The sequence below is a fragment of the Ruditapes philippinarum genome, unplaced genomic scaffold (genome assembly GCF_026571515.1).
Source record: "Ruditapes philippinarum isolate M1 unplaced genomic scaffold, ASM2657151v2 ctg10305_1_1_1_1, whole genome shotgun sequence".
In the NCBI taxonomy this organism is placed as follows: domain Eukaryota; kingdom Metazoa; phylum Mollusca; class Bivalvia; order Venerida; family Veneridae; genus Ruditapes; species Ruditapes philippinarum.
Window position 1 is genome coordinate 1 of NW_026860899.1, and position 52,839 is coordinate 52,839.

General features: G+C 31.6%; 3 protein-coding genes across 3 annotated transcripts; 1 reads left to right on the forward strand and 2 right to left on the reverse strand.

The window, feature by feature from the left end:
- Positions 1-16: 16 nt before the first annotated feature.
- LOC132713802 (uncharacterized) lies at positions 17-3,030 on the reverse strand. Its single transcript, XM_060696478.1, has 2 exons — positions 2,947-3,030; positions 17-2,061 (listed from the first exon to the last, which is right to left on the reverse strand). Exon 2 carries the CDS (start codon positions 1,754-1,756, stop codon positions 17-19), a length of 1,740 nt encoding a protein of 579 aa, XP_060552461.1. The 5' UTR covers positions 1,757-2,061; positions 2,947-3,030.
- A 7,159-nt stretch (positions 3,031-10,189) lies between these two features.
- LOC132713801 (uncharacterized) lies at positions 10,190-13,202 on the reverse strand. The gene is made up of 2 exons (XM_060696477.1): positions 13,071-13,202; positions 10,190-12,592 (listed from the first exon to the last, which is right to left on the reverse strand). Exon 2 carries the CDS (start codon positions 11,994-11,996, stop codon positions 10,476-10,478), a length of 1,521 nt encoding a protein of 506 aa, XP_060552460.1. The 5' UTR covers positions 11,997-12,592; positions 13,071-13,202; the 3' UTR covers positions 10,190-10,475.
- Positions 13,203-29,917: 16,715 nt separating this feature from the next.
- On the forward strand, positions 29,918-51,031 carry LOC132713800 (histone acetyltransferase KAT2B-like; the record flags this gene model as incomplete). Its single annotated transcript, XM_060696475.1, has 5 exons — positions 29,918-29,938; positions 30,156-30,299; positions 31,826-31,974; positions 50,531-50,597; positions 50,890-51,031. Coding segments are annotated over exons 1-5 (523 nt in total), but the record flags the coding sequence as incomplete, so codon positions are not given.
- Between the last annotated feature and the right edge of the window lie 1,808 nt (positions 51,032-52,839).

Genomic DNA, 52,839 nt, shown 5'->3' on the forward strand with positions numbered 1-52,839 from the left:
TGAAATTTTTGCCGCATTATTTCGTTCTCTTTTGTTGAAGGGAACACATGTAGCACTGTAACGCTTCCCTTGGTTTGTCCTCTTCTTCCAAACATTGGCCGAGAAGGTTGAGAGCTGTCTCCCTGTGACCAAAGTTTCTTCCTGTAAAGATAACCTCCACAAGGTTACTAAGTGCCCGTTGTTGATCCTGTTGTCTTTGCAGATGACCGTATGTTTTGTACTGTAAAAAGTATAGATAAGGGAGGGAATCAACAACAGCATAGTTCATCCATAGAATTTCGAACATACTTCTATATGGCATATCATCTTGAGTAGATCTCATCATTTCATACCGCAATTCTCGAGGCACACAATTTACTTCTGCCTGCAGGAATTTGACACAACATGATGTGATACTATTGATGCAATTTTCACTTAGTTCACTGCATTTTCTCTTAAATTCAGCAGACCGAATTGTATGTGGATATAACCAGCAGCCACATACAGGTTCAACAACAGTGGAGTTATACCGACTTTCTGTTTGTCTCAGAATGAACTTTGCTCTATCCATATCACCTACACAGTAGAACATTGAAGCTAGTTTAAGTCTGCCAGATGTGACATCTGAGTTTAAACCCAATGACAGCCACTTTAGTGCTTCATATTGAACTAGATTATTGTGTTCAATACTTGATGACTCCATGATTAGGCCTAGTGTAGAACAAAGAAATGGTGCCATATAACGACTTGCAAGCTGTTCAAGTCTATTTCCCTCTCCACTGTAGTATTTTAGCCTTAAGATAATTTGTTTGTGATTACATATGTGGCCATTTGACAAACACTTGAAAATATGTAATAGCCATCCGCTTATCAGTTTCATGAAGCTGAAGAAAAGACTAGACGAACAGTGTTCATATATTTCCAGCGAGGTTTGAAAACTACACGCAAAATGAACAATTGTACTCAGTTTGACTTGTAGTCTCTGGCTAATATTATCCATGCTTATTCGTAGAAAACATCTTCCATCGCTCTGTATTATGTCACATAATTTCTGTAAAACGTCTCGCTTCTCTTCAGCTGTAAATTGTCCGGCCATTAAGTTGTTATCAGAAATAATGAAATGCGGGCAATTTTCATTTTGAAGATGGCTATTGAGTTCAAGCAAGCAGTAAGATAAACATATAAAAAGATTGTCCCTTTTCCATATGTTTTGTTCTGTATTTTCTATACAATGCAATAAAACTGTTTTGCACATAAAACTTGACAGAGCATTCACTGTGTGGGGATTCAGAATGTTTTTCAAAATAATTTTCATTAAAACATAGCATTGTAATTGCGTAATATTTAAATTGAACATCAAACATCTCTCTAGTAGAGAAGTAGATATTCTCCACTCTATTTCTGGATAAGTAGCAATCTTGCTACTAGTACCAACAACAAAACAATCACAGCTAGCAGCATATCTGACACTTTCAGATGATAACCACCTCATAACACCGGGTCTTTCTAGGAAATGTTGAAGTTGTGAATTACAAGGGAAAGCAAATACAATGTGAAGTTCGTGGTATCCTTTTACCCTGGAGACAGCATTTGATGGCCCATGTCGCTCAGTATTTTCTCGCTTAAAGCTTGTTCGGAATGTATTTCTTAATATTATTCTCCCTATGCTATCTCTTATGTAATGTTCATGAGGAATGTTTGTCTCAAAAAGAGGTTCATCAGATCGAAGTAGTTGTAGAAAACAATATCCTGGTGTTACATTCTCATCCTGTATCATAAGAAGATTTTCTCTTACTTTGTTCCCACTCTGCCCAGTCTTGTATCACATTATAGTCATAATCTACAATGACCATGTCAAGATCTGAACAAAGTCCTATAGTAGTGGTACCTTCAGACTGACTCCCAAGATGATATACAGTTGTCTTTTCACCAATTAATCTGGATGTAATCGTGTCTAAACTCTCCCTCAGCATGAACATTCTTCTTCTTCTCGTCACCATTTTCTCATTAACACCAACATCCTCTAATACCTCAGATAATTTCAGTGACAAAGATCTACAATATTCAGGTGACTGAAACATTCTGTAATGATAAAAAATATGTATCCTTATCAAAACATAGGAATGCGATTATGACAATATATGGAATTATGTGTATTAATTACTAGATATTAAACTTGAGTAAAAAATGACCTGAATTAAATTTGTTATTAATAATTCAAAGGTAGATTTTTTTTCTCTTCTTTATATTATAAGTTTTTTTATGTTAAAATGTTCAATAATTGTTTTAAATTATCTTAAATATAACAGATTTACATTTATCAAATAAACTGCGGCGCAGGAGTGTAATAAAGCTATTAATTATGTACTTTTCGGTAGTTTATAGAAATATATCAGTGAAAAAAACTGACATTTCACTGTTTGAAACAGTGAAATTATCAATTTGATAATTTTCACTGTCCTTTACTTTATTTCAGTGAAATACCGGCGTGCACAGTATAAACATTGCGTTAAAACGCGCTAATGTTAGCGTTACACTGTAGGTGCGTCAATAAAAATTGACTCTTTTTAACAGTTTACCGTTGTTATTTTATATATGTCATAAATAGAATATTATATTCGTGTAGATTCAATACTAAATTATTGAACTCGACTGAGGCTCGCATAATATGATTTTATTTAACTCGTTCAATAAATTTAGTATTAAATGTTCAATATCCTCTATTCAAGTATCAAAACTGTAGAAACTAACCTAGAAGTAATAGATTTTTTCTTACCTGTACCAATTTGTATTTTTTCACCATCGTTATAATTTTATATGCAATAGTCATTTATTACGTCACAAATAAAGCTGATATAAAATTACGACTAAACATCAGTTACAATTTAATGGAAAATAAACAGAACTTGTAGTCTACATGTATACATGATTATTATATCAAAATTATCAAATATATATTAAACTTACTTTTAATTGTGCGAATTTTTGTCTTATATTTATGACGGTAAACATACACTTCCAAGGGTGATTCGTAAAATTTCCAATTTTTACTTCCTCTTTCGAATTTCAATGGTCGGAAAGATAACTCTTGTAGTATGAGTAGCTACATGGTTTCCGCTTTATAGTTTCCCTTGGATCAAACTTGTGAAAAAATACTTAAGAAAGTTAAAAGTCATGATTGTGACTGAACATTTTTTTCACCGATCATCCGTAAATTAAGCGATAGCGCCAATGATGACGTTGTCAATATTCTTAGAAAACAAGGAAAATAAATAAAATATTATATTTTCATCAGTTGAAGAATAATATTATTTTTTTATCATTACCTACCTTACAAGTTCTTAGTAAGAATTTCGAATTATTTTACTATAGGACAGTTGGACGAGAAGATAAAACTCTTTAACGTTGAGACATCGTCAAATTTTCAAGTAATAAATATCGAGACATATTATACCTCATTTGCATATGCTCTTCTTTATTTGATATGACGTCATCCGGTCCATAAACCGCATACAGACCGGGGGCGGTCCATAATTCTTATGAAGACCGTTTAAACGTAACTTTCACGACGTGCGAATTTCACGACGACACAAACAGACGATGACTGTCTAAATGGCCAGGCGACTCACTTTTTTATCAGAGACATTAAATTCATTACATGTTGATCAAAAGTCATGATTTGTCTTTAATTTAATTATAAATTTATTCATGCAGTTTGTGAAATTCTTAAAGTCCGGGTTATTTGCATTGAAAAATTAAATATTTAATTTCGTTAACAAAAATAGAATATTAAAAGAATAACATGATTTTTAGCTGCATCGATAGAAAATAATTAAAAAAAAAACCGATTAGGTTTTGAGATATTTCACACACTGAACAAATAAAATTATTATTTGAAAGCAAATAATAGTAAAATGACAGCAAAAAAAAAAAACAAATGGATGAAAGGATTTAGATTCGGTATAATATAACAAATAAAACATGGCCTTTCGGGCAAAATGCAAGTTTACGGACTGGTTGGTCAGACCTCGGAAGGAATATGGCCCTCAGCTGCGCTTCGGGCCATATACCTTCCTCAGTCTGACCAACCAGTCCGTAAACTTGCATATTGCCCTCAAGCCCATTTATTATTTGTTAAATAATTCATTTTGAATATATATGTTCAATATGAATAATACTTTTTTTATTGATTTTGAAGTAAAACCATTTAGTACCATTATCTCACAAAATATATTTATATATAATATATATACATTATGTTTGGACCAATGAGATTGCAGCTATTATTAGATCATATAATAAATTTAATGATATCATATTTTATCATATCATATATCATATGAAATCATATTATACATGAATTTTAAATGTAATATTGTAAACGACCATAATTATGGCATCTTTGCAGTCTTATTTTTTCCGTGAATATTAATTGAATTCATCGGACTGATGAGGCGGGAAAGCCACAAAGTGACAGACAGCCCATTTGTACTTTATTGCGTTATTTCAGTTTACAGTTTTCACCTAGAATAAAGTGGAAGAGTTCAAAATTACAATCTTAGCTTCACTAACTCATAACGGCGATAAGTCTCTCTGTCGGGCGACTTATGATTAGGATGAAGACAAAGACTGAGAGATTAACTCGAAACAAAATACAAAGAAATTATTTGATTTGTCAATCTTGTTCAGCAGGAGACTTTGAAGGTGAATTTGATTCAAAATTCATAGCGTTAATATCAAAATAATATTTTATAAATCCGAGTATATTAAGCTTTGTAAATCAGCAGTGTATTGGCTAACGTGTTCAATATTAAATGATGAGTATGAATAGAAAAAAATATTGATGTGATTTTAGTTTTTATCTATATATTTGTTCATCCTCATTTAACAGAGCCTTAAAAAAGATCCACCAAATACATGTACGATTACTAATATGAATGATCTTCTTCTATATTATGGCAGTGATTGTTTACACTGAAAAGTATCTGTTACCTGAAATTATGCTATATGACGATGCACTATGAACAAGTCAACGAAATAAAAGTTCTGTTGTGATTTCTATCGAAATATCTTTATTTATTTTCACTTCATGTCCGTTCGATTTCAGTCGGAACACCTCAACGATTATTCATAATAAACCTCACCCTAACATTGACGGCAAGGTCAAACAATTGCGATTGGGATAATTGGTGACCAATGCCATTATCAAATAACAAAAATATGCGTTTTGAAAAAAAGTTTTAAAATAGATGTGAACTTGCTGAATCGGACGGACAATATAAGATATAATGAATGTTAGAAAATAGAATATTAAAGGCTTTTTTGGGGTTGTTAAATAAGAAAGATATTAAGGGTTAATTTCTGTTTCATAATGCAAGTTTTTTTTATACTTTATTGAAATTGTCAGTATGAATAACGTTATTTTGTCACGTTCCTTATTCCATTCAGTTTGGTATTGACACCACAGAAAGAAAAGCAAATTCTGTGAGTTGTTATGGTAATCTGTTCAAAGATTTCATTTGTAGGCCATCTCTGAGTTACAATGGTAATCTGTTCAAAGATTTCATTTGTAGACGATTAAGAAGTAGCAATGCTAAACTGTTCAAAGAATCCATTTGTATGCCTTCTGTGAGTTACAATGGTTGACTGTTTAAGGAATCCATGTGTAGGCCATTTGTGAGTTACAATGGTACTCTGTTTTAAGAAAACGTTTTGTAGTCCATCTGTAAATTACAATGGTAATCTTTTTGAAAAAAAAAACATTTGTAGGCAACCAGTTACATTGATAATATGTTCAAAGTAACCAGCTTTCTCGAACAAACGAATATTTGTTCACTGACTGCTCGTATCTCAGCTGATAATGCCAATGACCAATCAAAGAAACCACTAAGCAAACTGGCAATGAAATTATTGGTATATAGACCTTTTTACAATACGATTTTCCATAGTAACGAATGTTGCATTTTGCACATGCACATTCTGCGTAGAGCAAAAACGATGACTACAACTTATCATATTTAAAAGCTTTAATAAACGTGATTTTAAGTTATGCACACTGAAAACAGTAATTTTGGGATGACTTTAAATCAGTAAGTAACAATGTAACCTCCGAAAATAATACGGCATAATTCAATAATATTGTGATTGAAAGGATCTCCGACAATCAGAATCAATCAGAATCAATTGTAGAATAACACGTGACACACGATTGTATAATCAATCTGAAATACATTTTGCAGCATTAATTACAATATAATAATCAGCAAATGAATACAGCTTTTGCATCTTCCAATTAATGTAGTATAAATCAAATTCAACAAAATATTGTAACAAAAATGACTAAATAATTTCAAGATATTGCTGATAACTTATGTCAATGTTAAAAGAGTATATTAAACCGAATCACCATAATCTGACTGCCCCTTGATTAGTTGATTATGCCAATGATATAATCAACTGCATTAAAAAACTTGTCAATTTGTTTTCATTGGATATTAAAATTGCCTTATTGTTTCTAAAATTCATGCATAATGTCATTCTCAATAATAAACATAATCAATTTTCAGTTACTTAGAATGGGAAAAGGCACAGTGTCTGGTGTGGTGTCGGTAGACACCACGGACATTATAAAAGAAAGAGTAATATTCGCTATGGCTCTAATTTGTTGTGTACTTAACTACCTTAATATATGTTTGGATCAGCATCATTAAACGCAGTACCATCTGAAGTATGATCTATTTTAATACAATTTAGCTGTTTTATCTTGACAATTTTTAGTCGATACAGAATTTTAGTTCGATTATGTAGGAAGCTTATAGAAAAATTCCGTTCCTGGAACAAACCAGTAGTGAACAATGGATATTATGATTGTTTCAGGAAACAATGGTTTGCTTCTGATGGGGTTGGAATCCATGCGGATACCGATCCTTAGATTACTAGTCCGGTATATTAACCACACAGAGGACACTTTTTTATCTTTACGAGCAGTAGTAATTAACTATATACGTTCTATAAAAATTCAATAAAAAATTCTTCAATCAGGATTTTCAGATCTTTTTACATTTAAAACTTTTACCTATTAGAATGGGAGTGTTCATCATAAACTTACTTGTCTGTACAGTCTATATAATATGATAGATGTTGATATTATAATATTGTGTAATTTTCTAGAAAGGAACACGTCACAAGAAAGAAAAAGGAGACTGCATTGTTTCACTTAGTGTGATAGCTTTGTCTAAGGGTAATTATTGCATGTGGGTACAACTAACTGCTGTGAATAACGATTGTTATTACATTCAGTGGTTGAAGATACAGTTAAGAATGCTTAGGGATTTTATCTGATGGGACACTTTTCTACACAACTTTAAGTTTGGTGATATAAATGTAAAATTAAAGTGTATTATCTCCAAGATTTCTACGCGATGTTATGCTATACTATTATTCATGTAAATATATCAATGATTGTGTCATTTTAATTATTTTTGAAGGCCTGTCTCTGCGAGAGAAAATGGCATGCCTTTAATGTAGAGAGCAATGCAGAAAGTATTTTTGTTATGAATATAAAACTAAAAAATAGATTAAAAGAAAAGAAAATGGTAATTAATGGATATCTGGGAATTTTTAGATGGATCGACCGCCCAGATAGGACAAAAACATCTGTTAAAATTGGCGGTAAAATACAGAAAATATAACATTATTTTAGCTCCACTTTTCAAAGTATAGTAGGGCCATCCTACTCACACGTCGGGTGCGTAGCAGAGGGGTTAAAGTTTTGCATGTCACGTTATATTTTATCAACCACTAGAGATAATTGCTTGTTTCTTCACACGGTTACTAGAGAGAAGGTCATTCTCCTAGGCACATAACCTATCTTTGTATCCCGCATTAAACTTCAAAACTACTAAAGATATTCATTTGAAGCTTTATACAAATCTTCAAAATCATAATTGGAGGTCAGTAACAAAGGTCCATAATTTTATCATGGATTGTGACAGAATTAAGACCCTTTTAAACTTAAAACATCTAAGCTCAAGTTTATTGATGCAACATCAAATTTCTTTTGAAGCTGTTCCACGAAATTTAATATCTGTTTTGTGGGTTATTTATGTAAGATCATAATTGGAGGTCACTTTCCAAGTCCCTTAACTCTCACATTGGTTTTGACTGACCTATGAAGCATTTTGAATCACGTTAAGCTTGCAACATTAATCTTTCATTAAAATACTGATTGTGTTCACTTGATCCTTCATGTTTCTTGAACAGCAATTCATGGTTACTTTTCAAGACCTTTATCTCTGGCATAGGTTTTAAATAAAATAAGGCTCTTCGTGAACTTTACAGATATCGTTGATCAACATTCAAGACTCATAACCATATCAAGTACATTTTTATATTGATTTTATGTGAATGAAATTTTCTTCCTTGTTACTTTTTACATTATCCCGACTCTTATATATCACAGAATATCTGACGATAGTCGATCACGCTGTAAATTCGACAGGTCTTGTCAGAGCTCTCCTTTCCCACGCCTGTTATTTTGATAGGTCGGACTTTTCCACTCTCATGTATATTTTAAGATCTAGAGTATAAATTTTCAATTTTCAAAGTTTGAAACATGTTTTAAAGACGGTGTTTTTGGCTGAAGTTATAAAAACATCGTCTCCTGTAGCCGATCTTGCTTCGTATAGTTCCTGCAGCCTAATTTAGCGAATTATTGCAACAAATTTTGGTTCTGTTAACTGTTAAATGACAGTATGCCCACCAAAGGATATAATAGTAAGTGTATTAGTGAAGTAAAAAAAAACTTTATATTTTGCAATATTTCCTTTCAACTTTACTATTTACTTTGCATGAACGATAAATAACTCATGAGGCCTAAGGTAATTTTTGCAAATATCCATGGGAATTTATTTGTAATTTTCACATCTTAGAAAGAGAAGGTAGTATTTTTATACTTTAGGCAGATTTATATTTTATCCTAAACATTTCTATTGTCGGTCATCACCATTACAACAGTCATTTTTTTAATTATATTATCTATATAGATTATAAATTTAATTTGAAATACTCATGTATAGATCGATTAACTTGACAGTGACAAAATGAGCATATTAGAATATAAATACCGGCACTTTGAGGACATGCTGTATATGATTCATCAGACAAATTTTAATGTTTTCACCGCGTCCAAAAATGTCTACATGTTGCAATAAATTTATGCTTAAGATTTTATAGCCTTTTTAGCGTTTTTAAATTTTCTACTGTCCAAAAAGAAATGAAGACTTTAAAGCAAAGATCACATGATCGTGCGTGCAAGTAATATTGTAGCAATGGCAAAAACTGATATTGGAAAGATAACATCATTGTTTAAATTGATTATTAAGAATGTTTTTATGAGTCGTGCAGCATGTAATTTTCAAATTTTTCGATGGACCCTGACATGGTGACAACACGTCATTTCAGTCTTATTGATTGTTCCGGCACGAGCGGATTTTAGAATAGAACCGTCATCTCGCTGTTAGCTAGATGGCCCATAGCTCCCTCACATCAATGTCTCTGGCAAGATAGATAGCTATAAGGGGCACGTGACTTTAACCTATAAGCCCAACAAAAGAACATTAATAGTAATAATCATTATATATATATATAAACTATAGTTTACTAAGCCCCGCACAAAAAGAATGTCAATATTAATAATCATAATATTTATATCAGTGCGGACAAGAATACATATAATATCTAACATTCGACTTAAGGTTGTCCGCAAAGGACTATAATCAGTGTCTGTTGACGTTATTTCCGAGGTTAACTTGTTGTCCGATGTTAACTAGAAAAAACATCAGATGACAGAAATTTTCTGATTAAATAGATGTCCTGGGTCGATCGTTCAGATCTAGCGGTCGACTTGATTTTCGCTGAACTATATGGTTCTATTTTTTATAATTTCTGGGGCCGAGTGGCTAAAGTATTTGACATTAGCTACTGGCTCTCAACAATGGTTCGAATTCTACCAGGGACGTCGTTCACGTAAGGAAGCTCTTCAGATAACTCACGCAAGATCTGTGGCTTCACCCTGGGTTCCAATTGTACCGGATATAATGCAAGGAAGGGCATTCGATGGCTTTCTTCCACCATAAATACTGGAAAGTCTCTATTTAGTTTTTACAGCGTTAAGAGCCAACAATAAACTTGAAACAAAACAACGGACACATTGTTAAAAAATTGTATTTTCATCAATGATTTAATCCTTGGATACATTATATCATAATTACATGAACTTAATAAATATGATGTTTATTTTTATGTTATGATCACAATACAACTTTGGTTTATTTGTTAAAACGGCATTCAAGAATATAAAGGTATAAATGCAAATTTACTGAAAGTTTGTGTCAAACTAACAAGAGACAACATTTTGGTAAATTACACAATTTAACAAACATTCTAACGTTGAACTCAAACATTGTTATTTTACCCGTTGAGGGAACTTTGAACCTCTACCTGTTTGAAGCATACTTTCTAAGTAAATTACAAATATGAAATTTTGCCGCATTGTTTCGATTTCTTTGATGAAGGGAAAACATATAACACTGTAACGCTTTCCTTGGTTTGTTCTCTTGTTCCATACATTGACCGAGAAGATTTAAAGCTGTCTCCCTGTGGCCAAAGTTTTTTCCTGTAAAGATAACCTTCCCAAGGTTACTAAGTGCCCGTTCTTGATACTGATGTCTTTGTAGATGACTGTATGTTTTGTACTGTAAAAAGTAAAGATAAGGTAGGGAATCGACAACTGCATAGTCCATCCATAGCCTTTCATCTTGATTTCTGTGTGGCATATCATCTGGTGTAGATCTTACCATTTCATGTTGTAATTCTCGAGGCACACAATTTACTTCTGTCTGCAGGAATCTTACACAACATGATGTGATACTTTTGATGCAAATTTCACTTAGTTCACTGCATTTTCTCTTGACTTCAGGAGACGGACTTATGAATGGATGAAACCAGCATCCACATACAGGTTCAACAACAGTAGAGTTATATCGACTTTCAGTTTGTCTAAGAACGAACTCTGCTCTATCCATATCACCTACACAATAAAACATTGAAGCTAGTTTAAGTCTGCCAGATGTGACATCTGAGTTCAAACCCAATGAAAGCCACTTAAGTGCTTCATATTGAACTGGATTATTCTGTCCAATGCTTGATGACGCCATTATAAGGCCGAGTGTCGAATATATAAATGGTGCCAGACAATGACTTGCGAGCTGTTCCATCCTATTTCCGCGTACACTGTAGTTTTTTAGCTTTAAGATAATTTGTTTAAGATTACATATGTGATCATTAAAAAATTTTTTTGACAAAAACGCGACAAACACTATTTGGTCTCCGCTAATCCCTTTCATTAAGCTTAAAAAATGTTGAGTCAAAACATCTACATATATCTCAAGTGAGGTTTGAAATCTATATGCAATATGAACAATTGTACCCAGTTTGATCCGAAGTCTCTGGCTAATACCATCAATATTTATTCGTAGTAAAAATCTACCATCGCTCTGTACTATGTCACATAATTTCTGTAAAACATCTCGCTTCTCTTCAGCTGTAAATTTTCCAGCCATTAAATTGTTTTCAGAAATAATGAAATGCGGACAGTTTTTATTTTGAACATGACTATGGAGTTCAAGCAAGCAGTAAGTAAAACATGTTAAAAGATTGTCTCTTTTCCATGTGTTTTGTTCTGTATTTTCTATGCAATAAAACAAAATTGTTTTACACATAAAACTTGACAGAGCATTCCTTTTTTCGGAATTTAAAGAGGATTTCAAAATAATTTTCATTAAAACATAGCATTGTAATTGCGTAATATTTAGATTGAACATCAAACATCTCTCTGCTAGAGAAGTAGATATTCTCCACTCTAATTCTGGATAAACAGCAATCTTGCTACTGGTACCAACAACAAAACAATCACAGCTAGCTGCATATCTGACACGTTCAGATGATAACCACCTCATAACACCTGGTCTTTCTAAGGATTGTGATGCTGATTGCGACCATGAATTACACGGAAAAGCCAATACACTGTCATTGTCAATATATCCGTCACACCTGGAGACAGCTGATGGCCCGTGTCGCTCATATTCTTGTCGGAAAAATGTTGTTTGGAATATATTTCTTAATAATATTCTACCATTGCTATCTCTTTATGAAAATTTTACTAGGAATGTTTGTCTCAGGAAAAGGTGCATCAGATCGAAGCAGCTGTAGAACACAATATCCTGGTGTTACATTATCATCTTGTATTATAAGAAGATTGATCTTATTTTGTTTCCACTCTGACCAGTCCTGCATAACATTATATCGATAATTTACTAATACCGTATCAAGATCTGAATGAAGTCCTAAAGTAGTAGTACCTTCAGACTGACTCCCAAAATGATATATAGGTCCGTTCGAACCAACTGATTTAAATGCAATCGTTTTTAAACTCTCCCTCAGCAGCATTATTCTTCTTTTTTTTGTCACCATATCCTCATTAACACCAATGTCTTCTAATACCTCAGATAATTTAATTGACAGAGTCTTACAATATTCAGATGACTGAAACATTCTGCAATGATAATAAATATGTATCTTTGTCAAGGCATCAAAATGTGTTCATGATAGTATATAGTAATATGTTGTAACTTACGTTACCAATGTTTTTATGCCAGGGTGTTACAAACGTTGTTGCTAACATTAGCGATAAATTAGAAGATGTGGTTAACGAATACAATAAATAGTGCATAAGATTACATCATTACATATATGTTATAATAGAAATTTATTTCCCCAATATATTTCTTAATATAAAACCATTGACCAATAATAGTGTAAAAATACGCATAAAGTTATTTATTTTCTTATTTCTCGGTTTTGAACAAGAGAATAATAAAACAGAGCTTTATTTTATTACATGTTAAGGCGGTATTGATAAAAAATATAAACTGTACCTAAATATATTAATTACTTTTATTTGTACGATTAAGAGGTTCTAATTCATATATTTCTGAAAATTGATATCTAAAAATCAAACCTAAAAGTAATACCTGTCTAGTTATTTCCTTTTTGTTCTAATTTTTATTGTTCACGTGAAACTATTTCTTTCGTTATAATATATCTATATTTATCGTGTAGTATAAATCTTTGATTTCTTTTATCTATGTAGTGCTCGTATAATGTGAACGAACGAACAATTTATCTAATGAAGCACATCTTTATCTAGTAAGGTAATTCAAAATGGGGTTGTAAGGGTAGTAAGATTTTGTACTAAGCGTAGTACTTAAGAAATTACAGGTAAATTATTTTCTTAATTTCTGTCCATAGTTTAAAGTATTGACAGTTCATTTTTCAGATTCAATTTATGGCTCAAAGCTAAATATCTTTAAGAGGTTACAAAGGTAAAGTTAATCTTCGAGCTGGCATAAAGTTCAACTTTGTGAGAAAATTCGACTAAATGTCTATCTTCGACCCGACTCAAAAATTGACTTCAAGTAATGTAAACTATCAAATTTAACCGAAATTCAAGTCGTGCTCTAAATTCAGCTTTTAGAGTATATGGAATTAAATCTTCGAGCTTGAACGAAACAGAGGTGAAGCAACATTTTACTTATGTACCGCTTATATTTTGAATTGTTTTCTCCGATCTGACAGGAAATCGACTCAATCTCACTCTTAATCTACTAACGTCAATTTTGATTTTCATTTCTTCACTTACTTGAAAAATAGACTCCAGTAGAAAATTAAAAAATCATGAAATATGAGCATTTGAAATAAGTTCTGCAAGCTGGCTAGAAATTCATCTCGGGAATCGTCTAAAGAATTCTTATCTTCAAACTTCTTCAAATTCAGCTACAGCACGAAATCCCCCTTTATTGAATTTTGAAATTCAACCTTCGACCTCAAAATTCAAAGCTTGGTCGAAATTCAGTGCACAGAAACGAACTCCGGTCTCTGTGCTAGCTCAAACATCAACTCACAATATTTCAATATTTTATAACGACTGAAGTGTATACATTGTAGATATGATATAAATGTTAGGTTGTTATTATCATAAACTAAATAATAACTGTTTTCATTTGTCTGTTTTTCGTTCGTTGCGTAAGTTCTTTGTTCCTTGGATGACGTCATAATATCACAGGAAGTCAATGTTATATAGTGCAGACACATAATAAGATATTTGAAGTCAACGTAATTCAGTCAAGCCTTTTTATAACAAAATGCAGATTTTGCGCCAGGACCTCAGACCTATGTCGTAAATACTGAGAAAATATAAGTGGCCAGAGTCGATATAAGTATCTAACTGATTCAATGTAATGATAAATGATAGTTTAATAGTAATAATAGTTTATAGGTGATTATGTGAATATTTTGTACTGGCGTAAAAAATCGAACCATCTATAAGACTTTTAGGACTGCCTTATACAAGTCTTTAAAATCATAACTGAATGTCACTAACAAAGGCCCATAAGTGCAACTTAATTTTGACAGAACAAAGACCCTTTTTAAACTTTAAAAAATCTTAGTTCAAGTTTTGGTGTAACATTAAACTCCTTTTAAGGTATTCACATGATATATAGTACAAGTTTGTTGAGATCATAACGGGAGGTCACTATTCAACTCCCTTAACTCACAAATGGATTTTGACAGAATTATGGTCTTTTTTTAATGTTTTCCGCAAAGAACTAGACTCAATATCCGCTGTTGATATGCTTTCTGAGATTGACTTGTTGTCAGAGTTTGACAAGAAATACCATCAGATGACAGAAGTTTTGCGACATTATAGATGTCCTCGGTCGATCGTTCGGATTTAGCGGTCGCTTTCATTTCTCTGAACTGAAGCTTATGTGTTTATAGTTGTTCTTTTGTAATATTTTGTAGGAGCAAGTGACTGAGGTCCTTGACATTAAATCACTTGCCCTCACAGTTTTTTGTTCGTATCCTGCCAGCCACGTTCAATTCAGTCACGTAAGTATAGATAACTTACAAAAAGTCTTACTCGATTTGATGCACAGAGTCTTTAAAATGTAGGTTTAGCTTAAAAGAAAACTTCAAACAAAAAAATCGCACACAATACTTATACACAATATTTTCATCAATGATTTAATTCTTGAACATATTAAATCCTATTTACATGTATTTAACAAATGGTAAACTTATTAAGATGATACGATCACGGTATAAGTTTGGTGCTCTCAAATTTTTGTTTATAAAAACGGCATACTAGAATACGGAGATATAACTGCAAATTGACAGAAACTTTGTAGCAACCTTAAAAGCAAGCACAATTTTTTGAAATGTACAATTCAATATACTTTCTTGAGTCTTACTCAACCTCTTTATATTACAAGTATAGAGAACTTTTACATGTTTGAGACGTATTTTCTAAGTAAATTACAAATATGAAATTTAGCTGGACTGTTTCTTTCTCTTTGTTGAAGAGAAAGGAAATAACATTGTAAGGCTGCCCTAGGTTTGCACTTTTGTTCAATACATTGACCGAAAAGGATGAGAGCTGTCTCCCTGTGGCCAAAGTTCCTTCCTGTAAAGATAACCTCCACAAGGTTCCAAAGGGCTCGTTGGTTGTTTATCCTTATGCCTTTGTAGATAATCACATGTCTTGTAATGATAGGGGAGGGAATTAACAACAGGATGGTTCATCAATAGCCTTTGATTTAGACGTCTGTGTGGCACATCATCTAGTATAGATCTCATTATTGCATATCCTAATTCTCTAGAACACTATTTCTGACTGCAGAAATCTGACACAATGATGTGATATGACATTTACAATTTCCACTTAGTTTACTGTATTTTCTCTTAAATTCAGCTGATCGACTTGTCGGGGGATGAGACCAGCATCCACATACAGGTTTAACAACAGTAGAGTTATATTGACTTTCAGTTTGTCTCGAAATGAACTCTGCACTAGCCATATCACCTACACAGTAAAACAACGATTCTAGTTTCAGTCTGCCAGATGTGACGTCTGAGATTAAACCTAATGACGGCCACTTAAGTGCTTTATATTGAACTTGATAATTATATCAAATACATGATAACGCCATAACTAGACCTAGTGTGGACAAATAAATGGTGCAAGACAACAACTTGCCAGCTGTTCCTCTCTATTTCCGCGTATATCGTAGTATGTAAGCTTGAAGATAATTTGATAGAGATCACATGTGGTCATTTGACAAATATATAAATAATTGCACTCTACTTTATGCATGTTTCCACTTACGTCTTTACATTATTATTAACCAGTAAATTGATATCTAGTCATGAGAAAGATAGATAAATTTGCTATTGTCTGAAAAGTAATTTTTAGATTTTGTTTTTAATTATTATTATTTTTTATTATTTATTGAGCCTCCTGTGATATTTATGTTTGACAAACTTCCAAAATATTTTATTTTGTGTTATAACTTTTATTTAAAATGTATAAGTGTACATATGTGTGTTTTAAATTGAATATCCATCCATCCATCCATCTACCCAAAATCCACACATCCATCCATCCATCCATCCATCCGTCTATCTACTTCATCTATCTGTAATGGGCATGTGCTTATGACTTCCAAAATGAGCGATAAAAATGAATACACACATTTTTCATGCACCGCAATAGGGGTTTGAAAACTAAAAGCAAAATGAACAACTTTACTCAGTTTGACCTGTAGTCTCTGGCTAATATTATCAATGTTTATTCGTAGATAACATTTACCATTGCTTTGTATCGTGTCTCGTAATTTCTTTAAATGTCTCGCTTCTCTTCAGTTGTAAATCGTCCGGCCATTAAGTTGTTTTCAGAAATAATGAAATGAAGCAATTTCGAACATTTCTGTAGAGTTCAAGTATGCAATATGTTAATCATGTTAAAAGATTGTCTCGTTTCCTTATATTTTGTTCTGTATTTTCTATTTAATGTAGCAAATTATTTTTAACATAAAACTTGACAAAGCATTATTTTTTCCGAAAATAAAAAATGATTTCAAAATGATTTTCATTAAAACAGCATTTAATTTGCATAATATTTAAATTTAACATCAAACATCTCTCTGTTAAAGAACTTGACATTATCCATTCTTATTCTTAATAAGTAGCAAAATTGCTACTAGTATCAACAACTAAACAATCACAACAAATAGCATATCTGTCCTTTCCAGATGATAACCATGTCATATAATCGGATCTTTCTAGAAATTGTGATGTTGATTTTGGCCATGCATTACAAGAAAAATCAAATACAGAGTCACTGTCACAACATTCGTCATTCCCGGTGACAGCATTTGAGGCCAGTGTCGCTCAGAGTTTTTTATGTTTATAGTTGACCTTAATGTATTTCTTAATAATATTCTCCCATTGCTATCTCTTATGCATTGTTCATTAGGATTTTTTGTCTCAAAGAGAGATTCATCAGATCGAGGTCGTTGTAGAAGACAATGTCCTAGTGTTACATATTCACCCTGTATCATAAGAAGATTGGTCTTATTTTGCGATCTGCCCAGCCTTGTATCACATAATAATCATAATTTATAATTACCATGTCAACATCTGAATTAAGTCATATAGTAGTGGTCCCTTCAGGCTGACTCCCAATATGATATGCAACAAACTTCTTATCCTTTAATCTCGATGCCATCGTTTTTAAACTCTCTATCAGCAACAATGGTCTTCTTTTCTTTTATAACCATATCCTTATTTACACCATCGTCTTCTGAAACCTCAGATAATTTAAGTGACATAGTGTTACAATATTCAGACGAATTAAACATTCTGTAATAATAATAATAATAATAATAATAATAAATATGTATCCTTGTCTTAGTATAAGAATGCGTTTATGATCATGTAGAATAATTTGTTGTAGATCAGGGCTTTTAGCAGGTCAGTCATTAATAAATGCAAAGTTATTCTCCCTGAGGAAAATCACAGTGCCCCTAGTTGTCTGGTTAGTGACATTATCATGTTAAAAAAGGGTGATATTGGCATTATTTTGAAACAGTAAGATAACATACCTCCCATGAATTCATCTTGGTAGCGTTGGACATTCAAATTCCCTTCAGAGAAAAGAACCAATTCCATTGTTGCTAAGCCAGGGTTGATGTGTATGCGCACAAATAACACGATTTACGCGGTGTCGACGCCTTACAAAACAGCCAACGTATGGTCGACGTCCATGTAGCCACCCTCGCGCAAGCGAGTGCTCACAGTTTGGACATATACGGTTGTTATGTGTACCAGGGGTGTTAAAAGCAGTAGCTGTAATAGTATGGAAGCGATTGCGCAGGTGGGTCCGAATGTAACGGTCGATCTTCTGTACGCCCTGTTACTTGAAAACGTTGCCTAAGGCGTTGAATAGGACGAGTAGAGCATCCAATTTTCAAAGTGACGGCATTCATCGTCATTCCAGGTTAAAGCATGTCAATGGCACGTTCGTGTAAATTTTGCGGAATTCTAGAAAAAATAAAGAAACATGAAAAAATCTATATAATTATTCTGAAAGGTTACATAAATTATACACAATTCTACTGGTCCTTACAAACGCGTAAAAAATGCGCTCAGCGGGGTTCTCTGGTAAAACTCAGGATAAAAATTGTTTTATCTGATGCAGAATCGTTCGCCCGAATAAATGTAGATCATTTGACATTTTGTTGATAAAGTAACACTATATCTTCGCTTAAACACAGGGTTTTTTTGTTCAGTATATATTATTTATGATATGTTCATAAATTTTTGCAAGGGTAGATCGTAAAAAATTCCTATTTGCACCTTTTCTCTTTCGATTTTCAAACCTAGGAATGATAACTGTTGAAATATTAGTAGCTTTATTGACATGAACAATTGTTTCTTGACTGTGTGAGAAACGTTAGTACAAGGGAATAACTTCTCAAGTCCTTTAACATCAAAAAGACTGTAAGTCTTGCAGTAGCGGTTACACTGGAGCAAAAGGCCATGTTTATGAATTGAATATGCACCAGCTTTACTTTCTATAATAAGTATTATTAAACTTAAATGCAGTATAGAAAATTAGTACAAAGGTACTGAAAACAACTGTTATTATAATGATTGGCTTATATTCATTTTACACTATTTTATGTTCTTTAATAAAAATAATAACGACACGAACTACGTAGTAAAAGACGAAAAAAAACAGCAAAGAAATCAAGAAAGACCCGAAGTAAAAAAGCAACATAAAACAGCAAAATGTCATTTATTAAAAGATTAGTAGTCTACTTTCGGCACTTTATAGTATAATGCTTCTTCAAACATTGAAAAGGAAATCAAGTACACGTGACGATAAAATAGAGCCTCGCTGGTACCGCTTTTCGGTCACTCTTTCTTTTATTATATCCGTAGCCCTTACCGACAACACACGAGGGCCTTTTGCTTTCCGTTTTTTAGTTACTGAAAATTCATATAATTGTTAATGATATAATTGTGTACAAATTGTGTGTTTGGACGATGCTAAATATTCTTGCAATTGTAAGACTATTTCATTAATGTATGCGACATATCTTAAACTTTACATTTGTATTTCATAAAGAATACATGTATTTACAACTTTATCATTAGCACTATCGCCTACGGAGACAATCAAAATTTCCCGACCTTTTCTTCAGCATCATCTGAAAGTTTGATTATTCTGCTACTCAAAAGAGGGCTTTACATATTGGTAAAGCTTGTATACCCAAGGGGGTGAAAGCTGAAAGCTGATTAGGACAACAAAACAAACATCGTTTTTGATATATAAGACAATGATTAAATTTTTACTGTTTGGTAATGTTTGATAACAAGAGACATATAGAAATACATCTTTAGTTAATATTTAGATCTAGTTTTGTCTTCAACATTTATTAATCGGGTGATCTTTAATAAGACGCACGATTTACTGCGGAATAGCACGATTTATTTTGCGAGTCTTAGATAAAAAGTACAAGTTCATATAAACATTCAACTACATCAGCTTGACGCTGGATCTTTTTTTTTTTTCATTGCAAAACATAATTTTATCACCTCTTCTTCGAATGGAAAAACAATATTTTATCTTTGTATACAAATTATGGATTTTGGGGCACAGAAAAAACTCCATATATTTTTAAAATCCAAAATATCTTTACGGCCCAAATACATTTTTGTGTTGTTGCAAAATTGAATACATGTATAAATATTTGGAGATTAATATAAAACTCGAAAACTTAATTTCAAAGTTGAGTGTATAGATACGAGAAAAGTTCAGCTTTGTAATCATTTATGATTAAATCTAGATTATAACCTACAACCTTCGTCATGTAACTCTACCATCAGATACGTGTAAATAGAACTGTTTGTATTTGTTCTGGATATCATATCTTAATGTTCAATGAGTTCAGTAAACAAAAACAGCTAAACACTGCTATAACCAGATCGCAATAATATCGTACACATAAACGTTAAGCGTTATCATAATTTGTCAAGTGAAGCTCAAGGCTTAAGATCTTATAGAGGTTACACCTTTTATCTACAAGCCGTCATAAAGTTCAACTCTGGAAGGAAAATTGACTACATGTACATATCCATCTTCGACTTGACTAAAAAATTAACTAGAGAAATTGACTCTAGCAGAAAATTGAATTTAATGAAACATAGACTTAGATTAGTTCTGCTAGCTGGCAAAATATTTATCTCGAGAATCACCTTTCGAATTCCTTTAAAGGGAGACATATACAAATTTTAAATTTCTTGGTTTTGAATTTTTCATTCAATAATAGAATAGAACAGAACAGAACATATTTTATTACACATAAACTGTACAGTTTCTAGTGTTTAACAATGAATAATACATATAATATAATATTGAATGATACATATAGGATGAAAAGTGAACGAAATTATTATATATAACACAATAATGGATGAACTAATATTTTCTTAAGAAACAACATGCATACATTATAAAATGAAAATCAAAAAAGCAACATGTAATTGCATATTAAAGAACAAAGTAAAAAAACACATGTACTTGCATTATGTGATAATGTGTAAATTCAACAGATACTTAAAATGGAAAGTAGGAACTATAATATAATACCTAAACAGTTCAAAAAGGGAATCATTAAAATGTGCATATAATATTATTGTAAATGAATTACCATACTTCAAGAAGTTACATTGGCACATTTGAAAGAACTTGATTTCTAATTTTAAAAGCCTCGAAAATATATTTGCTAAACGTAAGTAATTCTGAAAAATTTTGACTATTTAAAAGGTTTACAAATTTAAACATACTTGGTTTTTGTCTTTTTATTTCTTTATATATTTTTGACGAATTACATTGTATTGTGGACAAACAAAAACAAAATGGTATTCATCTTCGATTACGGTTAAGTTACAGATTTGACAATAACGTTGATCTCTATCTATTTGATTATTTGCGCACTTTCCAGTTTGGATACGGAGACTATGGGCTGAAATACGTATTTTTGTAAAAGCTGTCCTAAGGTTTCTTGAAGTAATTTTATCTAAATATGGTTCAAAAGCAAACGAATCTTTAATATTTTTATAAACTTATAGAGAACTACTATTCTCCATAACTCCTTTACAATCCTGCACAAATTCATCAATCAGTCTCTGCTTAAATGTTGAAATGAAATTAGCAATATTGATATTACGAAAATTGTACCATGTCTTTAAAAATCCATATCTGGCTAACATACATTTAACATTATAAAACCAATTTGGCTTATTCATTTCAGCATCAGCAATGGAACTGTCAATGATAGTTTTTATTATCAATTTTTCGCTGTTACATATTTTATAGCAATATTTAACAATACGTTTATATCTATTAATCTATAGAGGGTACCTTCCTAATTCCCCATAAATAGCTATACTTTGCAAGAAGAGCGGCGCACACCAAGTAATGTTTTACAAAATTTCAAATGTAATGTTTCTAGTTGCTTTGATTTAGTGAAGCCCCATATTTCACAACCGTATGTAATAATAGATGAAACAAAAGCATCAAATAATTGTAAGGCTAATTTTGGTTTAGTATGGTATATTTTTTAAATTTGAAACAAGAGCATTCATTGCCTTTAATCCCTTTCCATACAATGTTTGTGTATTTAAGCTAAAATTTCCAGTGTAATTTAATGTAATACCTAAATAGTTGAAATCGTTTACAACTTCTACATCTTCATAATACAATATCTACTATATCTGTTATTGAAACTTCGAGGGGTTTGTTCAAGTCACATAACTAGTTTCAAACTACTCGGTGATTATATCGGCGGCTAAATGTCGTAGCGTTATTAGAGTACATAAGATCATTTTTGTCAATAATTTGCCTGAGTATCCTTTTAAACTTATTCAACATTCAACTCCACTTCAAAATTCAAATATTGAATCCTGAAATTCAATCTTTGACTTTAAAGCTAGCTCGAAATTCAGCTTCACAAAAGAATGCTATTTTGACCGAAATCCTACTTTAACTCAGAACACACATTTTTAATTATTAAATATTATATACACTAATTTCAATCCATAAGTTGTTCTAAAATCTTCAGCACGAACGTCATGTGGAATTTTGCTCTTTGAGTCGGATCGAAATTCAACTCAAGCTGGAAATTCTCGTTTAAAAAGGATTAAAACTTGGATCTTTTGATTGTTTCGAAATTTATTCCAGCATGAAATTCACCTTATGTAAATTTGAATTTCAATTTTCGAGCTCAATCGAAATTCAAGTCCTACACGAAAATGAACGAATGATAAGATTGTAATTCTACCATCGAGCCTTCTCAAAGTTCAATTTTATTACGAAATTCGACAGATGTAGAAATTAAGCTTCGATATTCGACATGACTTGAAAGTCAACCAATTTAAATTTTGAATTGAAACATCGATACGTAATTTTTTTAATTCATCTTCGAGCCAGAGTGATGTTTAACGACGCAACGAAATGAAACTAATGTACATGCTGAAATTCGATCATTTTGCTTGCGCTTGCAAAAATTCAACTTCAGCTCGAAATTCAACTGCAGGATTTCAAATTTCAATCTTCGAGTTGACTCAAATTCAATTTAAGATAGAAAATCAACTTTTGAAAATTTTGAATTTCAATTATAAAGCATCTTTGGAATTTAATAGATAATTACAGAATCCCTAAAGAAAGCCCAACACAACATAATTGAAAATGTTGCAGGCTCGGTTTGATTGAGCCTGTTCATGGATGGTACTGAAACGTGCAAGTTACCGTCCACGCCCCCTAGCACCGGCTTAAGCAGAATTCAACATTTTAACATGAAATAGTAAATTTTTGTTTTTAGAAACATCCGCAGATGTGTTCATACGGCGGTTATCATGGAACCTTAAATGTGACACTTCCGTGCCATTCCATGAAAAGCGGCGTATGGTCCTCATGTAAAAAGTGTGTGCCCTAAACGAGAAAACAATGGGCGAAACTAACTAAAATGGAATTTTGAAAGGGGATCAGAGGTCATGAAGCCTGCATATCACAGATAAGACGTCAAAAGACAAATTTAAAAAGCAGGCAACATATCCTTAGGGTGATTCAACATTATTCAAGTAGGAATATTGGAACCACCCAACTAGAAAATGCCGAAAAGTTGAAACTAAAAATACCACAAGCACAACAATAATGTCGTGCTGAACGATTTTCAGAGATCGAAAATATAACATCATTGATTAAATGTACGGGGAGACTTTTTACAGCCGCCTCACGGCACAAATAACACGGATGTGACCATAAAATAGATAATTACAGAATCCCTAAAGAAAGCCCAACACGACATAATTGAAAATGTTGCAGGCTCGGTTTGATTGAGCAAGTTCATGGACGGTACTAGAAAGTGCAAGTTACCGCCCACGCCCCCTAGCACCGGCTTAAGCAGAATTCAACATTTTAACATGAAATAGTAAATTTTTGAATTTAGAAACATCCGCAGATGTGTTCATACGGCGGTTATCATGGAACCTTAAATGTGACACTTCCGTGCCATTCCATGAAAAGCGGCGTATGGTCCTCATGTAAAAAGTGTGTGCCCTAAACGAGAAAACAATGGGCGAAACTAACTAAAATGGAATTTTGAAAGGGGATCAGAGGTCATGAAGCCTGCATATCACAGATAAGACGTCAAAAGACAAATTTAAAAAGCAGGCAACATATCCTTAGGGTGATTCAACATTATTCAAGTAGGAATATTGGAACCACCCAACTAGAAAATGCCGAAAAGTTGAAACTAAAAATACCACAAGCACAACAATAATGTCGTGCTGAACGATTCTCAGAGATCGAAAATATAACATCATTGATTAAATGTACGGGGAGACTTTTTACAGCCGCCACACGGCACAAATAACACGGATGTGACCATAAAATAGATAATTACAGAATCCCTAAAGAAAGCCCAACACGACATAATTGAAAATGTTGCAGGCTCGGTTTGATTGAGCCTGTTTATGAAGGGTACTTGAAAGTGCAAGTGACCGTCCACGCCCCTAGCACCGGCTTAAGCAGAATTCAACATTTTAACATGAAATAGTAAATTTTTTGAATTTAGAAACATCCGCAGATGTGTTCATACGGCGGTTATCATGGAACCTTAAATGTGACACTTCCGTGCCATTCCATGAAAAGCGGCGTATGGTCCTCATGTAAAAAGTGTGTGCCCTAAACGAGAAAACAATGGGCGAAACTAACTAAAATGGAATTTTGAAAGGGGATCAGAGGTCATGAAGCCTGCATATCACAGATAAGACGTCAAAAGACAAAATTAAAAAAGCAGGCAACATATCCTTAGGTGATTCAACATTATTCAAGTAGGAATATTGGAACCACCCAACTAGAAAATGCCGAAAAGTTGAAACTAAAAATACCACAAGCACAACAATAATGTCGTGCTGAACGATCTTCAAGGATCGAAAATATAACATCATTGATTAAATGTACGGGGAGACTTTAAAGCAGGCAACATATCCTTAGGGTGATTCAACATTATTCAAGTAGGAATATTGGAACCACCCAACTAGAAAATGCCGAAAAGTTGAAACTAAAAATACCACAAGCACAACAATAATGTCGTGCTGAACGATTTTTAAAGATCGAAAATATAACATCATTGATTAAATGTACGGGGAGACTTTTACAGCCGCCACACGGCACAAATAACACGGATGTGACCATAAAATAGATAATAACAGAATCCCTAAAGAAAGCCCAACACGACATAATTGAAAATGTTGCAGGCTCGGTTTGATTGAGCAAGTTCATGGACGGTACTTGAAAGTGCAAGTTACCGCCCACGCCCCCTAGCACCGGCATAAGCAGAATTCAACATTTTAACATGAAATAGTAAATTTTTGAATTTATAAACATCCGCATATGTGTTCATACGGCGTTATCATGGAACCTTAAATGTGACACTTCCGTGCCATTCCATGAAAAGCGGCGTATGGTCCCCAAGTAATAAAAAGCGTGTGCCCTAAACGAGAAAACAATGGCGAAACTAATTAAAATGGAATTTGAAAGGGGGTCAGAGGTCATGAAGCCTGCATATCACAGATAAGACGTCAAAAGACAAATCTAAAAAGCAGGCAACATATCCTTTGGGTGATAAAGTCAAGCTTGAAATATAGCTAGAATTTTAGATTTCTCCCTTCGACCTGACTTGAAATTCGATTCAGACTAAAATTAAAATTAAAACAAAAATGAAATAGGACCCGACTTAAAACTCAAATTCAACATAAAAAATCAGCTAACTTTCGTCTACGAGCTGGCTCGGATTTGAGGTTCGAAAGTTCTTGATGGTCAATCTTCGAGCTGGCTATAAATTTAACTACAACACGAAATCCAAGTTTATTACAATTGAAATTCAGCTGTTATTATATATTTAATTTCTTTTTTTTAGCTTTCAGCTGACAAGACCTTTTAATGGGTATGGTTCTAGTACAGCTAAATATTTTTAGCCAAGTAACGGCAATGACATACGAGCAGCTCATTATTTATTAACTCTATATTTATAATAGCAAACTAATGAAAATATGTTGCACAAAAGGCAATAGGTATGTTATTGGGCAAAACATGAAATGTACAATTAAAACCAAATTTGTTGATTCATATGTGTTGTAACAACCATTCTAACACTATCGGAATTTTTTCTATATAAACAAAGAAGGCCCAAAGCGTGCATTATTCTGCAACAATGCACTCGCCGTTCTTATTATCTCCCTGTGTATTTTCACATTGAGGGCGCCATTTTGTTTGAAAGATCTGATAAATAAAAAACATTTTTTGTCGAATTTTGTTGTGAAAACCATCTAGAATGAAAGAAAATGGTCTAACTAAGAAAATTAATCCGAACACCAATATCTTTAATTCAGTCGTTAACGCTGTACAGACGTTTAAAGTGTTGTTTACATGACGTCACAATGTAGGGCCAAACAGCACGTGCAAAACAATCAAACCAAGTACGCTATTTAATGTCGCAAACGAGTTAAGTTTTACAATTATTTCACTTTTATTAATTTGTATTTCGCTTGAAAAATCGTAGAGTGAAATAAAATAAACAAACAAAGTTTTATCAACGTTTTCAAAATTCGTTATTCTCAAAATGTTTCCACACACGGTAGATTAAACGACAGTTTTTTCCCAACCCACTGGAACAGCCTTTAAAGAACGTTTCTAATGGAAACTCTTAGGCGAAAACAAATTAAACCACCAAACATAAAGTCCAATTTATAATGATAATTATATTTTTATTGACGTGTTAGAATGGAAATAGATATAAATTCTTCGTGCATTATTTATAATAATGCACTTTTTTCGTTCAAATGCTTTGTAATTAATCACTCAGGCCTATCGGCCTTCGTGATTATATTACTACGCATTTGAACTCAAACCGTGCATTATTCTACAACAATGCACTCAGAATTGATATCTATTTCGTAAATATATCAAAAAAAATAAATTTAGAGCAAAATCAAACGAGTGTTGCTGAGCTCCTTGCCGATGGTCCTTTCCTGGGGGTCGCACATAGAATGCCGCCCTTCCTTGTTCATCTTGATTTTCCTAATGTCATATATGTGTTTGAAAAAGTCATGTTATAAATAGTACTTTCCGGACATTTACTAATCGAATATGAATTATGATACACACATCATGTAAAAAGAAATAGCTTTAAAGTCAAATGAGTTGAGTTCTGCATTTAATGTAAAAACTTTTTTTATGTCAAATAGCCATTTAGCAAAAATATCTCTTTGCCTCGCAAACTCAAAGGCCTTGTGACGATGAAAGTTTAACTGACGAAAATCTGGAGCGATGTTTTTTACACAAACTTCCTGTGTACTAGTTTGGTTTTCACCTGATGTCAAAATCTAAAGTCAACTAATCACCTGATGGAGTTATCCTACAAATAAACTTGAAATGTGACTATTACAGTGATTATGTTAAACTTGATGAAGTCCTTTTATCAAATACATAAGTATTATAAACTGGGACTTTGAGATTTACATGATGAGCTTGACTTGTAACTTTGATTTAGTGATAAAAGTGTTCCGTTTATATGTTTATTTAGTTTACAACGCTCATTATCATAACATACATGTATATGTACATTCACATAACGATCACGATTGGAATGCACTTGTCTTATTTGTTTTAACAAAATAGTAATGCTTTTATGTTGTTTGAATGCTCTATAATTGCTGTTTGAACACATCTATAGATGTTCACAGTTTGAAGGCTTACGTATTTGCAGGTGTACGTTAGGGGTACTTGGTTTTTACCACTGTCGTCCTTAAACAATCAAACTGAGGCTGCAATATTTTCATTCTTTCACTTTTTGTTTCATTTCCATTATATTAATATTCATATAGTATATAAACAAAAAAATGAAAAACTGATAATATGTTCATAACATGTTGATGTTTCTTTAAAATTTAGTTTGAAAAATATAATTTAATTTGATGGTGACTTGAAAATAAAAAGAAATAATTTGGATGAAAGTTATTTTCTCTAAATCATGTATGAAATACAAACAATAATTCAATATTATACGATTTATAACGACTTAATTGTATACGTTGTAGATATGACAATAATGATAAGTTGATGTGACATATACTAAATAGTCAATGTTTTCATTTGTCTGTTTTTCGTTCGTTTCTTAAGTTTCTTTCCTTGGATGACGTCATGTTATCAGTAGAGGAAGTCAACGTTATATAGTGCAGAAACATAATCAGATATTTGAAGTAAACGTAATTTAGTCGAGTCTTTAAAAAGTAAAAACTGCCTTAAATTAACTGCCCAATTACTTTTATACATTAAGCATTACCCATACATACCCAAGGATATTTTTAGGATTTTTTATCAAGTCACTTGGGTTATTGGTTATATATTAGTACAAGTAGAATTCAAAATTGAAAACAAATATGTCAAAATATGAACTTGTTTTTTATTTTACACATTGATCCACAAAATGAATTTCAATTTAACAAAAACCACAAAACATACAGATTTTACTTTCTATTACCAGAGTTAACTCTTTGTACAGAAGAGTTTTGTTTGTAATTAGTTTTGCCACAACTACAACAACATCATTGACCATTATTATGTTCTATTTTAACATCTTAACAAACTGGCAGGAAACACAATTGTCTGGCATTGGTAAAGGATAATAACGTTATTTGCGGTATATGCTATAGAATTTTTCAATCTCAAGGGTTTACAGAGATTGTTTTCTGTGCTGTAACATCTTATGAACAAGATAATGTTTAATCATTAAAAAAGTATTTCTGTGTTTTAAGATCTAGTGGAATAGAAATCTAAAAAAAGATGTCCAAAAGATGTCCATTAAATCATATTCCTATCTCAGCATGTTAATAATTTGCTAGTTTAAAAAAAAGGAGCTGGCAATTTTCAATTTTCACTGGCATTTTGCTAGTTTGCCTGTGTTAAATTTGAAGCCTTATTTTTGAAAGATTTGTCTTTCCATTTGTGAATGATTATATGCTGGTGTTTTTTCCGATGAAAACTTATTTTGGTGTCTAATATATGCATAGTAAGTTCTTTTTTCGGGTTCCTGTTAATATCTCAAATAACTATTGGGGCTTGGTATGGTAAAGTTCAAAAGGCACTTTTTGATCTTAAGGTGTCATTGTCAAAGAAGATGTACATCCTAAGTGTACAATCAGATAAATAAAACTATTTAAAAACATGATCTTTATAAGCATTTTATTATCAAACATAAACATATAAAATCCATTTGTCGGTATATTTTTACCCCTTTTCAGGGGATTATGGTCCTATGATAAAAATGAATTTTCTAGCTTGTTGACTTTACACTTGCTATAAAAAACAGTTTATTATGGTGTGGTCGTAAATATTACAGTCTTGACATAGTGAAGAAATTGTCATGACTTATGAGTAAATGAGTATATGAGAAATATGAGCAACAATATATTGCATTGATACTATAGTTAGTAATTAACAGCCTGCGTGATTTGTATTTCAGGGTTATAAAACTCATCTGATGAATCATCTAAAGGATTATCACATTAAAAACACAATATTGTACATTTCCTCACATTTGCTGACGAGTTTGCCATCGGGTATTTCAAAAAAAGGTTCTCTTGCTTGATGATATATTTCGCTTGAATGGGATATTTGAAATAACTGGTAATTGCCGTTCTTTCTCACTAGTTAACAGTTAAGACTATTTGCCACAACAGATTCTGCCCATATTACCAGTGCAAACCTTAATTAGCTGGCACACCTCTTATGGAGGAATTAGTAATTACTGGTATGTTATCTAGGAAAACCAGTTAGGTGGACTGACTGCCAAGATATGACCAAAAATGTGTTGAAATTGAGGTAAATAAAACAAACTAAATATAAAATATGATACACAAGATCAACAAGGTAATGCGTCATTCAATGAACCCCAATAAAACCCCTGATATTGAATTCCGCACCCAAAACTAGACAAATCCTATAACATACATGTAGATGTTCGGGTTAAATTCTATAGATGAAGAAGAATTGAGTTACAAGTGTTTTAAATGTAAAAGGTTGATATATTAATATATACAGTAACCAAACTATAGTCACTTACATGTATTTATTTTTTCTTTGACAGGGTTTCTCCAAGGACATTAAGCTACCAAAGTCAGCTTATCTAGGATATATCAAGGATTATGAAGGGGCAACACTTATGGGATGTGAACTTAACCCTAGAATCTGCTGTACCGAGTTCTCTAAGACAATACGCAAACAGAAAGAGGTGAGATTGCCAGTAATTTAAGTAAATTGTAAATTCATGTTACAAAATATGTCTATTTTTCAGATGTATCGTTCAGGTTTGTTTTCCTATTTTGACAACTGTTATTGAGTTATATTGTCAATTCAATTACATGGCGAAAATAACCAAACTGAAAATTACTATCAGTCATTTTTTATCATCTTAACTGCACAGCAAACTGTATTTTTGCATGAAGAATTTTAAAATGTGCTTGTTAGTAAAATATAAAATGAGTTGATTGATCCAAAAATTAGATTTTTGCTTTATTTGATACATGTATAGTTAAACTTCGTTCCTTCGAACTCGGATCGCTGGAATACATCCCTTCGCTCGCACTCATCGCCCAGTCATGGCAAAATTCCTATATAATATATATTGTTCTACCTCGGATCGCTCGAACACCCATTGCTCGAACTCTCAAACCTGATCTCTGGTCCCTTCGGCAGAAATATAGTGTAAATCACACCTTTTCGGTTGAACACAAACAGACAACAAGAGTTGCGGGTCAGCATGTTCTAAATAATTGACAGTCGGCGACACATGTTTTAACACTTCGTGATCGTGACAAAGGCAATTATAAGTTAATTGATATAAAATGAAAAGTGTTGTAACCGATTTGTTTGTTTTGATAACATTTTATATTTGCCGTCTTTAGTAGCGATAAAAAGAAAATAACTCCTGAAATGATCAAGTCAATAAATAAATGACGTTTACCCGGACGGCTTTAATTACAACCGTGGTTTATGTATCGTGAATTGTAACAGTGCACTCTATTTATAGAATGATACTTGTACGTGTGTTTAATTCAGTAAATGACTACAGATAGATGCTGCTGTAAAATGTTGTTTTTTTTTAAAATATTTTATTAATTCATTATTAAAAAAAATTCATACGAAAATAAACATATAAATATATTTTTAACATTGTTCACAGTTTGGATAATGATCGCCCAATCGAACTCAACCAATTCCAATATGCATGAATATAGATTAACACGTGTACAGTCAATACTGTTTTAAACGTCCGTTTTCAAAAGGATAATAATTCTAAATATGACGTATTCTACAAATAGATGTACTAACAAACAATTATATTGACGTATTTATCATTTGACTGATGTAAAACCTTAAGGACTATGTTCTATGTTATAATAGTTCAACCTCGGTTGGCTCGAACTACCGATCTCTCGAACAAATTTGCACAGGCCCTCCGAGTTCAAGGGAACGAAGTTCAACTGTATATATAATACAGTTAAAAAACTTTTCACATTTCCCCCCCCCCCAAAAAAAAAAAAAACTACAAAAAATCCTGATTCTGAGAAAGAAAAAACAACTATTGAAAAAAGATTGTATGACGATGTTTAATAAGCAACTTTTTACCTTTGTGAGAAACAAGGGGCAACTAATATCTTAATTTGCTAGAATTAAAAAAATGATCTGATTCACTTAATCTTGCATCCATCTAACCAATGTAAGTGATAAGATCTTGATTAACTTTGTCCGTTTTAGATTGTAAAGAAAATAATAGAACAAAAGCAAGAAAAGTTCACGAAGGTGTATCCAGATTTGACGTGTTTTAAAGACGGAGTACGACATATTCCTATCGAGAGTATTCCAGGTCTTCAAGACTGTGGCTGGAGACCTGCACCTGATAAACCGTATGTATTATTTGTTAAGTGCAACTTTCTGTGTTTGACACGAAAAAGACATTTTATTTCTTAATTGAAGAGGTTTATTATGAAGTACGCATGTATTAGTCACAAAGATTTTGAGAAATTATAAAGTTATGGCTGATGCATGCATGGGTAAAAGTTTTTAGGTATTTTTCTGAATTTGAGTTTTTTTAATACTGAACTCTGAAAAGATTTAAATCAATGAATTTAGAAGTACCAAATGCAAAATATTTTTGACATTTATAACTTCTTCCTATGTGTATGAGGTGGTGTATCATAAAATTAACCTGTTGTAACGTTGTTGACAGATGGTGATATTATAATGCCATGTTGTGCATTTTTTCTAGGAAGGAACCTGTTAATGGACTCTGATCAGCTCTACAACATCTTTAAAACAATATTACAGCACTGCAAGGTAAAAATATGATTTAAAAGTAATAAAACTATTTGAATGCATCTTTGTTGTTATAATAGGACCTTGAAACATTCTTTTAAACTGTATCACTTTTTGCATGTCTTTAGGTATGCAATTTGATTTTCTGATAACTCCCGAGATATTGAAATTACCCATACTTATTATCAGAGTTCTTTCCCTTCAAATTGTTATATATAAGTAGTTTGCATTAAAAGTGTTTGTCAAGTTTGAAGAGAAATTCTCAATAAAATTCACACAGAAAACATTTGATTCAAATGACTGTTGCCAAAGTAGACTGACATTGTAATAGAAAAAACAACTTCCCTTTGTTTTACAGACTCATGCTAGTGCTTGGCCTTTTCTGAAACCAGTGGAGAAAGCTGAAGCCCCTGATTATTATGATTACATCAAGTTTCCTATGGGTAAATGACATATTTAATGTCTTTGTTATCTTTTCTTGTGCTTTTCCCATTGCTACATTTATGAAGTTAACTTTTCTTGCTTTAAATTCAGAATATTTTAATATTTTGTAACATTTAGGGGTTTCTGTTATAAAGTTTTATCATGAATGCTCACTTGACTTATGAAGTGTTTTTACTCAGGTGCCTGAAAAATTGCACGAAAGGGCACCTGTTGTTTTCCTTTATCAATGTTGTCATATGACCTTTACATTGTCAGTGTGATTTAAAACACAACCAAAATTAAATGATCGATCATTAATATTTTCAGAACATATTTTTCAACCCTATTTTAAAGGACAACTTTTGCATTACAAATGTAAAATGTAGAACTTTAAAAAAAATATTTTTTGTAGATTTTATGTATGTATTGATTTTAAATCAATAACAAATTCTATTTATAGATCTTAGAACAATGGGAGATCGTTTAAAGAACAGATATTACGTTCACAAGAAATTGTTCATGGCCGACATGATGAGAATCTTCACAAATTGTCGTTCTTATAACAAACCTGATACAGAGTATTATAAATGTGCCAACACCATGGAGAGATTCTTCAACAATAAACTCAAAGAATTTTCTCTGATTGAAAGATGATAGATCATTATGTTTCCTTAAATATATGTTGTTATCAAAAGCTTTTGGTGTAAGGTAATTTCAAAGGTCGTCAAGCTTGAAATTGGACTAGACTTAAAATGAGTCAATTTGAGAATAATCACGAGTTCAAAAAAAAAAAAGATCTTAACTCGATCTATAATCTATGTTAAATTGAACATACAGGACAGTAATTTCATTAAAGTTACTTAGTCATATTTAAGTTATTTGTTTTAGATAAAAAATATTTTGAACCTTTATCAAAAAAGATACATGTTTGAAAATGTCTCTTGACTTTGATATGTGTTAAGTTTGATGGAGGATGCAAGTTTAAAAAAGTTCAACTATAAAGATATAAAAGTTTAATTTGAAATTACATCTACTTAAATAACACTGACGTTAATGACTGATGCTTTACACCTTTGATTTTAGTCAAATATTAATTATCTGTTGATGATTCAAGCTGAAACTTCAGAAGTGTTGATGTTGAGAAGAAAAGTGGAAGTGATTGAAATTGAGACAGTTGAGTGTGAAAAATATATGCACACGTCTCCAGAAAGAAAAAGGAGGGAGAAAAGTATGATAGCTTTTTCGATAAGGGTATTTATTTGGGTACATCTAAATGCTGTAAAAATGATTGTAATTACAATGTATATTCAGTAGTCGAAGATACAGAAAAAGAATGCGTAGGGTTTATCTAATGAGACACTTTTCTACACAACTTTAAATTTGGTGATAAAAATGTAAAATGGAAGTGTACTGTTTCCTTTGTTAAAGTTTATTATTCATGACTTCTACAAGATGTTATGCATTTTAAATATAATTTGAACTATGATATTAATGTAAATATATTTATTTTTTATCATTTTAATTATCTTTTAAAAAAGCCTGTCTCTGAAAGAAAAGCAAAAATATATACATTTAATGTAGAGAGGAATGCGGGAAATATTTGTGTTATAAATATTGTACTGATATCAAAGTAAATTGATTATCAGTGAATTAAACATAATGACAAAATGCTAGTTTTTGAACTTACTATGTACCAGTTTGTACTGAAAGTGACAAGTCTTTGCCACTAGTATAGAGCAAAGCATGTACATCTTTGCAGTCTGACAGGCTTTGTTTAACTGATAGCTTAATAGCTTAACATATTTTGTTTTGTATATTTTTGTTTTGAAATCAATTGACAGTTTTAAATACAAAGCAAGATAAGTAAAATATATAAATTCGGCATGTTATGGGTTAAAGATAAAAAGGAAAAGGAATCATTTGTAAGATGATGAATGCAAATTAAATTAATATTTACAAAGCATTTATACTTTCTGAACCAATAGTCAATTTTATTAGTAAATAAAGATTAATTTTAAGAAATGAACATATTCAAATTGTTTAAAAACAAAATGTATGTATGAAACTATTACTAAGGAAATACATTAGTACAAGACAATATCAAGAATTTCATTCATGCAAATTCATAAAAGAAACATGGAAATTTCTTATTTATAGATATATGTATTTTTTACATTTTTACTGGAAAAAAACTTCACAACTATAAAACAGTCTTTTAGTTTGTTAAAATATATTTTACCCTTTTTATTGTGTGTTCTCGTATATGAATGTGACAAAAATAAAGAATAAACTTTTTACTTTTGTTACGCTAACGAAACTAAAGATTTATGTTTTGACTATATAAGACCACTTAAAACTTCACAGACGTCTACAGTGTTACAGTTGAAGGTCACTGACCCAAGATCAATGACGTGCGATTTTACTGATTATTCCCCTTTCTTAAATAAGACTTGCAACAGGGACACATTCCAAAATAGTTTTACCTCAACTAAGTATGCGAGGATATATAGGGCTATCCTACTTACTCAAGCCTCGGTGTAACACTTTGGTTAAAGTTTTGCATGCAACATATTTCATTAACCACTTATAATATTTGAGAGCATAATAGGTATACATAATTTTGACAGAATTATGCCCCCTTTTAACTTGAAAAATTAAGGGTTTCCAAGGCCCATTATTCTGACATTGATTTTGAGTGAACTGGGGAAGTCAAAATAAGTTAATATTTTGCAATACTTCTTTCAACTTTTATGTTTTATTTGCATGAACGATAAATAACTAATGTGGCCAAAGGACATTTCTGCAAAATTTCATGGGACTTTACCTGAAATGTTTACTTGTTCAAACGAGTGGGCAGTATTTTTTATACTTTTGGCAGATTTATATTTTAACTTAATTATGTTAAATCAACTCTTGGTTATCACCAATATAACAGTCAATCTTTGAAATATAAAGTCTAATCAGCTTAACTTGACAATGACAAAAATTATCACATTGTCACTTTAAAGATATACTTTGCTCATCTTTGCGTAAAATAGTTTTTATCACAGAAATTACCGCCTCCGTGGTCGAGGGGTTAGAGTCGATGACTTCTAATCCAGTTACCTCTCTGGCGTGGGTTCGATCCCCGGGAGATGCTTTGGTAGTTTAGCGCGGAGGAAGGTAGTCTAGTACTGGTGTAACTCTCCAGGAACGATGGTTAGGAAACTACCCGCCTATATGACTGAAATACTGTTGGAAAAGGCGTAAAATGAAACAAACAAACAAACAATCACAGAAATTTATTGAAAGCTATGGAATTCTTACCAAATATGTCCAATTTGAATAAAAGAAAGAATACATTATGAATTGAAAGTTGCTTTCCCTATTACAGGTCATGTAAAATTGGTATTTTCTTCAAACTGCCAGTTTTTTTAATGACACTATATTTTCATATTGCAACCACATATAGTATGTAGAATTTTAAACATAACATGTCTACTTTGTGTGAAGTTTAAACACGTTTATTTTATATTTACAAAAAGACTGTGTGTGTAGCAATTATAAATATTTTTAAATATGAAATTTGAGCATAGTATATCTTTAAACTGTTTAATATTAAATATTCAAAGATGCCCAGTGGTAGAATACAAATACGGTACTTTGAGAACTTGCTGTTCATGATATGTCGGATAAATTTTAAATTTCATGGCACCTTAATATGTCTACATAGAGTATTGAAACAATTTTATGCTTAAGGTTGATAGAGTTAGTATTTTATTGCCTTATTTAGCGTTTCTGAATTTTCTACTTTTCAAAAAAATAAAGAATTTATCCCACAGACCACATGATCGTTCATGCACGTTTTTTTCGTAGCACTGGCAATTAGTGATATTGCAAAAGTTACCTTTTTGTATACATTGATTATCAATAATGTTTCGTTTTACAGTCGTGCAGAATGTAATTTTCCAAAGAAATGAGATATTTCTTTACAATAAATTATACAATGTATTGCTTTTATAAGTGTATATGAATAATTCCATCGACCCTGACATGGTCATCAGAGCTGCATCAGTACTAAGGGTGTAGTACTTAAGTACCAGTACCAGTACTTGGCAAATTATGCAGTACCATTACCAGTACCAGTACTAGATTTTAGCTCGGTACTGCTGTACCAGTACTTTTTTTGGTGAAGTAATTAAGTATCAGTACCATTACTTTTATATATTCATCAAAGTTTGAATAAATACAGTGTCAAACAAATAATTGCAAATATTATTCAGCAAAGAAATAAAATCATAATTTACTTTAAAGTTAACATAACATATTTACAACTTTATAGTTTTAACATACTTTTTACAAACAATATTTACAACATAATTATTATATTCATGTCATATCTAATTGTTCAGTAACCAGTCAACTGTATAAATACAATGCAAACATCTTTCATGATTAAAAACACAACAGTCTTTTGTTGCCTTTCACACCTTCACACCTCTGTTCAATTTATACCAAAGTAAATAACAACTTTTTATTGTGCTAACAATATCACTTTTTTCACTTGAAATGGGATTATTTAGAATAGAAGAAATTAATTAGTGTTTATTTTGCTCTTTAAATAATTAAACTAGTAAATACAAAGTAATAAAAGATTTTAATAAGGATATTTTAGGGTAAAGAGTTATTGAGTCTGTTTATCTTAATTTAATTTTTACTTAAGGTCTTTGGTGCTTTTTATGATGAATACTATGTTAACATTTGAAGGAATATTGCAGCAAATTATCTTTAGATTTGATAACTTACTTTTTCACAAAAATAAAATATAGTTAATGTAATTTACAGCTTTATTTTATGAGAAAAATTGATGCTATTTTTAATTTTTATCAAAACCAAAAGTACTGGGTAATGCAGTAGCAGTACCACTTTTTAAGACAGTAATGCAGTACCAGTACCAGTAGTAGCAAAATTTTGTAAGAGTAATTCAGTATCAGTACCAGTACTTGCAAAATCGCTGCAGTACGTACTGCAGTACCAGTACCAGTAATGCAGCTCTGATGGTCATATTACATTATTCCAGTCTAACCGATGTTGCTTTTACTTGCAACATTTCTTGCACGAGCGGGATCCAGAGTAGAGCCACATACACTCCGTTAGCTAGATGGCTCATGTTTTCCTCACAATATTCCTGACTGGATTGAAACATATCGATGAGGGGCAAGTTACTATAAGTTTATAAAATTCTGGAAACAAAGTGATCCCTCGGAAGCATTTATCACAACAAAATTTCAAGAGAATTGCAGACTCGGTTTGATTGAGTCTGTACATGAGGGATAATGAATAAGTGCAACATCCCTCACGCCCCCTAGCACCGGCTTGAGTGAAACTCAATTCTCAACACTTAATAGTGCTGGCATCAATGATCCCGAAGGACCAGAAAATATAACAAAACTGAAGTGAATATAAGACTCGCACAACAACAGCGTCATTATTAATAATCATTATATTTATATCAAAATGCTTAAGCAATGCGGATATAAATACACATTATATCAAACATTGGACTAAATGTTTTCCGCAAAGGACTTAACTCAATATCCCCAATTGTTATTATTCCCAAGGTTAACTTGTTGTCCGAAACCATCAGATGACAGAAGTTGTCCGATTTAATAGATGTCCTTGGTCGATTGTTCGGAGCTAGCGGTCGATTTGATTTTTGCTGATTACTATATAGTTATATTTTCATTATTTCTGGGGCCGTGTGGTTAAAGTTTTTGACATTAGCTACTGGCTATCACCGTTGTTGGTTCGAATCCTACAAGGGACATTCAATTCATTTACGTAAGGAAGCTATTCAGATAGCTTACGTAAGATCTGTGGCTCAACCTTGGTTCCCAATTGTACCTGATATAATGCAAGGAAGGGCATTCAATGGCTTTTTTCACCATGGAAGCTAGAAAGTCTCTATTTAGTTTTTACAACATCAGTATGACTTAAAAGCCAACAATAAACCTCAATCAAATTGTAAATAAATTGTATTTTCATCAATAATTTTATCCTTGGATAAATTATATCATATTTACATGTACTTAACAAATGTGATGTTAATTATAATGATATGATCACAATACAACTTTGGTTTGTTTGTTAACACGGCATTATATTATACTAAAATATAACTGTAAATTAACTGAACGTTTGTGACAAACTAACAAGAGATAACATTTTGGTTAAGTACACAATTTAACAAAGTTTCTAGAGTTTAACTCAAACTTTGACAATTTACCCGTAGAGGGAACTTTGAACGTCTACATGTTTAAAGCATACTTTCTAAGTAAATTGCAAATATGAAATTTTGCCGCATTGTTTCGATCCCTTTGTTGAAGGGAACACATATAGCACAGTAATGTTTCCCTTGGTTTGTCCTCTTGTTCTAAACATTGACCGAGAAGATTGAAAGCTGTCTCCCTGTGACCATAGTTTCTTCCTGTAAAGATAGCCTCTACAAGGTTACTAAGTGCCAGTTGCTGATCCTGATGTCTTTGTAGATGACCGTATGTTTTGTATTGCAAAAAGTAGAGATAAGGGAGGGAATCAACAACAGCACAGTCCATCCAATGCGTTTCATGCATATTTCTATATGGCATATCATCTTGAGTAGATCTCATCATTTCATTCCGTAATTCTCGAGGCACACAATTTACTTCTGCCTGCGTGAATATGACACAACATGATGTGATACTATTGAGACAATTTTCATTTAGTTCACTGCATTTCATTTTAAATTCACTTGTTTGTGGATTAGGCCAGCAGCCACATACAGTTTCAACAGCAGTGGAGTTATATCGGATTTCAGTTTGTCTCAGAATGAACTCTGCTCTATACATATCACCTACACAGTAGAACATAGAAGCTAGTTTAAGTCTGCCAGATGTGACATCTGAGGTCAAACCCAATGAGAGCCACTTTAGTGCTTCATATTGAACTGTATTATTCTGTTCAATACTTGATGACGCCATGATTAGGCCTAGTGTAGAACAAAGAAATGGTGCCAGATAACGACTTGCAAGCTGTTCAAGTCTATTTCCCTCTACACTGTAGTATTTTAGCTTTAAGAAAATTTGTTTGTGATTACATATGTGGTCATTTGACAAATAATTGAAAATTAGTAACAGGCATGCGCTTATCTGTCTCAAGATGTTGATGAAAAGAAGAAACGAACATTGTTCATATATTTCCAGCGAGGTTTGAAAACTACACGCAAAATGAACAATTGGACTCAGTTTGACTTGTAGTCTCTGGCTAATATTATCAATGTTTATTCGTAGTAAAAATCTACCATCGCTCTGTATTATGTCACATGATTTCTTTAAGACGTCTCGCTTCTCTACAGCCGTAATTTTTCCAGCCATTAAGTTGTTTTCAGAAATAATGAAATGCGGGCAATTTTCATTTTGAACACAGCTACGAAGTTCAAGCAAGCAGTAAGTTAAACATGTAAAAAGATTATCCCTTTTCCATATGTTTTGCTCTGTATTTTCTATACAATGTATAAAACGGTTTTACACATAAAACTTGAAAGAGCACTCACATTTTGTGCATTCAGAAATGATTTCAAAATTATTTTTTTAAAAAAAAGCTTTGAATGCTAATATTTAGTTAAATCAAACTTTCTCTCTTTTTAAGAAGTAAAAATTCTCCTTTTCTAATTCGGGATTTAAAAATCTTGTACTTCAAACAAAAAATTAAGCAAAAATTCTGATTTTGGATGAAAAACCCCTACATCCGGGGGTTTTTTTCTAGGAATGTGAATTTGTTGGGCCAAGTTTTAAAAAAAAGAAAAAAAAAGTCATTGTCGCAGTACCCTTTTATCCAGATAGTTTGACGCCCGTGTCGTCAAAAATTCCTCGGAAAAATTGATAGGAAGTTTTTTTTAAAAATTTTCCCCCCTTTGTATCTTTATTCTTCATCGGGAATGTTTTCTCAAAAAAGGCATCGATGAAGTTTTTGTAGAAAAAATACCCGGGGACTTTCCCCTGTTTTAAAAGTGGGGTTTCCCCTTATTTTGTTTCATCGACCGTTTATACATTATAATCATAATTACAATTACCGTGTCAATTTAAATTAAGCCCTTGAAAGGGGTTTCAGTGACTCCCAAGATAAAAATTAGTTTTGTTTTCCCAGTTGTCTTTCTGAAACTTGCAAAAACTCCCCCAGCTTTAAAAATTTTTTCTTTTCTGTCACCTTTCCTATTAAAACCAAAAAACCCCCTAAAACTCAATTTTCATGAAAAGAATTTTTTAAAATTTTAGGGGATGAAACATTTTTTAATGATAATAAATTTTCCCCTCAAAAAATAAGGGTGAGTTAGTAATAAAAAACAATTTTTGTTCTTTATATTAAAAATATAAAAATTAAATTTCCAGATTTTTTTTTAAAAGGTTTTGTTTCTGTTTAAAATTATCTTTTTTATAAAATGTTTTGGTTTTAACGAAAAAAAAAAGAACAAAAGTTGTTAAAAATCATTGCTGAAATAATCTGTTTTTTTCTCAAAAAAACACGTCAAAAAAACCCCCCTGAAAAAATAAAACAAAAATACCCATTTTTTATTTTTTTCTTCCCTTTCGGGGTTTTTATAGAAAAAAAAATCAATAATGTTAAAACCCTTTTAAATCCTTTTTATTGGAAATTAAAAAAATTTCAAAAAATTTCTTATGTTTCGAAAAAAGACCCAATTAAATATTTTTAAAATTGATTTGAAAAATGAAAGAAATGGCCTGGAAATATTCTTTACTAATTGCTTTTTTAAGTACCAAATTTTTTTTTTTTCAAAAGTGAAAAATTTTTTATTTATCATTAAATTTTAAAGTAAAGTCTTTTTTTAGGGGGACAATTTAAAAACTTTTTTGAAAATTAGACAAAAATAAGCTACAAATTTTAAAGGAAAAAATACGAAAATTGTATCTTAAAGTAACTATAATTAAATTAAATTATCAATTTTATTAATTACTTTAAAAATTTTACGAATTTTGTCTTATTTATGCGGTAAACAAAAATTCCAAGGTGATTTGTAAAATTTCCAATTTGTACTTCCTCTACGATTTTTCAAAGTTCTGAAAGATAACTCTTCTAGTATGAGTAGCTACATGGTTTCAGCTTTAACTCTCTTTGATATTCATACTTTTCAATATTATGTTAAAACTTTTTTTATTTTGATAAAAAGAAATCAAAATTTTACTTTTTCTAAAAGCAAACATAGAAATGTTTGAACATATCTTAACGTCTCCTTTTAATAAATTTGGTTGTTCTGTCTTGTCACATGAATAGAAACACGCAATTCTATAAATAGAAACACGCACTTCTATAAATAGAAACACGCAATTCAATAAATAGAAACACGCAATTCTATAAATAGAAACACGCAATTCTATTAATAGCACAATTCTATCAATAGCAACACGCAATTCTATAAATAGTAACACGCAATTCTATAAATAGAAATACGCAATTCTAGAAAAAGGAACACGCAAATCTATATATAGAAACACCCAATACTAAAAATAGAAACACGCAATTCTATAAATAGAAACACACAATCTTCTAAAAATAAAAACACGCAATTCTATAAATAGTAACACGCAATTCTATAAAAAGAAACGCGCAATTCTAAAAATAGAAACATGTAATTCTATAAATAGTAACACGCATTTCTAAAAATAGTAACACGCAATTCTATATATAGTAACACGCAATTCTATAAATAGTAACACGCAATTCAAAAAATAGTAACACGCAATTCTAAAAATAGTAACATGCAATTCTAAAAATAGTAACACGCAATTCTATTAATAGAAACACGCAATTCTATAAAAAGAAACACGAAATTCTAAAAATAGTTACACGCAATTCTAAAAATAGTAACACGCAATTCTAAAAATAGTAACACACACTTCTTTAAATAGAAACACGCAATTCTAAAATTAGTAACACACAATTCTATAAATAGAAACACGGATTTCCAAAAATAGTAACACGCAATTTCTTAAAATAGAAACACTTAATTCTATAAATAGTAACACGCAATTTTAAAAATAGAAACACGCAATTCTAAAAATAGTAACACGCAATTTTAAAAATAGAAACACGCAATTCTAAAAATAGAAATACACAATTCTAAAAATAGTATAACGCAATTCTTTAGATAGAAACACGCAATTCTAAAAATAGAAACATGCAATTCTATTAATAGTAATACACAATTCTAAAAAAAGAAACACGCGATTCAAAAAATAGAAACACGCAATTTTAAAAAATAGAAACACACAATTCAAAAAATAGTAACACGCAATTCTTAAACTAGAAACACGCAATTCTAAATATAGAAACCTGCATTTCTAAAAATAGTAACACGCAATTCTAAAAATAGTAACAAGCAATTTCTATAAACAGAAAAACGCAATTTCTAAAAATAGAAACATGCAATTCTATAAATAGAATTATGCATTTCTAAAAATAGTAACATGATATTCTATAAATGGTACCGCGCAGTTCTAAAAAAAGTAACACGCAATTTCTAAAAATAGAAACATTTAATTCTATAAATAGTAACACTCAATTCTAAAAATAGTAACAAGCAATTTCTATTAATAGTAACACGCAATTTCTAAAAAATGTAACACGCAATTCTAAAAATAGAAGCACGCAATTTTATGAACAGAAAACAAGCAATTCTATAAATAGAAACATGCAATTCAAAAAATAGATACACGGAATTCTATAAATAGTAAAGTGCAATTCTAAAATAGTAACACGCAATTTCTAAAAATAGTAACAAGCAATTTCTATTAATAGTAACACGCAATTTCTAAAAAATGTAACACGCAATTCTAAAAATAGAAGCACGCAATTTTATAAATAGAAAACAAGCAATTCTATAAATAGAAACATGCAATTCAAAAAATAGATACACGCAATTCTATAAATAGTAACGTGCAATTCTAAAAATAGTAACACGCATTTTCTAAAAATAGAAACACTTAATTCTATAAATAGAAACACGCAATTTTAAAAAATAGAAACACACAATTCAAAAAATAGTAACACGCAATTCTAAAACTAGAAACACGCAATTCTAAATATAGAAACCCACAATTCTAAAAATAGTAACACGCAATTCTAAAAATAGTAACAAGCAATTTCTATAAACAGAAACACGCAATTTCTAAAAATAGAAACATGCAATTCTATAAATAGAAATATGCAATTCTAAAAAAAGTAACATGCAATTCTATAAATGGTAACGCGCAGTTCTAAAAAAGTAACACGCAATTTCTAAAAATAGAAACACTTAATTCTATAAATAGTAACATGCAATTCTAAAAATAATAACACGCAATTCTAAAAATAGTAACAAGCAATTTCTATAAATAGTAACACGGAATTTCTAAAAAATGTAACACGCAATTCTAAAAATAGAAACACGCAATTCTATAAATAGAAAACAAGCAATTCAATAAATAGAAACATGCAATTCAAAAAATTGATACACGCAATTCTATAAATAGTAACGCGCAATTCTAAAAATAGTAACACGCAATTTCTAAAAATAGAAACACTTAATTCTATAAATAGTAACACGCAATTCTTAAAGAAACACGCACTTCTAAAAAAAGAAACACGCAATTCTAAAAATAGTAACACGCAATTCTCAAAATAGAAACACGCAATTCTTAAAATAGAAACACGCAATTCTAAAAATAGTAACACGCAATTCTATAAATAGTAAAAAGCCATTCTATAAATAGTAACACGCAATTTCTAAAAAATAGAAACACGCTATTCTATAAAAAGTAACACACAATTCTAAAAATAGAATCACGCAATTCTAAAGATAGAAACACGCAATTCTATAAATAGTAACACGCAATTCTATAAATAGTAACACCCGATTCTATAAATAAAAGCACAAAATTCTAGAAACAAGCAATATACGTTGTTGTTGTTGTTGATGATGATGATGATGATGATGATGATGATGATGATGATGATGATATGATATGTATAGATATATATATACACTCTAAAAATTATATAAACTCCCATTAATAATTCATTAAAACTATGCTCTAACATTCTAGATTTTTCAATTTGTTTAGCCATCAATACATTCATTGTTACAAAAGATTGTTCAAGATTTTCAAATGAATCATATAATTGTGTCTGAATATGCTGAATGGCTATTTCATTTTCTTTCATCCCTTTAACAATGTTAGATACTCTAGTATCCATTGCATGCATATAAGAGGCTAAATTATTTTCATGTTGTTCAATATTGTGAGTCATTGTTCTGGAAAGTTTGTTCAAGGCATTTACATGTTTTGCTAACATTTCTACATCTTCAGTTCCAAACAATGATTTTGACAATTTGCCGATCGTCAACAAGTGATTGTCAACTAGTGACCGTCAACAAGTGATTGTCAACTAGTGACCGTCAACAAAATAATGTTGTCTTTGTATTACTTTTGTATCCCATTAGAAGACATGAATGTATTTTTTAAAAAATCCGACTGTCAATTTTGCATTTACTTTTTTTAAATACGTCGCGGATTCCTGAAGAGAAGCCAAGCGCATGCATACGGAAAAAAAGCTGATCTACTACGTTACGAGTAGTTAAATCTTCAAAACGTCACTGTGTTTTAGTTGTTTCAATTGTTTATGTTTTCTTATTATGCTATTATGTTAACTAACATAAAACTCGAATAATTTTTGTGTCTAAATTTCAAATCAAGAAAAGAGTAATGGAATTACAAAATCGCTTTATCAGAAGCAAGAAACAAGAGAAACACGAAAATATAATGAAAATTCTTTTTAACAGAATAGATGGATTTTCTGATAAAATAGATATAAGCGGATGAAATACACATCAATTTTCAACTTGTTTTTTTTTTCACCAAGTGAAACAAGAACAGTCTATCAGTCTACATTTTTAGTTATCACAACGTACCGTAATAAATGAATTGTTTATTTACACAAAGATAAAAAAGTTCAGATGTAAAATGAAACATGTTTGTTATTTTCCCTAAAAATACAATGTAAAATAGATAATTTTGTGCATACCAAAACTCGCAGGCTTCGACTGTCATGGACCCACACAACATCCAAACAAAACAAAATGCTAGCATAACTTTTGACAAATTCATAATCCGCTATTTAAACGGTGAATCTAAATCGTATATGTACTAACTGCACGTCATGTTAGGTATGAGCTGGCCAGGTACTTTACCCGGGCATTTGAACGTCTTCTGCAAGATGATAGGTGTGCGTATTTTTTTCTTATCCATATGGAGGCTATTCGTTGCCAAAAAATCCAGCCTTGTTTGATCGGATTCGATCAGTTTGTTTATAGGCAAAAATACAATTGTATTTCTTTGTATGTAAACTCCATTTTTGGATTGAGTTTGCCGATTTAACACTGTAAACATGTATTTCAACAATGTATTTTGTACATTTTGTTAAACGACACAACATTAACTGTTTTTCTAGCTGATAGTAGCAATACCAAGTGTTCATCATAACATGCGGAATACTCATTGTTCGTGTATACGCCGAAAAAAAAAGTTACATTCTCGAACCGTCATGATTCGGATCAGCATAATCCAGCTTTACACGTTTTTCAATAGGAGATAAAATAAGTTCCGCCCATTTTCCCGCCCACTACATCATCGTAAATAGACGTATTTATCCGCTCATTTTCGGTATTAAAAAGGAAACAAGAACACGCACCGTCGTAGTTTCCGTCTACCACACCTTTTAGGTGTTTAGTTATTCACCCAACATAATTCACTTGCATTATTGCTATTGTATGCCTTTATTCAATCAACATCATCGGACTTTAAATGATTATAGGCATATAAGTTTTGAAACGTTGAAGATATCACATTTCCTAAATAAAAAAGAAAGAAAAAAACCCTCCTCACCAGGTTACTTACTGTCTGAGGTTAAATATTTTTCATTGATAAGACTGCTGTATATTCAACGACAGATGAATTTTACTGAGGGGATTCCAAATTGAATATGAATAAGTACTATTGACAGTTATGCTGCTACCTTACCACTTTCAAATTTTCAGGTCAACATCTGTTAGAGATTTCGATACGACTAATTACTAATACAGACCAAATTCTGGCTGTTGTCTTTCCAAACAGAAGCATTTACTATTAACCTTTATTCTAGCGTATAACTTGACAAGAAAAACCTTTTAACAAAAGTAAAATTTAAACCAAAGTCGATGTACCGTTTCGTACATAACTTTTTATTTTTACCATACTCTATAGATATATTTTCCCATTATTACCATTTTTTTATAATAATATTTAAAGGGACTCCGCTGAGTTTTTTTGACATGACGAAACTGGAAATAATTTATCGAGATTTATGGTCAGTTCGATGTAGGTCTAGATCAGTAACTTGTGTGCAAAATTTTATATCATTCGCTCTTGCGCTTTATCCGTGATACTTATTCAAATTGTGAAAAATGACCCAAAATGGAAAAGCGTTTAAACGCTTTCAACTAGAATCGTATCAAAAATAGCACAAAAATACGCTTTTCAGTTCCTTTCTCGTATTTCTGAATTATATTTTGCATGTCTTCATGTATTACATGTCCAAGCTAATCTGTGTAAAAAATGAATTTTATGATTTTTGAACCTAGGATACACATTCACAAGTTTTTGGTTATACAACGGAATTATCGATAGAAACCTTTGAATAGTTCCATAGCTAAACACATGGTAAAACATTTGGGTTTTTCTACAACCCAATATAGTCCTTTAAAGGAGGAAGGCACAGGCTTATTGTTCATGTTGCCAAAAGTGACTTCCATGTATCGCATTGTAGTAATATTTGCTGAATGTAAACGACATGTTTTCGAATACTACCGTTGTAACGTTTGAAGGCATAAAATCCTGTCGATAAATACAAATGTGGTTTGTGTCGTCATATATGGGAAACATTCCCTTATGTTATATATTCACCAACTTTAGTTTTTGCATATTATTATGCTCATTATCAGTATAAACGTTGTTACATTGTTACAATATATATTAACCAATTTTGCATTACTTTTAAATTAATATCCTGTGCTAGAATACGTTTTAACAAAATCAAAGTCAACTGCAGCTAATGTATGTGAAATTTATAACAGTTTTATATAATTTGTTATGTTTTTGTACCAGCAAGAGTTACTAGTACCTCTCTTTATATTCTGCTTTCGTGAAAATTGGCTCCGCCTATTAATTTTCTTCTATTTGCGTGATAATTCCATATATGGAAGTTGCAAAATCGTTTATAAATGTTAATCGCGTTAAAATGTAAAAGGAAGTGTGGTGTTGTTAACCTGAGAGTGTCAACGGTGCAGTTACACTCTTGACACGTCATGATGCACAGCATTAAACGTGTTGGCACGTTCTATTGTTAACATTTCTACATGTCGCAAATTTAAAGTTATACATTTCTAAATGCAGTTTGCATGTAAACAGCTTCCATTTTATCAATCGAGATAATCAAAACGCTTAACACAAGTGCAGTATGTAACTCTCGGATCGACAATTAGATTTTTACTAATCTGTTTAGTAGAACCAAAGTATGCATTGTCAAGTTTCAAAGGCTGGATGTTTGGCAACAAATAGCCTCCATACATCAGAGGATCAATTTTATAATTATATTACAGGCATAATGTTTACTAATCTGCAAAATATCTATTACAAATAAGCATCCAGTTTGATATCAAATCCGCGGAAACGTAATACAAGAACGAATTTTTTTCAGAAATCTGACAAGCGTTTTCCGCTTAGATAATTTTAAAGTCTTTGCTAAATGTTACGGTTTAAAATTGTTTTACTATATAGGGGGACAGTAAAGGTCGGCAATAATGTCTATCAAAATTCATATAGATACATCGGTATTCTAATTATTGTCATGCGCAGTTCAGGTATAGAATTACGGATAGTATAATTCACAATTATTTTATGCCAATTTATAATATATAATAAAGCTCATGCGATGTGGTGTACAAACATAATGCATGAGTATGCAATTCGTTATGGTCGCAAATTGATAGATTATACATTATAAAATTATACATTTAGTAAGTAATCGCCGACAGTTGGTAAATTTTCAGAAACATTTTCAGAATATTTAATTGTCAAGTACATAACTGTATGATACGGTTTTTACGTCGTAGTGGGAACGTCCGCTATAATTACCCCTAAGGAGCAGTTATTTTGAAACCGTTTTAGTTAGATAATACGGGAGCATATCTAAGATGTATTTGAAAAACATGTCAAAAAATGAAGCTCTTTAGGTGCTTAGGATATATGTATTTTGTTTAGCATAATATGTTGAGAAAAACAAATCCAAGGAAAACAGTGGTGTTGATATCATTATACATGTATTGGTTTAGTATCTAAAATTTCCTGGGAATTGTAAAATAACGTGTATTCCAAAAAAAAGGCAATCTGAAATACACAGAAGTCACCATTAAATACACCAGATTCCATTTTCAATGGATGAGGTAAAAAGACGTTAAATTAGGTGGGTGGTATTATAAAGGAACTTGTCCGACTACTATAAGATGTACACCACTGAAACAAACCCTCAGGACTGAGAGAAGTTAGCCCATCCCACTCCAATCTGAAAATGAGAGAAGTTAGCCCCTCCCACTCCAATCTAAAAATGAGAGAAGTTAGCCCTTCCCACTCCAATCTGAAAATGAGTGAAGTTAGCCCCTCCCACTCCAATCTGAAAATGCTTCCCACGGACCTGCTTTCAATGCACTTAATACTATGTTACAAATATCGTTAGGTATATATTACATAAAATTAAACAACTGTGTATATTATTTCATATAATATAATTGTATAAAGTTTTTTCTTTGTTATAATGCTGCAAACAAAATACATGTGTCTGTTATATTATATTACATCACATTACATAATGATAAAAGTATAAAAACGGACAGACGACTGTAAACAGTGCAGTCAATCGCGAAGGAGGAGCAGACTTGGCTAAGTCTAAATAAGTGAAAAAAATGGTCTTCAAGACTGTGGCAGGAGACCTGCATCTGATAAACCGTACGTTTTATTTGTTAAGTGCATCTTTCTCTGTATTTGACACTTAAAGAAAGACCTTTTATTTTTTCATTGGAGATGTGTATCATGGAGTTTAAGGCACAAAGATTTTGACAAAATGTAAAGTTAAGGCTGATGCATGTACGGTTAAAAGTTTTTAGGTATTTTCCTTAATTTCAGGGTTTTTATACTCTGAAAAGCTTTATTTTATCTTTATGAATCTTTTATCTTTTATCTTCTATCTTTATTACTTCTTTCCATGTGTATGGGAAATGCTCATACTTTCATTGTCAAGTTGAGATAAATTAACTTTTACATCTATAGATTGACTGCTTTTATGGTGATTGACTAACAGTTGATGTACAAAAATGGTTTGGATAAATTATTAATGAGACGAAAATATAAAAAAAAACTGTCTCATTCTGTCGGTAATACAAAGTAAATTATAAAAATGAAAGAATTCTGGTGAAATATAAATTAATTTTGACTTTCATCTGTTTACTCACTTTATACCCTTTGATGAGCATAATGTCACTTTAACCTGTCTGTTACATTGTACATTCTGACATGACAGATGTCAATATCAATATCATAATGCCATGTTATGTACTGTTTCTAGGAAGGAACCTGTAATGGACTCGGATCAGCTCTACAACATCTTTAAAACAATTCTACAGCACTACAAGGTAATAATATCATTTTAAAGTTATATTACTATTTACACGCATCTTTTGTTGATATTATAGGACCTGGAAACTTTCTATTTAACTGTATCTCTTTTTTCGTGTCTTAAGGTATGCATTTTGATTTTCTGATAACTGCTTTGGCATTGAATTACCAGTTTTAACAATTTTATCAGAGTTCTTTCCCTTTAACAGTTATATATCAGTAGTAGTTGCATTAAAAGTGTTTGTCGAGTTTGAAGAGAAGTTCTCAATAAAATTCATACAGAAAACATTTAATTCAAATGACTGTTAGCCAAATTATATACTAGCATTGTTAATAGAAAAAAACAACTTCCCTGTGTTTTACAGACTCATGCTAGTGCTATGGCCTTTCCTGAAACCAGTGGAGAAAGCTGAAGCCCCTGATTATTATGATTACATCAAGTTTCCTATGGGTAAGTGACATATGTATTTTCTTTGTTATCTTTTTTATGCTTTTTCCCCTTGCTACTTTTATGTAGTTAACTTTTCTTGCTTTAAATTCAGAATATTTTAATATTTTGTAACATTTAAGGGTTTCTGTTATAAAGTTTTATCATGAATGCTCACTTGACTTATGAAGTGTTTTTACTCAGGTGCCTGAAAAATTGCACGGAAGGGCACCTGATGTTTTCCTTTACCAATGTCGCAATATGACCATCAATTGTCAGTGTGATTTTTAAAACGCAACCAAAATTAAATGATCAGTTCATTAATGTTTTCAGAACATATTTTGTCAACCCCTTTTTAAAGGATAACTTTTGCATTAAAATGTCAAATGTGGAGCTTTAAGAAAAAAAATATTTTTTGTAGATTTTATGTATGTTTTGATTATAAATTGACTTTAAATCAATTGCAAATTCTATTTATAGATCTTAGAACAATGGGAGATCGTTTTTTAAAGAACAGATACTACGTTCACAAGAAATTGTTCATGGCCGACATGATGAGAATTTTCACAAATTGTCGTTCTTAAAAACAAACCTGATACAGAGTATTATAAATGTGCCAACACCATGGAAAGATTCTTCAACAATAAACTCAAAGAATTTTCTCTGATTGGCAGATGATAGATCATAAGGTTTCCTTTAACATCTGTTTGTGGTTGAACCTGTTTGGTGTAAGGTAATTCAAAAGGTCGTCAAGCTTGAAATTGGACTAGACTTAAAATAAGTCAACTAAGAACTTGAGAATAATCACGATTTCAAAAAGAAAATGTCCTTAACTCAATCTATAATATATGTTAAGTTTTACATACAGGACAGAATTTCATTCATTCACACAAGTTTTACTTGAAGTCATATTTAAGTTATTTTGCTTTAGATTAAAAATATTTGGAACCTTACTTAAAAAGGAACATGTTGACTTTGAAATGTGTTAAGTTTAATGGAGGATACAAGTTTGACAAATTTTATCTATAAAGAGATGAAAGTTTAATTTGAATTTGTATCAAGTTTGATAACACTGACTTTATTTACTGACTGATGCTTTAGACCTCTGATTTTAGTCAAATATTTAATAATTGTGGAGGATTCAAGCTGAAACTTCAAAAGTGTTAATGTCGAGAAGAAAAGTGGAAGAGATTGAAATTGAGACAGTCCAGTGTGAAAAATATATGCACACGTCTCCAGAAAGAAAAAGGAGGGAAATAGTGTGATAGTCTTTTCTATAAGGGTATTTATGTAGGTACATCTAAATGCTGTAAAAGTGATTGTTATTACAATGTATATTCAGTAGTCGAAGATACATAAAAAGAACGTGTAGGGTTTATCTAATGAGACACTTTTCTACACAACTTAAAGTTTGGTGATAAAAGTGTGAAATGGAAATGTATTGTTTCCTTTGTTAAAGTTTATTATTCATGACTTCTACAAGATATTTTGCATTTTCATTATAATTTAAACTATGATATTAATGTGGGGCGTCCGTGGCCGAGTGGTTAAGGTCGTTGACTTCAAACCACTTGCCCCTCACCGCTGTTGGTTCGAATCCCGACAGGGACTTTGGATTCTTTCATGTGAGGAAGCTATCCAGCTAGCTTACGGAACGTCGGTGGTTCTACTCAGGTGCCCGTTCGTGCCTGAAATAATGCAAGGAAGGGCACCTGAGGTCTTCCTCCACCAGAAAAGCTGGAACGTCGCGATATGACCTATACAGTGTCGATGTGACGTAAAACCCAAAACAAACACAAAAAAAATGATATTAATGTAAATATATTTATATT

Coding starts and splice junctions, on each gene's coding strand:
- LOC132713802 (XM_060696478.1), bottom strand. CDS start 1,756: ATGATACAGGATGAGAATGTAACACCAGGATATTGTTTTCTACAACTA.
- LOC132713801 (XM_060696477.1), bottom strand. CDS start 11,996: ATGAGGTGGTTATCATCTGAACGTGTCAGATATGCAGCTAGCTGTGAT.